General features: G+C 37.3%; 5 protein-coding genes and 4 long non-coding RNA genes across 9 annotated transcripts; 6 read left to right on the top strand and 3 right to left on the bottom strand.

Moving 5' to 3' along the window:
- The first annotated feature begins 7,152 nt into the window (after positions 1–7,152).
- LOC147482188 (uncharacterized) lies at positions 7,153–7,755 on the top strand. Its single transcript, XR_015206134.1, has 2 exons — positions 7,153–7,308; positions 7,422–7,755. It is a non-coding gene; the product is annotated as an uncharacterized LOC147482188 (long non-coding RNA).
- Positions 7,756–7,895: 140 nt separating this feature from the next.
- Positions 7,896–11,511, bottom strand: LOC147482187 (uncharacterized). The gene is made up of 2 exons (XR_015206135.1): positions 10,102–11,511; positions 7,896–9,446 (listed from the first exon to the last, which is right to left on the bottom strand). It is a non-coding gene; the product is annotated as an uncharacterized LOC147482187 (long non-coding RNA).
- Positions 11,512–12,053: 542 nt separating this feature from the next.
- On the bottom strand, positions 12,054–12,702 carry LOC147482186 (uncharacterized). Its single transcript, XM_086579230.1, has 2 exons — positions 12,609–12,702; positions 12,054–12,535 (listed from the first exon to the last, which is right to left on the bottom strand). The coding sequence occupies exons 1-2, from the start codon at positions 12,700–12,702 to the stop codon at positions 12,054–12,056; spliced, it is 576 nt and encodes a 191-aa protein (XP_086435356.1).
- Positions 12,703–18,265: 5,563 nt separating this feature from the next.
- On the top strand, positions 18,266–19,638 carry LOC147482185 (uncharacterized). Its single transcript, XR_015203473.1, has 3 exons — positions 18,266–18,451; positions 19,138–19,249; positions 19,552–19,638. It is a non-coding gene; the product is annotated as an uncharacterized LOC147482185 (long non-coding RNA).
- Positions 19,639–19,895: 257 nt separating this feature from the next.
- Positions 19,896–21,897, top strand: LOC147482184 (uncharacterized). Its single transcript, XR_015205222.1, has 2 exons — positions 19,896–20,231; positions 21,086–21,897. It is a non-coding gene; the product is annotated as an uncharacterized LOC147482184 (long non-coding RNA).
- Positions 21,898–22,864: 967 nt separating this feature from the next.
- On the bottom strand, positions 22,865–23,902 carry LOC147482183 (uncharacterized). Its single transcript, XM_086579229.1, has 2 exons — positions 23,593–23,902; positions 22,865–23,500 (listed from the first exon to the last, which is right to left on the bottom strand). The coding sequence occupies exons 1-2, from the start codon at positions 23,845–23,847 to the stop codon at positions 22,865–22,867; spliced, it is 891 nt and encodes a 296-aa protein (XP_086435355.1). The 5' UTR covers positions 23,848–23,902.
- A 2,377-nt stretch (positions 23,903–26,279) lies between these two features.
- Positions 26,280–39,882, top strand: RRP41L (3'-5'-exoribonuclease family protein). Its single transcript, XM_086575779.1, has 7 exons — positions 26,280–26,533; positions 29,907–29,985; positions 31,504–31,606; positions 31,691–31,811; positions 32,398–32,486; positions 33,927–34,076; positions 39,555–39,882. Exons 1-7 carry the CDS (start codon positions 26,410–26,412, stop codon positions 39,642–39,644), a joined length of 756 nt encoding a protein of 251 aa, XP_086431905.1. The 5' UTR covers positions 26,280–26,409; the 3' UTR covers positions 39,645–39,882.
- Positions 39,883–39,961: 79 nt separating this feature from the next.
- LOC147482181 (RNA-binding (RRM/RBD/RNP motifs) family protein) lies at positions 39,962–42,785 on the top strand. The gene is made up of 5 exons (XM_086575778.1): positions 39,962–40,548; positions 41,054–41,155; positions 41,339–41,656; positions 42,213–42,305; positions 42,444–42,785. Exons 1-4 carry the CDS (start codon positions 40,192–40,194, stop codon positions 42,276–42,278), a joined length of 843 nt encoding a protein of 280 aa, XP_086431904.1. The 5' UTR covers positions 39,962–40,191; the 3' UTR covers positions 42,279–42,305; positions 42,444–42,785.
- A 10,905-nt stretch (positions 42,786–53,690) lies between these two features.
- LOC147482180 (protein CNGC15b-like) lies at positions 53,691–58,275 on the top strand. Its single transcript, XM_086575777.1, has 8 exons — positions 53,691–53,900; positions 54,271–54,335; positions 54,530–55,079; positions 55,373–55,585; positions 55,745–56,037; positions 56,135–56,246; positions 56,445–56,681; positions 57,383–58,275. Exons 1-8 carry the CDS (start codon positions 53,802–53,804, stop codon positions 58,055–58,057), a joined length of 2,244 nt encoding a protein of 747 aa, XP_086431903.1. The 5' UTR covers positions 53,691–53,801; the 3' UTR covers positions 58,058–58,275.
- The last annotated feature ends 12,944 nt before the right edge of the window (positions 58,276–71,219 follow it).

Below are 71,219 nucleotides of genomic sequence, written 5' to 3'. Positions count from 1 at the left end.
CTGGGTGATCAACTCCCAATTCTTGGAGGGTGATAGGTCTACCCTCTCTGCAAAGCCAGGGATCATGAAGAATTGAAGTGGTTAGGCCATTCCCAATAGCCCAAATAAGACCCCCACTTATAAGGTTAAACACCTTATGAACTCCTTTCCAGAAGTAGGATGCTGTCCCAGGGGGTTTGAGCACATCCCCAATCCAGTTTTTACTGTAAATACTGGTAAAGACCTTAGTCCACAAGGACTCTAAGTCAGTAGCAGCCTTCCAAGGTAGCTTAGCAAGCATTGCTATGTTCATATCTCTAGCTTTGCGAAACCCTAAACCACCCACTTGTTTAGGTTTACACAGCTGCCCCCACCCAATCTTGTCACATGTGGAGACTGGAAGAAGGTAAGAAGACATGGCATACAAAGGGGTTGCCTGGGCAACAGCTTGTATAAGGGTTGCTCTCCCTGCCTGGGAAAGCACCTTAGCTTTCCAGCCCTTAATCTTGCCATGCACCTTATCCACAAGATAATCGAAATTTTCAGATTTTTTCCTAGACAGCATGATTGGGACCCCAACATACTTATCCTTAGTCTCAAACATCTTCATTCTCCATAACCTTTTTTGTTTAAACTTAACTCGAAATCTAACATTTCTGCTAAAGAAAATGCTTGATTTGTCATAGTTAATCAACTGCCCAAAGGCATCACAATAATCCTGTAAGATAGTCTTGAGGTGGTTGCTATCTTCAGGAGTAGCTTTAGAGAAAATAATCAAATCATCTGCATACAGAAGGTGAGTGATAGCTGGAGAGTTCCTTTTGATCTTAATCCCTTGGATCTCTCCTCTTTCCTCAGCTTGTGCAAGCATCCTTGATAATGCCTTAGAAACCAGAATAAACAGAAAAGGGGATAAAGGATCTCCCTGTCTAAGACCCCTTTCAGGGACAATTTTTTCAATGGGGGACCCATTCAAAAGAACCTTGAAGGAGACAGTTGTAAGGCATTGGAGTATCAAGTTCCTCCAAGGTTCACTAAACCCTAGTTTAGTAAAGATGTCATCAAGGAAGGACCATTCCACCCTATCATAGGCTTTTGCCATATCCATTTTGAGAGCCATCCAACCCTTTTTTTTTGTTTTCATATTATTCATGTGGTGGAAGGCCTCACAAGCCAGTCCAATGTTATCCCCTATACTCCTCCCCTTTATAAAGGCTCATTGGAAAGGGGAAACAATCTTGTTAATATGGCATTTCAGCCTATTAGCCAGAATTTTAGAGATGATCTTGTAACTAAAATTGCACAGGCTAATAGGCCTGAATTTGGACATGTGGTCAGGGTTAGACACTTTAGGGATCAAAGCTATAAAGGTTTCATTGAAACTAGGATTCAATTTACCATAAATAAAGAAATTTTGAACAAAAGCAATGATACAACCTCCTATAATATCCCAGCAGTCATGATAAAAAACACCTTGAAACCCATCAGGCCCAGGAGCCTTAAGCTTCCCAAACTTTCTCACCACTTGCCAAATGTCATCAGCAGATGGGATAGCAATGAGAATCTCATTCTCTCTATCAGTAATCACAGGATGAAAGAGATCCATAATCTTGGTGTTAGTCTCAGGGCAGTCAGAGGAAAAGATATTAACAAAATAATCATTGACAGCCTTTTCCACATCAAGTCTGCCAACTTGCCAGTTGCCCTCCTTGTCTTTGATGCTTTCAATTCTATTTTTTCTCCTTCTGTATATGGTAGAAAGATGAAAAAATCTAGTATTCTTTCCCCCCTTCCTTGATCCATTGATCAGTGGATTTTTGTTTCCAAAAAGATTCTTCCTTCTCATACCACTCAAATAAAGTGGCTTTTAAGGCCTTAGCTTTATAATGGTTCTCCACAGTGAAAGGCTTAGTTAACACATTTTCCAACTTTCTTTGAGTTTTTTTGATATTGTGGAAAATGTTTCCAAAGACATTCTTATTCCAGTAGGACAGATTGTCTTTGGTAGCATGCAATCTATTAATCACATTTTTATCTGGCAGCTCATGCATAACAGATTGCCATGCCTCTTTAATACAAGGTTTGCAAGAAATATCAGAAAGCCACATATTAAAGAATCTAAAGGGTTTAGCGCATTGGTCCTCATGCTTTGTGAGAGAAATATGCAAGGCCAAGTGGTCAGAAGAAGCATTTGCTACATTCCTCACACTTGCATGAGGGAAGCAAGTCAGCCATTGGGGGGTGGCCATAGCCCGATCCAATCTCTCCAGGACATGAGCACCTGGGGTTCGATTGTTATTCCAAGTGAATTTTGGTCCTTTGAACCCCAAGTCCACTAACCCCAAGTCATTGATAAGGCTATTAAATTCCATCATATACTTGGTAAACCTACTACGTCCCCCCACTTTTTCATTCAAGCACGAAATAGCATTAAAATCCCCAAAAAGGCACCAAGGACCAAGTACTAAAGGAGCAATGTCCCTCAGTTCTGTCCAGACCCTTCCTCTAAGACAAGGAACAGGGTCCCCATATACAAAGGAGAAAAAGAAAGAAATTTTATTATAGTAATTAGAAATTTTACCTGTTATTTGGTTCTTAGTAGCTCCAAGCACCTCCGTGTCCACTCCATCCTTCCACATGATGCCAAACCACCCCCTTAAGCCATCGGCGGGAACACAAAAGCAACTTCCCGCTTTTAACACCTTACTAACCATCTCTATCTTTTTTCTATCAACCTTTGTTTCAGATAAGCACACAATATCCACTCCCAACACCCCCATCTGGTCCTTTATATGTTGAATCGCCGTGGTGGAACCAAGACCCCGGCAATTCCAGGCGTAGATCGTCATTGAGGTGAAGGTGACTGTGTAGGGACAGTCACCGCGAACCCTGTTGAAGCTTTGGCATGGTGTGTATTTGGTATATTTGTGCTGGTAGATCCACTCGAGATGGGCATATCCATGGTTCTATTTTTTGACCTAGCATAGTGCTCCCAAATACTCTCATCACTGTCTTCTGGAGCTGGAGCTGTAGCAGAGCCTTGTCCTTGACAGCTGGTTTTCCTACCCATGTAGTTACGCCAAGCTGAGTCATCAATAGCCAGAGGTGGGGGCTGTGATACACTATCATCCGAATCATACTGCTCCCCCTCTTGTTGATATGGGATCATTCTTGTCTCCTGGTCCCCATTATTCTCATTTGATTCACTAGACAAAGAGATGATGTGCGCATTCCTTGGAATAAGACTTTTCCCTTTCCCTTGCCTTCGCAGTTCTTCAGCCACTATCTTAGCCTTCTTAGATCTGTTGATGGCGTTTCTCACCCCTCGACCCAGCATCTCCTCTTGCTTCTTTGTTTTCTCAGCCATGGTGCAGCCCAGAGGTGAGATTTTCCTTTTGTTGTTTGAATCTGGGCTGGAGAGGTTAAAGCCAGGATCTTGTGGGGAAGAGGTACCACTATGAGTAGGTCTGCCCTTACCTTTTCTAGTAGATCTCGGATTTGCATTACCACCATTTGCTTGTAGGCTTTACCATCTTTTCTTACCACACGGTGTCTTTGGAAAAAAGTATGGCGTGGTCAATGATGCATTCCCCCGGACCTTGGATACCATCTTTCAGATTAGCTAGGTATAGATCGGGTTGGTTTTCCAAAGAGTCCCTATAGAGAAGGTAAGGTGTCGGGGTGGGTGTGTTGTGTCTAGGGATTCCATCTGCTCCAAATTAAAATCTTGTGGATTTGGAGACTATGGGCTGATTCGGTTCTTGGTATCCATACTATGGGATCCAACTTGGATGCCATGGACTTGGGCAAAGAACCCACAAGGTCGGACCCAGAGCAAGAACCAGAACCCGACATAAAACCAGTACCTTCAGAGGATGGGTTAGGCCCGTGTTGCCTATTGGGCTGTGGCCCATTCGGTTCAAAACTACATATTCTGGAATCTACCTCCATGTGTACTTCTTTCTGCCCCTCTACGTTTCTAACCGTTGTGGAGCCAGATGGTCCCATTTTCTGATCCCCTCTGGCAGAGGCTTCAACGGCTATATTGTGATTTTGTCTTGATGATATGCTGGACATGCCTTCCCCTAAGACGCCACGTGTCCCCGATGATCGACCATGGCCAGGAGACCTCCCCAACCCAGGCGCTGGGATCTCGTTGAAACGAGGTTGTTGTGGTTGTCCTGAGATGGTTAATACCTGCTTTTCCTTGTGAGCTATCCCATTAAAAAACTTGTTTGCCTTCATCATGCTTGTGAAGTTTGGTTTTACATCCTTGCTCGATCCACCACATTTCACCAGCTCATACCGGTGTTGTGCTCTGATTCGGCAAGTATAGTGATCATGCCCGATAATCCCACAGAAGTAACAAAAAAGGTCCAGCTTCTCATATTTAAACTTAACATGAACGGAGGCTCCTATTTCAAGCATGACTGTTAAGTCCTTAGTGAGTCTTTCCTTGATATCCAACAAGACACGAACCCTTGCTACTGGTTGGTTGAATTCAATAGGACAGGATATATCCTCCTCCGTTACCTTCCCCAGTACCTCTCCGATGATGTTAACATTTGTCTTGTTGATGCACTCTCTTGGCAAACCCCATATCTGAACCCAGTAATTGATCAGATCAAATTTATATTCTTCTATATGTTGAGACCTAACCCAGTGCATTATGGACAGAATGTGCCCATGAATAAGCCAGGGGCCATTGGTGGTGACATGTCTTAGTTCATCCTCTTGCTCAAAGAGAATCTGGACATGTTCTTTGGTAACGAGCTCCAGCGTTATTTTCCCTCTTGTTTGCCACAGCCGGTGCAGTTCCTTTCCTAGATCATCTAGGTTAATTGGGCAGCCCCCAAATAACTTTCCTACAACCATGAGTTGTTCACTAACCTGTTCTTCTGGATTACGACACTCTAATCGCACTTGTTTTGTTGAAGTAAGAAGATTCCTCATTTTCATTTGAAGTAATTCCACTTTTTCTGCTATGGAGCTAGATGTTTCTCCTAACAGCAATGGTTGTTGCGTGGGAGTCATGTTCCTCAGCATACCAAATGAGAGAGAAAAACAAGAAAGAGAGATATAGGAGAGAGAGAGGGGAGTTGATGTTTAGAGGATTGAGGAGAGGTTTGATGAACGTTTTTTAGTAGGGGAAACAATGGCTGCTATCGCCCGCAGGAGAGGCTGGAGGCTGGAGGCTCCATCCAATCTAGTCACTTTGACGCTTTCCTCTTGCAAAAACCTGAGTGTATACTTGGAAGAGTGCGAGGAGATGGTTCCAAGTAATAACCAAGGAGAAGGAGATATCCAGTTGCCCCGTCTCCGTGAAGTTCTCATTCAATATTGCCCCAAGTTAAAAGAAGTACCGCACTACATTGTGTTTTCTCCCACGTTGAAAAAACTGGAAATGAACGACTGTCCAGAACTTGGAGGGTCCCAGCCTCGTCTTCCTCCACTCCTTGAGTATCTTGAATTATCCGGCGATGTAGGTGTCTTTTCAAAGTCACTTCCATTAGTTGGCCCAAATCTCAAATCTGTTAGGATCTTGTTTTCACCGCATTCGTCACTCCCCAAGGGCTTCAACCAACTCACATCAATTCAAAGCTTGGGACTTTACAGATGTGAAACCCTTGATTTCGAGCGCGAGGAATTGAAGCACCTCACCATGCTTCAGCATTTGCGGATCGACTATTGCCGTATTCTGAGAGTGCGCTTTGGAGAAGGAAAGGACTGGAGATCAACTCTTTCCCATGTCCCAAAGATCATCATTGATAACAATGATATTACAAGAAGCCGCAACTGACCTACTCTTCTCAAGGTATGATGAGCTAGCTACCCTTCTCTGCTTTTCATTTTATTTATTCTACTTGTAATTTTTTTTTTGGGTGATTTTAAGCAAAACCATTTATATGTAGTTTTATGCAATTTTTCATTTTGTTTTCTAATTTCTCACCTTGTTACATTTTGCTTGTAATTGTAATAAATTTATTTTGATATATCTGCTTTGTATCTTTTTTAAAGGTTAGTGAATTAGTGTTTAAGGAGAAGTACTTTGCCTTGTTTTAATTTTGGATTGTTCTAGCGTGAGCTTTTGTTTTAACAGAAACAAGAGACGACCCATTGCAGCAAATGATGATGTGACCACTTGGAGGTTGTCAAAGCTTGGGAAACTTTTTTTTTCAGCAACTATATTTCTATAACATTGGCAATATATATTATTTTGTGGACCTCGATATAGGTTCGTTTGGTGTAGAGCAATAGTTTGCTCTGTGACTGGATTATATTGGAAACAGTCCTTCAGGATTTAAGAATGTAACCGTTTCCTCATTTCAATCTCACCATATAACCCGTGGATGACTAATCCAATGAAAAAAAAAAATGTACTTTACATCCTGCTTTGTTAGTGGGAACATCTACCATGACAAGCTGCTGACCTACTCTTTCGCATTATAGGTTTGAGGAACTCAAAACAGAGCACGCATGCACCACAACACCAAACAGGTAGTCCTTTTTAAAAACTCTAGTTTTTCCTTTTTTCATATGTACTTCCATGCACACCTCTTTGTCAACACGGATTCATTCTTGTTCTGCAAAAAAAAAACATTTGAGTTATGGACTTTAAAATTTTATTTCATTTAATTTAAGGATTTAGCTTGGTGATCCTATACATACAAGTAATTTTATACTTTTTCGAGTCTATGATATCCAACTATGCTATTTATCTCTCTTTGCTAGTTTTACCGAATTTGAAATGTACGTAGATATTTGAAAACAACTACACTTAAATATGGCATTATGTTCGAGTTGAAGTTTAACATCAATTTTTCTTGGGTTTTGTTTTTGTTCATGGGAAGTGTGAAACCATATGATAAAACTAAAAAACTATATCTACATCTTATAAGGTCTCTAAAACTACTTCTGCGATCTCACCCAGAACAGTTATTTCTTCACAGAATACCGTAGCTCAATGTACAGATGGAGTTTTAAACATCATTGACCCTTTTTTTGTCTGTCTAGATTGTAGATAGGCAAGCATATTCGATACAGAGATATGCATCCTCTAAAGTTGTCGCAGTGCAAGTTCTTCTTCCAAAAACTTTTCTGCACCTATGACTTTTCCTCTCATATGACTAAATGCCAAAGTATAGTTTACTGCTCTTAAGAAAAGGTAGATGTTATTCATTTTGATGAGGTCACAGTCATCAAGTTTAACTGAATTTTTTTCTTATATATGCGAGACAGAAAATTTAGATGTAACGTTGAGCATATTGGCATGGAGATCATATCCTTTACAAAATATGGATATCAGCTGGTCTTTGCATATTTTCAAATGTATGGAGGCGATCTGTGTGCATTACAATCTTCTCTAGAGTGGCTATGCACATGAGCAATGTCTAAAGAGCTTTTTCTGGATGTTGATTCTTGATTTGTCCTTTTTTTTTCAGACAAATGGTGATATGTTTTGCAATGGAGAATGAACAGATGAGTACCACTGGGATCTTGACATTATGTGCTATTAGTTGAACTACAAAATGGCCCCATTTGAGGCCAAGGAATCTTCGACAGAAAAAGTTACGCAGAAGTTCAGAAGAATCTTGTGTACGATTCCTGTTACGTGTTCTAGGAAGTATGAGCAAAAGGACACTTGGTCTATGAGCTGGCACTCAGATAGCAATAGCTGATTCCATGTATGTGTACACTAGCCTTAAGGACTCAATTGTATACTTATCATTTCGAATCCATAATATAAAATCATTCTATTATTTTGTTCTCCTAGAAGTGTTGACTCATGGAAATTTTTTGTCATGTTTGATGTGTTTAGATCCCATTTCATATTTGGCACTGTCAGTTGTAGCGTGTTAAAGTGTTATTTCAACTCCATTTTGGTTAAGGTCTTATACAATATTCTTAGACTCTTAGTACTTAAAATCAAAGAAACTAACTGGAAAGATTTATGTTCAAATGCTTTTTTTTTTTTATATAAGAGGGGCATTTCTAAAAGTAGTTGTGTTAGAACAAGGCTTTTACTAGCGAATAGGTATTGATTGAAAGGTAGCTGTGTACTTGGATCCTTGGTGACTTATCAATGACAAGCCGGTTTTGTTGGAAGATTGGATTGACGTTGAAGATTGCGACTGTGGTTGGATGGTGTACTCTCTGTTATTAGAGGGTGCTTGAGTGTGGGATAGAGGCAAACTTCTGAACCTTTCCTAGTTCTTCCTGTGGAGACTATTATGGCTATTAATGTGAGACCAGGCTATATGGAGGACAGGTTATCCTGGCTGGGTAAAAGGCGGGCAATTTTCTGTCAAATCTGCTTATCAGCTAGTGGCAAAGAACAGTTGGGCTTTGCAACTTCTTCCATCAACCCTAACACTCTAAAACAGATACGGAAGCTTGTACTCATAGCTCAATGTCAGACTTTTCTTTGGAAACTATACATGGCCACATGGATGGTTTAGCATTTAGCAACTGGGGATATGCTCAGGACCAAACAGTTTAAAAGCGATGTCTTGTGTTTACTGTTTTCATCATAGTGAAACTCCTGAACATATTTTTTCCCATTTTGCTTGGGCTCGATTGTCATGGTTTGCTAAGCTATGGAAATTCGAATGGATAACGCTGGTCGGGATCTTCTAAAATGGGTAGATGAATATCTAGTGTCAAGCAGTTCAGAGGATCAAATTCCAAGGTACAATAGCCGAAATGCGGTGTTGCTGCTGATGTTAGGAATTTGGACACAACAAAATCAGGCCAAGTTTGTTAAAGGCGCTGATACTAGGGAAGTTTTGCTCAGGCAAATTACACATTTAGCTAATCAACTAACTGCGGCATATCTCGAGAATGATGAAAATCCTTTGATGCAGGACAACAATTCTGCTACTCATCATTCTACAACTCCTCATGCTAAGGTTCTCTTTGATGCTGGATATGGTAGAGTGACACGCAACGCTTCAGCAGCAGAACTGCGTATTTGGACAAATGGTGATGTTATCCGTAGCTGTTTATATAAAATTTTGATCCCCCAGGAGGCAGAACTGATAGGTGCCGAGGTGACAATGGTGCTTCGCTACAAAACTTCAACTCCAATCAGTTCATATTTTAGGAGATAACAAGTCAGTCACTAATGATGCAGAATTTACAGCAAGGGCAGACACTTCAAATGTGTAATCATAATTATAAGCAGAATATTCAACTGAGTCTTAATCAAGTATATTCATGGAGCATGCGATCTCTTTCTTTCTCGGAAAACAAATAATTGTTGCGTCCACATACTTCCTTTATCTGAACCATCAAACTACAATGCATGAAACCATTTGGCACACAAGAACTTGAACACACTGCTTATGCCTGTCAAGCCAGATCCAGAATTCAACCCAGTCTGTCCTCAACAAGGCTCACCAGTAGACTTTGAAAAGAAGAACAGAGTTGATTTGGTACACCACCAACTCCACCATCAATAAATACACCTGCGGATATGAAAATGAAGCTAATTATTGACTTGAAACAGCCATTCCAATGATTCACAAAACAATGATTAACATGAAAACTTGAAATATTGTTAAATAACTAATAGCATTTCACTCCTTGCATTGTATGTGGAACTTTTCTAGGTCTCCACATCAAGAACTCCTAGTCCTCCCTATGTTCTTGATCGGAAAATGGATTCCAAGCTACAGAGCACCTTTTCATCTCCATAGCTAAACCTGCTTCGCCGCTTCGGAATCTGCTGCAGACGTTATTAATTTCTCTGACAACAGCTTAACGCATGATTACTAAACCCTGTTTAATAAATGCCTTAGCTGGTTAGAACTGAATCTATAAGCTGCACTCCCGCAGCATAAAAGACATCAAGATGCCCACGGGGAGAGCTTAGAAGCAAGTTTGTCCCAGAGAGGCTGAAGATGTGTAGCAATGAGTTCAGAAGCAATAAGGTAGCCCCAAATAGGTATTACACTATTATGAGGTCCAATGAAACTGCTTACGCAGCATTTCAACGGAGGCATGCAAGACCAAGTGGAGCAAACCGATATGGCATAGCATCACACCAAGACACCATAACCTGGCAAGCGGCCAAAGCTAACCTAATCAAGCATGATAGAATTGTCAAAAGCGGCTCTTTACCTCAAACAAATTGTGTACTATGCACTCATCACAAACGATTAGGCAGCAATAATAGCATGTAGCCGGTAGCAGCAGCTTCTAATTCAACTGCTAGTCTTGGCCCTTGGGCAGTAGAATGATTTGTTAAACCTTAAAGGACCTTGCTTACTAAGACTTTCAACAACTCAATGTAAGGGGAATTTACCTACTCAACCAACAAGGAGACGCGCAAATAGCAATTCTAGGCCAACTATAATAACTGATATGAGGCTTTTCCACATGGCTAATTCAACTAGGAAAATTAGGAATAAGGTTGACATTATGTGTAGTCTTTTAGCAAAGGACAAAACAGGATTTAGAAGAGAATCTCCCATTCTGGTCAAAGAGACTAGACTCGACACTCTCTGCTCAGTCTCACAGCAGGTATAGGCGTATAGCATCCAACCCCCCCCCAAGAGGATATGACAAATTGAATTGCTAAATCCCAAGCAATATGCACATTATCTAACGGCAAGAAATAAAAAAAAACATGGCAATTCTTAGTAGCGGGAACTGAAATAGTCTAGAAAATAGTACGAACAAAGGTCCCTGCTCCAACCATTTCTCCTCCCAAAACCTTATCCTAGCCTTCGCACTCCGATTGGAATTCCCCAAACCTATACTACCACTCTGCTACCTAACCTGGATGTTGGTTATCATTCAAGTTCAAAAATACTAGAAGAAGGGAGCAATTGCACAACATATGAACCGAGGAGCGGAGTGCACAAAGACATTATTTAGGCTACTTAGGGCATGTTTAATGGTGAGACCTCAAAAACACCAAATTTTTGGACCAAACCAAATACCAAACCAAACAAACACCAAACATCTTCAGCTCGGGCATCAAAGATTCGACACCAAACTACGGTGCTTTGGATAAATCGCGCCAGAAAGCCCAAAGCCCATGCAGTGTTTGTAACACTGCACGGCTTTTGAAACACTTAGTTGTATAGTTTAGCTCAAACCCACATTATTTTGAAGCTGACACTGCTTTCTGAAAACCACGCCAAAGAAGCCCACGCAGTGTTTGAAAAACCACGCGGTTTATTGAACACCGCGTCGTACGTTTGATGCAACATCAAACCAAAGACCAATTGGAAGCCGATTTGGTGTTTGGTTTGGTGTTTTTTTTATGTTTTTTTTATTTGGTCTCACCACTAAAGATGGTTTTTACCAAATTTTCAAGAATTTGGTGTGAAAATCTGGTGTTTGGTCTTCAATTAGTGTCACCATTAAAGATGTTCTTAGAGGAGCCGGCACTTGGTGGCTGCCACCTGAGACAATGTTACCACATTCCAGGCATTTGACATCATCATCAATCACATCACGGGGCGCAAGCATGGCGACAACTTGGGTATCAAAAACTTGCTCTAGGCTCTTGTATTCTGTTTTGTATCCTGTGCCAAGAAACTTGCCTTGACGTTGGTTAAAGAGAGTCTATACCATAAATAAACTTCTTTTCATATATCAAAAAGTAAGAAGTAAGAAGGAAATATTAGCACTTCTCTTTAAACTAAGGGGTCGTTTTTTTTTTGAGTCTCTGAATTATGAATGTTGAATGCTGGATGACCCACCTTCTGAATGCTGAATTCTGAATGCCGAACTCAGAAAAACATGTTTGTTTTCTGTCAGAATGATCTGACTCTGAATGCTAAATATAAATCATTTAGACATTTTTACCCTTACAATCTATTTTGAACACTAACTTGATTACTTGTAAAACAAAAAATTTAAAAATGGATTTGACAGAGTTTCATTTGTTTATTCAACATTTTGAAGCTTAAAAAACTCATATAGTAATATGAGATAAAAAAAAAATATTAAAAATATAAACATAAATAATAGTTCAATAATCACAAGGTCATCTATAAAATCTGAATACCAAGTTAAATGACATTACAAGTAACTCCATAGTGCGGCTCTTGTAAACTTGATCATATATGTTCACTAAATAATTGTTCCGCAATTTGATCACGCAAATTGATCATGTACTCATGTGCCTCGGGTCCAAATGTGTGATTTATACTTGGTGGTGCTTCTGGTCTGTCAGAGTTAATTGAAGACCTCATTGGAATAGTCACATTTTCTTTTTCATATCGCTTGAACAATCGATCATCATCATCAATAGCCAAGTAACGGAGAAAATTATGTATCGCCATGCATGCTACAACAATTTGAACTTGTGTACGAAAACTATATGGAGTCATCTTCTTCAATATCTTGAATCTTGCTTTTAAGACACCAAATGTTCTCTCAATTACATTTTTTAGCGAAGAATGTGCCTGATTAAACTTCTCCTCTTTGTTTTTAGAACGACCACCGCGATTAAAATCTGCCAACCAATACCTAACATTCCTATAAGGACACATAAAGCCCCTAGTATGTGTGTATGCAGCATCACACAAGTAATACATACCTACAATAATTAGACACATAAATATGTAAACCAAAAATATATATTTGATCAGTGAGATTGTTTTGATACGCACCTTCAGGAGGCAATGGAAATCCATTTTTTTCAGGCCACCTTAATGTCTCATTTAATACACGAGCATCATGTGCAATCCCTTCCCATCCAGCCATCACATAAGTAAATTTCATATCAAAATCACACACACCAAGAACATTTTGGAAACAATCCTTACCTCCTCTTCCTCAAAAGGGAATTTGCTTATCAAGTAATATGTGTGCATCTACTAGTGTACCATCCAAAACTCCAATTGCTCCTTTAAATAGTCCTCTCTTAAGACGGCGTTGGTAATGAGATCCACCTTTATGAATAACCCCGTCAAACCGCGGATCAATTATCATCTCCCTTGAGAAATGGAGCATTGCCACTAGCACCTCATGAAAACACTTACTAATGGTTTGTGTTGAATGTTGAAATCGATCCACTATTGATCGATTTCGCTTATTGTGACCAATAGTCATTAAAAACATAGTCATTTTTTCTTCTACATCAATATGTTTACTATCATGAAGCCACTCCCTTTGCCAAAAGTGATCACATAGCATAATGAAGGCAGGCTTCTTCAACCTTAGCATGTTAAACATATGTGTGGAAGTTCCATGTAGAAGCTCTTGTACGTACATTTCCCAGTAAGCGCGGATATGCATATCTTCTGCCTTATACGCTTACGCTTTGTCAAAAGCCATGTGAATATTATGATTAAATACACTAATAATCATTGTCGTGGTGTCATTTTCCCTTAATTAAAATAATCTCAATTAGTAGAGTATACCATAATTAACATGGACATTTAAATTGGACCAGCCTTTTTTCTACCATGAAATACCCTTAATAAAATATTAAAATCAATTATTCAATGCTTTTAAGAAGGACTATTTAGTAATTTCAAATTTTACTACCATCTATACTCTTAAAATTATATAGTAACTTAAGGATGTATGTGTAAATTCATGTAGAAAATCAACTATACGCCCCTATTCAATTGTTCGTCACTTATCTTCATTAATTGCCAAATAATTACCTTTTATACCTAAATTAAATTCAAAGAAACCAACAGTCTCTTTTCTTCTTCTCTCTCCCAACAACCCACAAAAAATCCAATTCTTCAAAACTTTCTCTCTTCAGCTTCTCACGGCTCTCTCTTCACCCTCTCCAAGAGACAAAATGACCTCCTTTTTGTGAAAACCTTTGACCGTTGCCGGTCTCTCTCCCCGACTGTTCAGTTCTCATTCCGGTTATTTTATACGTGTAATGGTTTTGATTCTGTGCAAGTGTTATCAAATTGATTCTCTCCCCTTCTCTGTGCAACTTAAAATGCACGTGTATCTTTACCTTCATCTTTATTTTAACCCAACTTCCATTCAAAACCCACATAACAATAACCGTTGAATAAGTTGTTGGATGCCCAAAATATGAAAGAAAACCATTACAGAAATGGACTGGGGTTTATAAGAGGATTTCATAAATAGAGAATCCTGATGTTGGGTCTTCTTTTGGTTTGAATCAAGTTGATAAAGAAGGGAATAGTCTTTCAAGGTGGGAGCTTTGTCGTGTTGTTAAAGAGCTAAGGATTTTTCGAAGATTCAAGCTTGCTCTTGAGGTAAATATTGTTTATTTTTTGGTTTATTTAGCATGGGCCGGGGTTTGAGTTTTGTTGTTTTCACAGGTACAAAGTCTACATACAACATGAGATTAGGATGATTGATCTTTCACTAAAAGATGTTAAAGCCTTAAAAGTAAAATTGTTTGAAGCAATTTTGTTATTTGATGGTGGTGCTGATGCTTAGCTTCTACTGAAGACACGAATTGATTAGGTAAATTGGTTAATAAGTTGTTTTGTTTTGTCTTTTCCAGTTACAATGATGTAGAGATTTGGCTTTGGGTATTAATAATTAAGGATTTGTGTTTGTTAATATGAATATATAGATGGCAAACGAACTGGAAGCATTGAGTCAAGTGAAAGACACTCAAGTCTGATTTACTGAATGGGAAATGGGAACTTCTTCATACCACCTCGACATGGATTTTGCAGACTCAGGTGTGTTGTTTGTGTTATAAATCTTTAAATATGTTCACATAAATTGCCACACAAAATGCTCAAAGCGCCAAAAAGAAGAATGCCCAGCATGGAATATTAATGCCAATATGCCACGCACAAATAGAATATAAGGAGTTTGAGTGTTAAGCAAGACCAATACAAGTATGAAAATGCCAAAGTGAGCTACGGTGATGTTGTTAGTTAACCTGTTCATATCAAGGACAAACACTTTTGTGTTTTTTCTTTATCTCGCAGTACTTTGTAGCCGGTTTTTCAGTCTCATTTTTTTTTCTTAAGCATAATTAAATGGCTCAATCACACTTGATTGTTTTTGTATTTTAGTCTTTTTACTATGTAGAGGTACTATCTCTACAGTTCTCGAATATTCCTTTCTCCATGTGTGCAAGTTCACCTTTTTCATTGCCCGCTTTCACTCCATCTTCAATCTCCGACCGCTACTGTCACATATCATTGAACTTGGTGAGAGAGGTTCCGCGTCGCAGCAATTTCATTTGTATTTTGGAGGAAATAAAATATTTGCAATCTCCATGGTTCACAATTTCTCGCTGCTTTCTCTCTCTGTTTGTTTCTTCTATGTAATTGTTATCCCAACAAATAGATAGAGCACTACTATTCCACTATGTTACATGGACACACCATATTTCAAAAATAATGTGTTGGATACGTGTCCGTGTCAGACACACATGGACACATATTCTGTGTGATATACCTTATTTTTTTATATTTCGCTGTGTCAGACACTCCGTATCCATGTCGGATACGGACATGTGTCAGTGTCAGTGTAACCTAGCTATTCCATTATACACGAGTTTCCAGCATATCTTAAGAATCTTTTGTTTTCTATAGACCAACTCCCAGCCTTATGTTATATATTTAAGGAAACAATATGATTTACGATTTATTTTTATTATTATTATTATTTTTTTACTTATTTACGAGTTTGGTTATTATAATTTTAATGGTGTTTGCATTTATTTATCGATTTGTGTGTGTTCTTTTGGCCACCATATAATTCAGTTGCAAATACCTATATGACCGGAGCTTGAAACTTGCATGTCCTTGAATTTCTAGAGAGATGTATTATATCATTTTACAATGGTGTAATAATCACATTATATGAAAACTTTGCAATATTTCCCTGGCACCGAATCTAATACGGTATTCTATCACCTCGATTATCTGTTGTAATAATTACACTGTACACAAGGGGGTTGACAATGATATTTATGAGCATGTGATTCAGTCAACGACCTACTACGTTAGTGAATGAAAATGCATTAAATAATATAAAGTAACTATGTGCTATGAGCATATGTAGGTTATTGTACCTCTATAAGAAATCTGATTTCTTGAGATTAGTGAATGAAAATGGCATTTGATTATAAACTACCCTGAATTTTGGACGCATACATGAACCATACCAGTTTTAACAGCATGGGCGGCCTTCACCTGTTTGTAATAACTCTATGAGAGTTACCAAATCCATAATTTAAACTATCTGTCAACGTAATCAAATAACTCTATAAAATAATACTTTAGAAGTGTAAAGACCAATTTCATTCATTTCTCTTTATCACATGTTACTGAGGCTCTTGCGTTTCAATGTATATTGATTTTGTTGTTTTGTTGATGCATTTTTCTTAATCTTGAAGTTTTGTGTTTGACGAATGCAGTTCCAAGTTTTATTAATTACATTGGTTAGTCTCTGTTTCATTCCTGACCTATGGAAAAATATTTGAGCGAATGATATACTCAGGTCAGTCTTAATTTTTAGCGATGCGGTAATTGCATTTAGATATTAGAACAAAGACATATAAACCCTGCCCGGTGCATGACTAGGCGTTTAGGCTCTTTTTGGAGTTCGAACATCAGAATAAGCTAAGTTACATCAGAATAAACTAAGACACAGATAGGTGTGTCCGTATCGGACGTGGATGCGAAGTGTTTGACATGGCGAAATATAAAAAACTAAGGTAAATCACATGCAATATGTGTCCGACACGGACACGTGGATACGTATCCAACACGGTTTTTTCTTCTTCAAAATATGGCATGTCCATGTAACATAGAGATCGAATAAGTGTCCATGTAACATAGAGAATAAGTTATACCCTCTCGAGCTAAAATATGTCAAAATAGTTCTTACTATATAATTACATATCTTTTATTTCTCATAGGTGAGGTGTTAACCGAGATAGTTAGAAGTCCTTACTATATGGCTGCTGAAGTCCTAAAATAGAATTATATAGTTAGAAGTCCTTACTATGTGGCTGTTGAAGTCCTTGAACAGAATTGTGGTCCTGAGGTTGATGTATGGAGTGTTGGACTAATCCTGTACATCCTAATTTCTTTTGCTGCTACCTGATTGGTAAATTAATCATAGATAATTTCATCTACAAGTCTACAACAGATTCAATTGTTTACGAAAACTAAAAAAAAAAAGATTATTCACAGAGGCTATCATCTATTGTGTCAGAGATTTTAAAAGAGATCCTTGGCCTACGATTTCTGAGCCTGCTAGGATAATCAATTGACATGCAATTTAAACTATCTACAGATATAAGACTGCAAGAATTGACTAAACTAAAAGCTTAAGCAAGCAAAGACTTTTGACGCAATTATACTTTGCTATACAACTACTTGGATTGGGCAGTGTGGGTGGAAATCTTATGTTACGTTGGAAGAAGCATGTCCAATATTCATGCCCAACAACTTAGAGGAAGGAGGGAGCTTCTCACATTTGTTTGGTTACTAATAGCTCATTTAGGCTTCATAAACCTTTTTTTTTTAGAGAACGTTGATCCAACACTTTTTTCCAGAGTAAGGACAATTTGAACAAAGAAAAAAATTTGTTGTCCACTATTGCACATGTACCCCAAGTCAATTTCAATTAAGCACGAAAATGTGTCTCCTACTCTTCTTAGATTCGGTAGGAATTGATTGTTTTTTTTTACCTTCGACTTTTGTGGAGATGCCCAAGTTGACATAGCAACTTTCTGTGTGAAAAATAACTAGCTATAAACTGAGTTAAGATCTTATTCTTTTGCATTTCTTTCGTTTCGTTTATTTTTAAGCCACAGGTCTGACAGGTCTTCTTACAGAAAAGTGTTATTCTTTCTCCTCATTTAGTTGCTAAGTGTTCGTTGTAATAATTGTTTATTGGGTTGCAGGGAATCAGTAAAGGTTTAATTGCAAAGAAGATTCTCTTTACATTGATTAGCAGTGGGAAGGCACTTGATTTTGATCTCTCTCAAGATGGTCTATACTATCAATAAGATCAATTATAACAAGTCACACACTCATATTCCGGAAATACATAAACAAAGGAATTCCACAGTCAAACTACCAAGTTCAATTCATTAGAACATGAGTTTCGTTTTGGAACTTGGATTTATCTATTATCAATTACGATAACTTTCTCATTCTAAATTGAGGAGGATATCTAATTGCTTTCACTTTAAGCCATGAGATTCTGACCATTTTGCTGTTGTGTTGAATTAACTCATTTGTGTTTTACATCAATTTATCAACTCTTATTTTGCATGAATAGGAAACAAAGGTTTGTCTATGGAACCATACTAGACAACATTGCAAAGGTTAAAGGGATCATCAAATTTGAGCTACATGCTGAATCGGAGGCTGAAAAAGAAACGCTAGAGGCTGGAGGAAATATTTGAGGAATCTATGACTTAGGACCTGCAAGATTTGGTTCTAAAGCTATTTTCGTCTCTCATGAGCCGGGTGTCAAGTGTGAAGAGGATGATGGCTACTTAATATTTTTCGGTCCATGATGAAAATACAAGGTAACTTCTCTTCCTAAATGTAAGTAATCATGAAAACACTGTCAAAGTAATGTTATCATTATCATTAGAAGCGTTTAATTGGCAACTACAGAGGTATCTTCCTTTAAATCAATAACCTTTCTTGCCTTAGAAAAAGATCCACATGCTCGCATACGGAATGTTGTTCACATTGTTCTAGAGATTCAAGTTTCTCTTTTGTTGTTGTATAAAGTTCATCTCCATGAATCTTATAGTCTGTTACAGATGAAAATAGGATCCCCTGAATTTGTTTAATTAAGAAATTCATAGTCTCGTGGACATATATTATAAGCCTGAATGAGTTGTGATGACCTAGAAAAACTAGATAAGTGTTTGCATCGTCACAGTTGTGATATATATAAACACCTACGTTACAATGATTTTTGGCTTGATTAGGTCAAGTTGATATACTGATATAAAAATACCCCTATGTGCTTGGGATATCCCTATCTTGATTTATGACACGAAAAGGACCACACCTAGATCATTATGAAATTGAAGGGAAGTTTGTTTGTGGATGGATTCGATGAGGTTAGAACAAAACAGTGAAAGAATCAAAATCTTAACTCACAGAAGTTTTTGCATGTTATAGTTGAAGAAAGAGAGTTCACCATTTGCTTATTAATGTATGTAATGTCATTAATGTCATCTGCTTTTTCTCTGCAGAGAAAATCCTCTGTAAATGTCATTGATGCAAAAACAATGTCACCAGATCCTGTTGCTGTTGTTGAGCTCCCAAATAGAGTTCCATATGGGTTTCATGCTTTCTTTGTAACGGAGGTTTGTATTAGTGACTTTATTCAGTTTATGCAGTATCCATATACTTTAAGGCCTTATTAATATATACCATAATTCAATTAGTAGAGTATAACACTTGCTTAGTGTGATGACACACTAAATTCACTACCACTAAAACTTAAGTGTGATGACGGAAGGAGTTATTTAGTGTCTTAGTGTGATGACAAAACTTTAAAACTTATCTATTTGGTATACATATACTTTAAGGCCTTATAAATATAGCATCTCAAGTAGTCTAATTGCAGAACGAATTAAAAACTCTTAATCGGTTCTTGGTTTTCTAGGGTGGATTGCAGAGCCTTCTTGACTATATAAAGGATAAGGATGCAGACAGAGTATCAACAGGTCTTGCATCTTCACTAGATACTATTCTTTGAGTTGGAGCTTTTCTGAGGTAGTCATTTGTTTTATTGTGAGTCCGAGGTAATTATTAAGTTCAAGAAATATCGTATATACCGAAATTGTTTCAAGCCTATCTAAACAGTGTTTGTTCTCCAACATATCTTGATAGTCTTTGAGTTCTGTCAAGATAGTACTGTTGGAGTTGGTGTGTAGAACTGATCACATTTTCTAATTTTGGAATGTCGGGGCTCAGATTTGTCCTTTTGTTACCTAAACAGTTCTGAAATACCCAAGGTACAGAAGCCTCCGATTTTCTTACAGAATGATTTATATCTTATGAAAGTATCTATTTAGTGGCACCACATTCATTTTGGTAGACCAAGGTTTAGAATGTCAGAGGTCTTAGACATGTGGAGCTGTGGAGGAAAGGGAGATTATGGTTTCTTGTATACTTCTGCAATAATTGTATTCTTGACTCTTAACCAATTTTTGCCTGAAATTCTAACATTTCATATAACTAAAGGCTTACAGGAAGAGGTACTATTGAATTCATCATAGAGAAAGGGGATGGTTCAACCTTTCTCCAGTTGCTGGCGAATCCAAAAGTCAGGCCGTCATTCAGGTTCGCCATAGATCAAACAGGTTTACTTGCGAGCATATAGGAATGTAAAGTTAAAAAAAAACCTGTTTCATAATTTACACGTTCTCATAATCACACATCCTGAAGCCGTTCTTGTGGTGCCATTTGGTACTCTACACAAATCGCTCTTAAGAAGTAAATACTAAATGCGGATGCACAATGCCCATTGAATTAGTGCATATCTAGGTAATTACTGTAAAATGTACAGTAAATAAACATATATTAAACTTTTAGCAGTGTAAGTCTAGGTCTTGACCTCATGTATGTGAGTTTTTGGCACAATTTATCTGTCCATTGTCCACCTTGAGGTAGTCTATTAATAAAGCAAAGGCTCACGAGGCTTAGGTTAGTCACTCACGGTATTCAAGATGTATGTTAAATTGTTAACACTTATTTTTTTGATAGTTTTACAAATCGCTCTTAAGAAGTAAATATTTTGCGCAGATGCACGATGCCTTTTAAATTAGTGCATAAGTGCATATCTTGGTAGTTGCTCGAACTTGTACAATCAATGAACATTATTTTAAACCTTTTTAAGTCTAGGTCTTGACCACATGTATTTGAGTTTTTGGCACAATCTTTTTGTCCATCTTCCACCTTGAGGTTGTCTACTAATAGGGTAGTGCTTTGAGAGGCTTAGGTTAGTCACTCTGGCACTCAAGGTGTATGTTAACACCTTTTTTTTTTTGGATACTTACAACTTTATTTCCCTGAACCCTTGAATCTCCTTTCCCCTTCAATGCGGGACTTGATCCCAACACTGTGGGTCCAACCGTCCAACCTCCCAAGTCTTGACTACTTAACTCTATATTGATGATATTTTTTCATCCTTTCAGGTTGTTATTGATGGATATTCAACCCCTTTGACAGCAGGGAACTTTGCAAAACTGGTAAGGTAGTTGTCCCTCGCCTTGGCCTTTTGGAAATTCATAATGTTTCTTTAACAGGCATACCCGCTTACTATAACCTCTGTTGAGATATGTAGTATATCCCACACAAGGAGTTCAAAGTCTTTCATATAATAAATTAGTTCCTGGAGCCTCTTCACTTATTCCCGCTTTGAGTTGGATGCTCCAAATTTAAGATGGAATAAGAGCACATATTTCAGGCACAACAGAGTCTTTACAATTTTATTTTCTTTTGCAAGCTGATGCCAAAACATTGAAAAAAGATTGCTGCCCTGAAGTGATAGAACGATATTTAGCTGAGTGTAGGGCTAATGAGAACCAGGGCATTTCATTTTCTCCAACATCTTTGAATCTGCAGGATGTTTTTGCAATAGTTACTCAACATGGTGAAACTCTTATACATGTTTGCAATACTGACTGGCTTTATGTAAACTATTACACACACGACCTGGCCTTATGCTTGAGGTATTCGAATACCCTCGGCTACTAGTAAAGAGAACCACTTTTCAACTGTCATGTGGAGAATATTGTCAGTTTAAGAAATATCTGAGGCTATATGGAGCAGAAGCCAAATGGTGGGAGCGTCATCTAGCAGAGATGTCATGTACTTGTAATCTTTGGAGCTTTATACATGTTATATGCAAATTGAGCGCATTCTCAAGTGTGACATACTTACTCCATTTCTATTTTGTCTATTTTGAAACAATCCCTTCTGCTGAAATGATCATTCTCTTAGTAGCGATCATTCTCTTAGTAGCCCAAAGTTGGTGCAACAAATTTTAACGTCAACCAAAGTTGGTGCAACAAATTTAAGCGTCAATGGTACAAAAAGATACGAATATGAGGTGCTATACTGCTATCTAAATAATGTTATTTTTTTCACAATTGTTCCTGAAGGCTGAAGCTCTGGCTCAACATTACTCAGACCACATAACCCGCTGTGAGCCAAAAAAAGCATTCAAAATAAGGTCCTCACCCCAGACCAGAGACCAAATCAAGATCAATTGTCTGAATTCTAAAGTCTAAAAGCATATCTATTGTCGTGTTAGGCTGTGCGAACTCCATTTTGTTTTCGTCATTGACATACTAATATATCGGAACGTTTCAATCAATGCTCGGTATCTCATTTTATCAATTACCCATATCATATTTTCATGAATCTTCTGATATATCGTAGCATTTTGTTCAACGCTGAACAAGCTTGGAACATAAGAAATCGTTTCACTTTCTAAAACCGCCGCTATTATTTTATAACTCTTCCAAAACTTTGGACACAAAAACCAATTTCTTTTTTACTTAACGACTATTGCTTACGTATGTCTGAAAATCAAATAGAATTGGAGTTCCCTTCAAGTCAACAGCTTCCACTGCATCACGTAATGTGAATTGTAAGTATGCTCACCCACTTCGGTGGGTTTTATTTGGCATCGCGTGCAGAGCACGTGCATCTTGCTAGTAACAATAATAAATAAATAAATAAAATGTTAACCTCAAAGTAACAAGTTTAAAGCAACCATAAGCAATCAAGTCAACAAAAATACTCATAAATGTTGAGTCATAATAACCATAATATGACAGTAATCCAAGTCAACAAAATGTAAATACGATAGTTATCCAAATAATTAACGCACATTATTTGCAAAGATTATGTCATCCTAGAAGTAATATTCTTCTGGAATTGGATCTTAAGTCTATTTTCTTGAAGATTCAAAAGTTTATTGTTATGAGAAGCGTGGAGGGAAAGAGCTTCCAAGGAGTTAAGATAAAGAGAATCATCCAGCAAACCCAAAACATATAACTCTTGCCTTCATCCACAAGCTTCTTGTCTCCCATGGTTTCAGTCTTCACCATCTCCACAAGCTCCCCAATACTCTTAACAAGAGGATCTGCTGGCTCAATCGAATCTCTCTTACATTTTTGCTGCGAGCTACTTGTATCACTCTTTGCTCGTGACGTAGTCGGAACCTGTCTTTGGTTAGGTGGTCCATCTGCTGGAGTATTCTGTACATATGTAGGAGATTCTTCATTATCAGATGGGATATCATGAGAAAGATTATATTGTGTGTCATCCATGGGTACATCCTGTGATGTGTAAGGATCATAGTCTCCACAAATTGTGATATTAGGGAAGTAATCAGCTCCGTGAATCTGGTTATCCTCATCTCCATCACTTTCAATATTCTGAACCTTTGCAACATCATCATTGGGGGGATTCGTCATTGGAATTGGATGCTTGTGATTAAACATTTCATCGCCAGAAGTTAGGGTGGGCTCAAACAAGGATTTTAACAAGTCCCTATTCATCAACGGAGCATGCCTGAATTGACCCGTCAACGGATATTTCTGTTTATAGCAAAAAAAAATCAAATTAAACAAATAAAATAATATGCATACGCTTATATAACTTGTATGAACAAAAATATGTGAGTTTCTACCTCAATTAAGTCGTCCCAAACTTCATCTGGGAATTCAAAGACACCTCCAACAAAATCGACTCTATGTCCCGTCCGTTTTGATAGTAACCTCCATGCCGCATATTGCTTTCGGAGGTAATCACATTGGTTCTTGAGTTGCCTTTGTGTGTATTGGACATTGTAATTCTTGCTCATTTTTTCATTAATCTTAGTCCATGACTTTGATTTTAATGAAGTTCCACTAAAGCCTTTATTATTAACCTCGTCCAAACACATTTCAATGAAACATTTTTTCTACGTATCATCAGTCTTTAACCTAAGATTTGGAGCAAATTTCTCAACCACTTCCTGAGTTTTTTTTTTTTTTTTTTTATCTCTTTCTTAACTCTTGGAGTTAATTTTTCCTCGGCCTAATGTCACTCATTAGCCATTTAAATGAATTTAAAGTAATGCCCACTAATAAAATAAAAAAAATACATAGAAACATAGACGAATGCAGTTTTGAATAAAAACAAATATTTGCACAATCTACTCACTAAGAAGAAACAATAGTTCCAATTCATGACAATCTACTCACTGCAAGCTTGATCATAAATCTATTGTTCATGACAGCAGAGAAGAACCTGGCCTCATGACCTTTTTCTCTTTTTTGTATCAAGATAATTCATATCCTTATATGATTTGTCAATGAGCTAGTTACCCGCGTGGCAATATTTTGACTCCTAATTGTCAGTAACCTTACAAGTTCAAGAACGTTTTTCCCATCAAGAATTGATTTAATTGCATAAAGCAAAAGCATATTTTCTCATCAAGTATCTCGCGAGTAGTTTTATTCATTATTGTGGTTTTCTAGCTTTCTTGTAAGTTCATAATTCTTTGTTGATCCTTTGGTTTGGGCTGCTAAACTTTCGATTGTACTACTTACTACAGTGCTGTATAGCACAGTATAAAAGCAAGAGCCAAGAAATAATGTGAAAACTCCCTTGGTAGAAACAAGAACTACTTGGTTTTACAGGTTAAAAGCTTGAAGAATATTATATTTCATGAAACAAGTACCTGGTTGAAATGACAAACAATACCTATCGATCTGTTAATGAAATCACAACAAGCATCCTTATATCGTACCCTTCTAGGACCCCACACATCTAGCTCTTAAAGAAACAATTGTTGAAACATGTGTCTCCCTAAATTTGAATTGGATTAAGGGCTGTACAAGCTATTGAAAAAAGCAGTAGAAACAACAATGTAACGAGCTTGAATCCTCACTTCACAAAGGAGGAAAACGCTATTGTTTCTACTTAGTTTATGCTATAATTCCATTGTCCTCATTTTCAAATGGAACAAAGTACATATGTGAAACTTGTCACTGAGACATCCAAAGGCCATAATCATCAACACCTTCAAAAATTGATAAATCAAATTCCAGATCCTGGATCAACACACTTTTTCAACGCACTCCACTTGGAGTAAGGTTTCTAGCTCTTTTTTCTTAGGGTGTCTTCGAGATTGAAAGTTCCAACTTCTAGTTTGTAAATCAAGTTACTTTGAACTTTTATTCTAACTTCTCGTTACAGCTAGTGGAGAGTTTCTCAACTACCTAAGAGTATTCGTTCAAGACTTCAAGGTACGTATTTGGTAGAAGTCTAAACTATCAAACTCCAGTAGATCATATGGCGAAATCCCTTAACAAGTCATCTTGTAGATCATATAAGCTAGTTACCCGCGTGGTAATATTGATAGATACCTAGTTGTTCTAGCTATATATATCTGTGTATATCATGAGAATATTTTCCGCGTGAACTCCTACTGATTATGAACGGTCCTGGATATATAAAAAGAACTTAACAAAAACACAAAAACATCTTTGCCAATAAAAAAAACAACAAAAACACAAAAACAAACAGATATATAAACGGTATACACAACAAATATTAAGAATGAATCAAAGATAAATAGAGTAGAGAAATCAGTATTTGCTAGAAAAAAAAAAAATTGATAAAACACGATTTTTACATACCTAGTTATTATAGAGCAACAACCAAAAGTGGGAGAAGATGATAGAATTACGTTGTGGGGGTTATCAAGTTATGGAAGGGTAGAGAGGGTTATCAAGTTATGGAAGGGTAGAGGTGGAAACCTAACTTGAGTGACTCTTTCTTCAGCGTTTAGTGAGAAAAGAAACGCAGAATGCTGAAGTCGGTTTAGACCTTTGAATGCTGAAGACTCCTATAAAAACAAACAACTTACCTTTCGCTGAAGGCTGAAAACTTAGCGTTCAGCGGTGCTGAATGCTTTGAAAAAAAAAAAAAAAAAAACAACCCCTAAATTATATTGATACACGCGGTGAAATATCAATAATTGAGCTATATCACATATAAATATGTGTCTGCATGGTGTCTGACACACACTCCCATACATATTAGTTTCAAAATATGGCATGTCCATTTCAGGGGAGGCAGTATATCCACCATCCACAACTGACCAAAAACACTTTTGAGTGACTTGCAAACTTTTCTTTCTACAGAGTAAACACTTAAAAGCCATAACAAGCATAAAAATTGTAAAATCATAAAGCATTTTCTATCAATAATCATAAGGAGGAACCAATTTTACCTAGAAAGTGTACAATCGTTGTTGTTCCATTTTATGAAACTTGGTCAACATTCCAGTGGTATAAGGTGGATGAGGAACTTTTTTTTATCAATAAAATATAATTTCATTCCAAAAACTTGTTTCAGCCGAGAATGTGCGAGATGTTGTAATGTGTCGGCATTTAGTCCTGAAAACAAAGACAAAAGAGAAGGGAACAAGTAGATAGGTAAAAAAGAAGAAGCAGAGATGGCCGGGAAGTCTAGTACTTATTCACTGAAAAAACAACACCGTCTCAAAAAGCCCTTGTTCAAAGACCTTGTTGATTGGGTTCGTCCTGATACTCGTGGCTTTCATCAATGCAGACCAGCATGTCAGTCCTCTCTTTTTTATTCATTTTTATTGTTTTTTATTGAAATCTTTTCTTACCCACAATTCGGGGTTTTAGAAGGGTTTATGTTAAGAGTGGTGTAATTGTCCTTTTGGTGCATTTTGGGCTTGAGGTTTAAGCTAAAATGTCATGTAATTGTGGAGTTTCAAAATGTTTAAATTGGATTTGCCCCAAAGGCTACTTTGGTATCCTTCACTTGTTGATCCTCAATTTTTGTTCCCTGGATTAGTAAATGGAAGTAGCATAGAATCATATATTTAACTCTTGTATGTTGCTATTACAAGTTTGGGTCTTCGTGTATTTGTCTACTCGTTTGTTGGTTTCAGTCATTTGGTTCGTACAATAGTTTGATTCTTCAGGTAAACATGTCTACATTAGGAGCATCTGTTGCAAGCCTTAATTCTGCCTACTATGTGGGAAAGTGTTTTACACAAATTAATGATTTTGAGTAGAATGCTCTTTCAATAATAGCTTATCACTTCACTTGGAAAAGACGGTTGAGGTTTGAGTGTTCATGATGTTCTAAGTGGAATCAGCCCCGCTACGAAACCACTTGGGAGTGTCAGACTTGCTAGAATTCAGCAACTCAAAAAGCCAAAGTGATACTCTAACTTTTCACGTTCTACGCATTCGATAAATAATTCTATTGCACACCAAAAAGTTTAAATATATTAAAGAGTAGAGCTCCTATAGGGAGATGGTTTAGGCAGCAAAGGCAGATGTCATTCTGTTCAAAAGATGAATGTGGAATAATTTGACAATGAAGGATTCAAAGGGTGTGAATCATTACTCAAATTCATTCAATAACATGAAGGATTTGTAACATAAACATGTCTAAGTCCATAGAGAGTCCAAAAAGGGGTGAACTCACAAATATTCGGCTTTATTCAGATTCAAGAGTTGCTCTTACAATTGTTTTTGTTTTCGGACACAGAATCTGTCTTGCTAGGTCTGATGGCATAAATCCTGCCACCCCATGTGGAACACGGTGTTGGCAGTGGACAAGAAGTATCAGGGTGAAGAGGGTGCACTAAAAATGATTCAAGCGGTGGAGTTTCCGTGGTCAGAATGGCACCGTGTATTTGATCCGTGGACAAGAAAAGACCGCTGCTAGGGGGCAGAAGGCATTCCATTGGTGTAGGGAGAACATGGGGTTTTGGGAGAGAGAAGTGTGGCTAGGGGCTAGGGCTAAAAGATGGAGGCAACGCCATCTACCGGACAGGTAGAAGGACCGCCGCAAACCACTGTGAGCAGTTGTCATCTACAAACTTATACCATCATTTCTCCTTTAGACTGTAGATCTCATCGGTATCCACAGTGAGATTTGAGTTCGGGCGTAACGTTAAGTTTTGACGTCTCACTACGGTTCCAGGAGTCAATATCCAAAAACCCAGACAAAAGTTCAAAATTTTGGGAACTGAAATGATTTGATACTGAACATACTGTTATTGTCTTAGCTGAGATAATGAAGATGTGGATCAAAAGGAGGGGGGAGAATATTTTTTCTTTTTCAAGCATTGATGATGTAGCGTTCAGTATTGAGGCCGTTTACGTAGTCCTTGCTATTAATTCTGGGTGAGGATTACCATTTTAACAGGCTCCGTCCCTTGCCAAATTGATTAGCTTGGCTACTAAAATAAAACAAGGGGCGACTGAGGGACGCTTAGATCTATAGATTCTTTCCGATAGTTTACAGTGATTCCTCTATTCTGCTTCATCTCTGAGGCTTGAAATATATGTTGTTTCCTATTTAAATGGAAGACTAGAAATTTGAAATAGGGCTTACTGACCTGCAAACTATCATTCAAACCACAGTACCACTGTACATGAATATATGGTCATATTGAAAAGAAGGATTTTAGATTTTTGATGTCGATGTTCCCTTAAAATGGTGGCCAAAATTTAGCAAGACCTCGAACTTGAACTATTGGAGTCTGAGATCATTTACTCATTTAGCATTGATCGCCTTCTTGTAAATCGTCCTTAAGCAACCAATGTTTGGAACTTATTCCTTTTCTCATTCAATAGACCTTGGGATATATTGATTGTGGGTCCCTTATCAAGAAAAGCTAAATGGCTAGTTATCATAACTTATCATATTCCAAGCACTATTATGTGGACGTTATGGATGGAAACTTGGAAAGAAACTTGGGGATCTTTGAGCATAAGGAGAAGGAACTTCAGAAGATAGTTAGGAAGAGGTCAAAGAAGTATTGTTTGATAGGGCTAATGGGTGTCCAAGGTTTCGAGAAGTGGGTTACTTTGCAATTGGGACTCTTTTGTACTTTGAGGTTTGTATGGGTATGATTTAGTAGCTTCTTGCTACCTAAGATCATATGTAAATTGTAGTGTGTAATTGTTTCAAGCTCGAATGAATGAAATGTATTTTACCGAATAATAAAAAAAAAAGGAGTCTATGAGATCATACAGCAGGCCTTTAAAGGTTCAGGTTCCCGACATTCTTGTATTCTTAGGTCTCCAGTACCATTGTCTGAGCTTATTTACAATTTCAAAGCAAATATCCCTAAAATCAGGAGTACTCTTTAGTAAAGTGTGGCATCTTGAGTGCTTGAGGGTAGTGTGGATGGGTATTTATTGGCTAGTACCTAATTCAAAACTTATGCTTGAATGCTCAATCATACACTGTACTTAGGGCGTGGATTTAAAATTCTTAAAGAAAACACCGTAAGTAACAATAGCAGTGCTGAGAGATTTACAAACTTAATTTCTAATCAGAGCTTTTGTTTCATCACTATGTGACTATATTGTTTGTGGAAGAATATAACATGGACAAAATGAAAAGGTTAGAGGAGAGTGCATTTAGATCCAGGATCCATCGATGCCCAGAAGATCAGTTTCACTACACAGGACATATTTAAAAGATCTTTATGTTGATAGAGGGTATGAGTTGTACCTATGATTTAGAAAATGTAAAATGCTTCCTTGATGTTCCCTTAGAGAAAACATTGTAGCTGCTGAGAAGCAGAAGGGCCTTGTAAGAATTAGTGTTCATTGTCACAAGTCCTTTATACCCTTGATGTTATGATTGTTATCTCTTTCTTAATTTCCTCTTGAATCTTTTGACTTCATTGAACCGATAAATTCTGTAATTAATTGCATCTTTTCTGAGCAGTCCACTTGTGTTTATTAATTCTCTATCCTTTAACTATCAAAGCGTTGTGAATATTAGGTAAGTGTTACTGAAAAAAAAATGTATTCTTCTGTAACTTTTGAGTTTCGTGGTTAGTTCAAATGTAACTGAGGTTTTATGTTTTTCTTCATAATTCATATTATAATTTCCTTTAGTTTCTTGTTGTTAACGTAACCAGGCTAACATTGTTTTTATAATTGGCAGTTCTGAGGACTGGTGCAGTAAATGCCGCATCAGGATCTGCTTATGTTGAGTTTGGGAGTACCAAAGTCATAGTATCTGTGTGAGTACTTCACCATTCCTTACAAGGAAACATGTAAATGTAGTTATATCTTGTTGTGCTTTTTTTTTTTTGCTCGGTAAAGGTGTATATATTAAAAATAAAACAGAAAAGGATGAGATATCCTTATGCGTACAACATGAATGGTGAAAAGAAACAAAGAGGAAAGAAACCAGAGAAAAAATTCTCTAGAATTAATAGGCAAGTTATTGTGCTATGCAAGTTATTTTCTCCTATTCTTTTGGTTATCTGTATAAATTCTCTAGAATTAATAGGCAACAAAAGTCATGGCTTGGCTTTTGAATTAGTATTCCCAGATATTCCAGGCACTTGTTGTTCCTTGATATGTTGACCTTTAATAGTGTTCTCGTTACTTAATTGCTAGGGATTTTTTGTAATCAAACATAGTCCAATTGATATATTTGTATTTACGACATTCTTTATTAGTTTAAAAATATTTATCAGAGTATCCGAACAACAACCAGTAGTCCACAAATTTCCTCCCCCACAAGAAGATTTGGGGCAACTCAGTTTATCTTAGAGTTTATTTTGTTTGTCAGGCGGCTTTCCACAAGATTATTCAACCTATCGATAACTTGATTAGGAGAGAAATGTATATTCTCGATGTGCGTCCCTTTAGAAAGATGTTGACTCAAGAGGTGGGTCATCTTCTAGAGCTTTGTCCTCGGGGGAAAATTTGGAGACTTCCACTCTTCCTCTTTCGACTCAGCCTTAGACACCACCTTTGGGCATTTAAGAAGCTTTAAAGACTGAGTAGACTGGTCGTCTTCATTCTTGAAGGACTGGTGGTTTGGTAGATCACATTCCTAAGGCTATTCTATTGGTCTTATGGGACTGAAATAAGAGGACTTTTGAAGGCAAAGAAATGGATCTTCATCTCATTGTCCTTGAGGTCAGGATGACTCTTTTTGATTGAGCAGCTAGTAATTCTTCTCCCCAGAGAGTCAAGGCCAAGGAGTTTATATTCAATGGGCTTTGTTAGTAAAGAAAGCATTTTATTCTGGATTGTGACACTTACATGAGGGAGCAAGAGCTAGGATGACACATGATAAATGGGCCAAGGCTTGCCGACCTAGTTAGGATATCTTGGTTTCCAGACATATACCCATTCACCCTCTCTCTTTGGTTGTAATGGAATTTCTGCTATGAGCTATGAGATGTCATTTTACTGTCTAAAAAAAGGTTTTCACTTACATTATCTTAAAAGTAGAAGGCTGGGTCATAATTGTATTAACATTCTATGTATCCATTTTAGAGTATCATATGCCAGTTCTACAAAATTGCTTAGCCGCGTAGGTGATCTCTAAGAGAGACCCTTTTTATGATGTATTTATGAAAGATGTGCAGAGATCCCCGTGTTTGTAGTTTAAGCCCTCTTAAATAGTTTATTAGATTATCCTTCTGGTGTAGGCATCCTCTTCCTTCTTGAAGTAATTTTACTAAGAGCTCCCCCCCCAAGTTAGTTAATGTTGACATCATGTATTGTTCTTACTTGTTCAGGTTTGGTCCTAGAGAAAGTAAGAAAGCTATGCTGTACAGTGATATAGGTCGCCTAAATTGTAATGTTAGCTATACAACTTTTGCTACTTCTATTCGTGGACAGGTATATGGTTTGTGCTCTTCACGAATGTGGTATTCCTAATATGCGCTACTTGGGGTGTGATAGTGATAAACCTTTTATGTTCAGGGTTCAGACCACAAAGAGTATTCCTCTATGCTTCATAAAGCTTTGGAGGGTGCTGTAATGCTGGAGAGTTTTCCAAAGACGACTGTAGATGTTTTCGCATTGGTGTTGGAATCTGGTGGCAGTAAGTTTGCACTTTCATTCTTGTTTACCAAAAATGAATAAGTCGCCTTTGGACTGCTTGCTATTTCGAGATTCCATATTTTATAAATTTATATTCATTCTAGGTATCCTGAATCCTCGATATTGGGTTTCGTTTTAGGGCATTTGTCTCTTTCAAAAATTCTGTAGGATCCTGCAGCTTGCAGGATCATTGCACTCTAATATGATTTCATTCTAGATGGGTAGTATTTTCTTCACTGCACCTTCTCCTCTCTGGATCATTGCACTCTAATATGACTTCTATCTCAATGGGTAGTGTTGCCTTCACTCATTCATTGGGCCTTCTACTCTCCTCTATATATTTGATGAGTAAGAAGCCCAAGTTTTGTTTGTCACTGCTGGGATCTATCATCTATCCCTGTTTATGCCATCCTCACAATTATTATATCAGATAATCCTTTTCTTTTCATACACCACCTTCGAAGTACTCCTTGTTAATAACATAAGCTCTTGATTCCTGTTGCTAAATGGTTAATAGTTGTGCTAGTCAGAAAATTTCTATTTATAATGATTCTATTTATAATGTGTTTTTTAAAATGTTGTTGTAGGTGATCTGCCAGTGGTGATATCATGTGCTAGCTTGGCCTTAGCTGATGCAGGGATCATGATGTATGATCTAGTTACTTCAGTTTCTGTGGTATGCTTGTCTGCAAATTTCTTCTCTCTTCCCTCCATCTTCATTTGTTGGTAAATCAGGTTCTATTGTTGTTGTTGTTGCTGTTGTTGTTTTTTTTTTTTTTTTTTTTTTGCGTATATTTGCCATCTTTTGGTGAACAAGCCCCTTCCCCTCCCCACTTTTTGTGCACTCTCTCATAGATCATGACATTATATCTTATTTATTGAATTCCTTTGGATGTTCATACACAATTGCTCGTGTCTGTGTTCCCTCCCAAAATTATTGGTAGTGACCTCAGTAACCGTATAAGTTTAGAAGATCTAAGCTAGTACAAAGAGACATGGGATGCTTGGATGCATAAAGTTAAGCTATTGCGTACGGAACAATAAGAGTCGAACTATTATACACTGAGCAAAAAGATAAGCGTATTATCTTGGATGCTTACATCTTGAGGATTGTCCAGGGAAGAAGCTTCTGACACCTTGGGCGTCTAAGAAATAGCTATCTTCTTCCAATTGTTTGTCATAAAAATAGGCAAGCCACAAGGCACGGCCTCTAATGCATTTTGGGTTGCTTTCATACGAGTTAAAAATTAAAGAATGAGGTTTATACATGCATATATACGAGTTAGAACTCCCTCCACAGTCCACATAGTTTAGTCAGCTCGATACCTGAGCTAGTCCTATGTGATACACTGATACATAATATAATACACAATAGTTGTGGAGTGCGTAGATAACCCAGGGCTTATTCTGGAGATAAGGCGAACGATGGGTGATATTTAGCTTAGATGAATGGCATTTGTGCCATTTACTATTTAAGGGAGAATGTACTTTTAATTGAAAAGGTTTGACTATGCATGTGGTGAAGTAAAAGATTGCGTTCTTTTTGCGTGATCTTTTTTCTTTTCTGTTTTTTTATAATTTTTTTTAACCATCCAACTATTTAAGAATAAATTTTTGAAAACTTGGAATTTTTCAAAAGCACTAACATAGATTTGAAATGGAATAGGAAGATGAATTATTTGGTTGTCCCTATCATTTTTTGAGACAAATTTTGGTAGTACCTTGATGTCTTATGTAATCTTTAATCGAGTTCTATTGAGGTGGACGTCACCTGTTGTTGCACATCATTCTGATGATCACACTAGCGCTATACTTGTGTCAAAATTTTGGAAAGTATACTGTATAGGTGTCTTAGTAAAATGTGCTATTGTAACTTTGTTATGTCTTTCTTATCTATATTAACATTACTTGGTAGAATTGTAGATCCTCTGTAGAATCATGTCAGAAAGTATTGTCAAGTATATACCATTTACTACCAATGAGATAAATTTTTGTTTAGAATTTCAACATCTTCAGTTTCCTCTTTTACATATATTCTATCTTCCGATCCTTTCTTCCTTTTTTGCTCATTTTCACTGCTGCTTGTACTCACTATCTTACTTCTTTGGTTTTGTAGTCTTGTCTTGGGAAGAACCTTGTCCTGGATCCTATAACAGAAGAAGAAAGCTACCAAGATGGAAGTCTCATGATTACATCTATGCCTTCTCGTAATGAGGTTACTCAACTAACCCTCACAGGGGAATGGTCAACCCCAAAGATTCACGAGGTATGGAAAATTAGTAAATTACTATTACATATTGCTAGTGTTTATACTTGGAGTATTGGACAGAAACCTTTTAAGGGTGCTCATACTTGGAGTATTTGGGCAACATTGATCAATGACATTAATCACTTAATTCTAGTTCTTGTAAGTTACATTGATACGGATACGCCGACACGGATATAAAGTGTCTGACACGGCAAAAGATGATAAATTGAGGTATATCATATCCAATATGTGTCTGCCACGAACTCGTGGATTCCAACACGGATTACTTTTAAAATATGGCGTATCCATGTAGCATAGAGTTCTACCCATGGCATTGAGCAGATTAATAATTACCCACTAACAAAATTTTGTTATACACTAGGTGATTTACAAGAGATACGTCAGTTTGTTGCAATGATTAGTTAGAGAATCAGCACTATATTCAGCACTATGATTATGGCAGTCCCTTATCGAAATCATCAACCTCCCAAAGAATTTTGATGATTCTCCGAGGTGATGCAGTGAAGGAGATTAGCTATGTCTCGACGAAAATCTTGTCAAGTTTTAGCTAATGCAACGCATGAAGACCATACCTGAGCAGTGAATTCAGCAACGAGAGTTGAGACATGGCGACCTTTCCAAAGATGGACTGGCCATCAAAATAGTGTAAGGACAACCAGCTCCAGAAGGGACAGGATTGCCTCTTGAAGAGCCATCAGTATTAGGTAGTAAGTAGGTGGGAAGTATTAACACAGTGAGATCCTGGTCTCAGTTCCTTGCAATCTCTCAGACTAATCTTTCTAAGTGATTCACTAGGTTCCTCACTGTACGTGTCTTAGTGACACTAAAGTTTTGGTGTACACAATGTAGAAGCAAAAACAATACTAGCACTAAGCCATGTGGAAATGGGGGACACAATGTAGGTAGCCTCATCGATGTAGATGGCAAGAGTGATCACCACGACCAGATGGCTTCGACCATATTGTGATTATATAGAGGATGAAGGTCACTTGCGTTCTACATGCTTTAAGCTCCATCCAGAGCTAAGGCCAAAGAATGGACGTGGCAAACCTCGTATTGCAGCTATTTCTGAGGTTCCTTTTAGTTCTGGTGAAGGGGGAGCATAGGATGATCTCACTAGGGCATTTAATTCACGGATGATTGAATAAACCAAGATTTTACCATGACTGCAATTTTAGAGAGACGCGAAAGCCAAAGCCTATGGGGTCGCTTCTGTAACTGGGTAACCAGCACTGAAAACCGCCTTTACATTGGATGGTTTGGTGTTTTGATGGTCCCTACTTTATTGACCGCAACTTCTGTATTTATTATTGCCTTCATTGCTGCTCCTCCAGTAGATATTGATGGTATTCGTGAACCCATTTCTGGGTCTCTACTTTATGGAAACAATATCATTTCTGGTGCTATTATTCCTACTTCTGCAGCTATAGGGTTGCACTTTACCCAATATGGGAGGCAGCGTCCGTTGATGAATGGTTAGACAATGGCGGTCCTTATGAACTAATTGTTCTACACTTCTTACTTGGTGTAGCTTGTTACATGGGTCGTGAGTGGGAACTTAGTTTCCGTTTAGGTATGTGCCCTTGGATTGCTGTTGCATATTCAGCTCCTGTGGCAGCTGCTACCTCTGTTTTCTTGATCTGCCCAATTGGTCAAGGAAGCTTCTCTGATGGTATGCCTCTAGGAATCTCTGGTACTTTCAATTTCATGATTGTATTCCAGGCTGAGCACAACATCCTTATGCACCCATTTCACATGTTAGGCGTAGCTGGTGTATTTGGCGGCTCCCTATTCAGTGCTATGCATGGTTCCTTGGTAACCTCTAGTTTGATCAGGGAAACCACAGAAAATGAATCTGCTAATGAAGGTTACAGATTTGGTCAAGAGGAATAAACTTTTAATATCGTAGCTGCTCATGGTTATTTTGGCCGATTTATCTTCCAATATGCTAGTTTCAACAATTCTCGTTCTTTACACTTCTTCTTAGCTGCTTGGCCTGTAGTAGGTATTTGGTTTACTGCTTTAGGTATCAGCACCATGGCTTTCAACGTAAATGGTTTTAATTTCAACCAATCTGTAGTTGATAGTCAAGGTCGTGTAATTAACACTTGGGCAGATATCATCAACCGCGCTAACCTTGGTATGGAAGTTATGCATGAATGTAATGCTCACAACTTCCCTCTAGACGTAGCTGCTGTTGAAGTTCCATCCACAAATGGCTAAGACTTAGGTCTTAGTGTACGCCAGTTTTAGTGTATATGAGTCGTTGAAGTTGCAGGACTAATACCAAAATTCTTGTTCTGTCAAGAAAGCGGGTATTAGTCCTGCATTTTTGTTTTAAAAGTGTTTTATCCTCTATTGATAGATAGGCTGAAATCTGAAATAAGAAATGGAAAAATGAAGGAATTATTATCGCTTAGCGCTTGTGCTAAGGAAGAATGCTCCCTCGCAAAAAAAGATTCCTCTACAGGTGAATTCCCTCTTATCCGGTCAGGGCTTCTTCCCAAGAAATGAATAAGCTGCCGCCTTCTGGAGAGTGGTTTCAGCTCTCCCTCTCGCCTGCAATCGAGTGCCCTGCAGGTTTCAACTAAGCGGGTGCGTGCCTAGATGAAATCCAGCTATCGTTGAGTGAGACGCTACTGCTTTTCTTCTACGCTTGACTTGCTTGAAGAACGGAGTGAACGAGCCTATTTCCTTGTTCACTGCTACTGGCCTTTCCGTGGTGTAGTCTTTCGCATATGAATTCACTGGCCTTTCGAACAAAGTCAGTGTAGTCCCGATGGATCTCCACTTTCTGGACCCCCTCCTCTCTTGCAAAGAAGTCTCTCCCTCTGGTCCCCCCTAGAAGTTGACTTGTTGACGAAGCGGGTGCGTCTTGCTTTCTTCCCAAGGCAGGAAGGGTTCCTGAAGAAGCCAGCTAACAAAGCGGCTGGACTTGATTAGTAAGGGAGTAAGCCCTTACCCGTTGCAACCAAGCCTTTCTAATCTAATGAATAAAGGCGCATTGAAGCTCTCATTCTTGGTCGATATTCTTCGATCCTATTGGTGAAACTAAACAGAAGAGCTGCAAGAAGCCGTAGCCCCTGTTTATCAAGCCTTAGTCAAAGAGTGAGTGCCCGGCGTGTGGTAAAGGGGAAGGGGCCTAGAAGTGCCTACTACTAGACTACTCTACGACTTGCAGGCAGCTATGAAATTTCGGTAAGGGGCGAGCTAGAGCTCAAAGTGCCTCACTCACTAATATCATATCTTCTGCTCTGCTTCCCCACTAATTGACTTCGCAGGTGCTACTTTGCTGCCTGAATTCCCGAATAGCTGAGCTGGTGAAGTAGTCTTCAACATTGTCTGCAAGATCGTCTGCTGAGTCAAATGCCCTAGTAAAAATGCTGAATTTCTCACTTGCAAATGAGTCTCCCATACTTCTTTCTTTCCTCAAAAGGGTTACACTTTAAGGTGCGGTGCTGCTTTCCCATCCCCTGCAAAGAGAAAACCTCCCCTACTTTAGCATTCCCTCCTAAAGGTTTTTTCCCGTACAGGTTCTTTCACCGTCCCTCCCTGTATCCCCCGGGGGTGCTTCCATAATTCCAGAGTGAGTGGCGGTAAGTTCAATCAAGTGATATTTGAGACAGAAGCAAGCAATTGGTCCAACCAGTACTAGCTGACCTTCAAAGAGAACCCCACTCCGATCCGAGAGGCAGACTTCCACTGCAGAAACTTACTTTACGAAGCGGTCGTTCAGAGCAAGCATTTCCTTCTCCCTCAACATGAATTTGAGGCATAGAGATGGAATGGAGTCCGGGTCAGCCAACAACTCTGGCCCAGAAGCACGCTTGTCTTAAGTTGCATCCTTAGGCACATTCTACCTCTGCCTATTGGTCGGTAGAGCCAACTTCCGGCCTTGAACCCCTTCTTCGAACTACATTCAGCAAGCATAGGATTCGGGATTGGACAAGAGCACCCGCTAAGACAGAGTTCACCGCTCCACATGAAAGACCGAATTGAGCAGCCAACCAACCACTTGAGTGACCCGCTAAGGTAGTTACCCTCCCGGTATTCCCTCTCTGATCTTATAAAAAGAAATGCCCCAGAAAGAAAGCCAACAGATGAGCGAGCCTGCTTTTTCTATTGGATGGAAAGATACACTGCCCGCATTCCACCAACCAGTTTAATACCTTGACTCTCGGAGGGGTGATCTATGCTCTTGAGGTGAACAATAAAGGCAATCTGGTTGTACCACGTGCAGAAGTAGCAAGAAACTAGCACCTCTCTTCCGGCATACCATAGCCTAATAGGAAGGCAGCATAGGCAGGAAGAGGCCTCGTTGCGAGCCTGAAGACTCTTTCTTCTTTTATGGGTCGATCTGATTCCAAGATATGGGGGTTAGGGTTGCTCACCTATCAATGCAATTCCTCCTATGTCTCACAACATCCCCCGCCAAAAGTGCTCCTTGCCCACTTGTTGACGAAGTGGGGGCGGGCTGCTTTTATTTTACACCTTCTCTAGAGTTTGAGGAAAAGACGCATTCCCCACTCTAGCAGGAACCCGGTAGCACCTACTTACAAATAGAAATAATTGGTCTATTGCTTAAAGTATGAATATAAGCAAGCTTTCTTATTCTAAAAAGACAGATAGAAATATTCAACAACAGTTCGGAAGGCAAGAGCGATCACCACGTTCAGCCACTCACTCTGGAATTACTTACCATAGAACTCCGCTTGTTTTGGTGTACACTGTCTATACATTGTCTATGGTCGATCACAAGGGGTGATCCAAGGTAAATGGCAAGAGCGTATTCCTCACAGTACGTGTCCGTAACCACCCATACATTGCCTATGGTCGATCAGAATGTATGGCTTTTGGCGTGCACAATGGTGGAAGGTAGAAGCGAAGGCTTGCACCATTAAATCTTCCTGAGTTTCTAGCTAACTGTATGGGCCAAGACATTGACGTGAATGTAGTCAGCCACAGCATTTATCTCCATAAACACGAGGACCATCTACTTAGAAAACGTACTGGTATTGTCCCCGAGAAGCGTAGAGGATACACGCATATCATAGGCCCTGGCTATAGATACTCAACAAACATATGGAGCTCGGCATTCTGCCCAGTATCATTGAAAGAGCTAAAATGATTAGAATGAAATCCTCTTTGTTCAAGGAAGTCAGCAGTTGGAGTTATGTGATTGTTTCTATTACTTTTCCTCATCTGATTATAATTTTGTAACTTCAAGTATGAAAACCGTATCTGCAAGTGAAAACTTGGAATAGAAACTTTACTTTTAATAGGTATAGCAAGCATATGAAAATACTTGCTCAGCTACAGTAAATTTGATGCTGCAAATAGACATTCTTTGGAACTATAATAAACATTGCATGCTTCGCCATCCTAAAATTGCAGTAGTATTTATGTGTTGATGAGTATCTAATGTAGAAAATGCATGCTGTTGATCGCATATATTTCTTTTTTCCTTATGAATAGGCAATGCAGCTTTGCCTGGACGCTTGTGTGAAGCTTGGGGAGATAATGAGGTCATGCCTGAGAGAATCTGCTTCTGCACCAGAGCAATAGTTCAAACTTTTATCTGACCATCTTCAAGTGTTTGGCTACAGTAAATTTTGGATATCTGCTTAATATATAAAGCAGTTTATGGGAATTTCCTCAGTTGTATCTTTTGACATGATATATATACTAGTAGTGAACATAGCAAAAATCCTTGTCCCACCAGTTTGAAGCAGTCCCAGAATATTATTGCTGTTTATGTTCAGACTTGAGACGTTAATGGTAAAGTATTATTTATAGGAGCTCATCCTATGGCCTATATTAAAACACGGACACTATTGATCCCAGAATATTATTATTGGCCGCTCCGTCCCATTTTCTAAGTCGATGGCAATGAGACCAAAACTAACCCAAGCCCATAATAAAAAATATCTAAAAATCCTATCTGTCAAATGTAATTTTTCGTAAATAACACCAAATCCCAAGGCCAATTAAGTACCAGAACCCTATCCATTCATATCTCTTTATATAAACAGGCCCAAAACCCTCCCAAAAACCTTATCAGAAACGAGACTGCTCCATATTTTCCTTCTTATCCCTTCATTTTTCAAAGGCAATGGCAGCTTCCTCACTAACACTTCCTTCACTATCTTCATCTAAAACCCTAGTCGTCTCTACAACAGCCAAAACCCTAAACCCATTTCTCTCATTCTTCTCACCATCACTTTCTTTTAGAACTATTATTAACAACAAACCCATTTCCTTTTCTTCTTCTTCTAAAAGAAGTAGTACTTTTGTTTTACCAAAAGTAGCCCTTTATGACCAACAAGAGGAAGAAGTGTCTGGTGGCGGTGGCGGGGAGAGGAATTACTCTTCTGATTTGAAGATTTTTGTTGGTAATCTTCCTTTTACTGTTGATAGTGCTGAAGTTGCCGAGTTGTTTGAGAAAGTTGGTACTGTTGAACAAGTTGAGGTATAAATATTGTATCTTTATGGTTGGTTTTATGTTATTTGGTTTTGTTGATAAGATTGTATTACTTGTTTAGAATAAATGTCAAATGTTTTTATTGTATGCGTAGTTGTTCTTTTCTTTTATATGTTGAGTAATGAGCATATGGTTAGTTGTAGATAAGGTTCTAATTATAGTTCTTTTTGCTCCTTTCGAAATATATAAGAGCTGGTGAATTGGAAACAATTAAGCAAAAAAAAAGTTTTATTTTATTATGATTATGGAACATACATATCAATATGCATGGATCATACCCTTCGTCCCCATTCATGTTCTGACCATACCACATGGGTTATAATGTAATATGTGTATGTTTATGTGCTTTAAATTTTTATATGTAGGACACTTTTGTGACTCTGGAGTAATTCTTATGGGTCTTGTTGTTTGATTTGGAGTGCGACTCCCCCTTCTGCACATGTGTAAGGTTCTACCCATTGTTAGTAAGACTAACTTGGTTCCCTTTTACCAGGTTATCTATGACAAACAAACTGGAAGGAGCAGAGGTTTTGGATTTGTGGTCATGTCAACGGCGGAGGACGTTGAGGCAGCTGTGCAGAAATTTAATGGTTATGTAAGATTTCTCATAGAAATTTTAGTAAAAGTTATCCAAGTTTATATGGTAGTTTATGAGTCTGTTTACTTGATGATGAAAGTATTCAGCTTGCTTTTGTCCATACCTGTGCATGTATATTTAATATCTTGATCAACTTCTTCATAATTGATTTAAATTGAGTCCACCTTATCATTGTGGCAGGAACTTGATGGAAGGGCATTGAGAGTGAATTCAGGACCACCTCCACCCAGGGATGAAACCTCATCTTTCAACCGCGGGGCACGAGTTGGTGGTGGTGGTGGTGGTGGGAGCTATGATAACTCCAACCGGGTCTATGTTGGTAACCTTTCATGGGGAGTGGATGACCATGCACTTGAGAATTTGTTCCGTGAGCAAGGAAGGGTTCTTGAGGCCAAAGTGGTCTACGACAGAGAGAGTGGCCGGTCAAGGGGTTTTGGTTTTGTTACCTACAGTTCTTCTGAAGAGGTCAATAATGCAATTTCATCGTTGAACGGTGTTGTAAGTATACACAAACCTCTTTCTCTTTGTTATTTCTTGAAATGCCTTGTCATGTATATGATAATTGAGTATTGTTGTAACCATGGTTTATTTTTTGTTAAATATATGCTGGTCCTCATACCAAAATTCAATAAATTAAGTTTTTTCAAATTGACAAACCCAAATGCACCGAGGCACAAGGGCGACTTAAGCCTTTTAAGATTTGGGGCCTTGAGGCTTCTTTACATGCTTATATAAAATGTGTATATATATATGCATTTCACATTTTCTTGGACTCCTGATAACTTCTTTAAAGACTAAAAACTTCCTATTAGGTTATGTTCTGAGCATCAAAACAGCTCATTCTATTGAAATCCCATTTTCCCTCATTCTCTGTACTTCCATTTTTTTAAGCCTCAACCCTCATAGAGGCACAGCCCCTTGAGGCTTTGATGTGTTTCCTTAAACATTTTATAAGCAAAAAAGTTATTCAAAATCTTATGTTTGCTTGTTATTCTTTTTATGTTCTAGTCTGTTATACATCCTTTTTGCTAAACATGATGGTGTTGTTGAGCAGGACTTGGATGGGAGAGACATTCGAGTGACCATGGCTGAAGCAAGGCCACCAAGGCGCCAATTTTGAATGCTGAGTCGTTCTCAGATATCACAGGTGTGGTTTTGACTTTTGTTCCTAGTAGTTAAAACTTTACTGAATCATAACTTTATTCCATAAAAGGTTATTTGTGTGTGAACTCTCAATTGGTACTGTCCATTTTAAATTTTCCTCAAAACTGCTGTTGTCAAACAGGTTCCATTGGAGCTTAACGCTTTTGCTGCTTGAGGATGTCTCGAAGGTTTGCACTTAAACTGATGGTCATCGGTCTGTAGTCTTGGAATGAAGAGTTACTATTTAGCCATGACATTATAGACTACCAATGTATGTTTGGATACTCGGATTCATGAAATTACAGGTGACGGTTTGTAACTTGGCTTTTATATTTGGCATGTTTGATCGGAGATTTTTAAGGGTTTTGACGTTTAATGGTTTTGATTTGAATTTCGTTTGTTTGTTCTTTGCGAGAGCTGTTTGTACCGTATGTGTTCTGACGCTTTGAAAATTGGTGGAAATACAAATATGAATGTTATCATATACTGGAACACATTTTCCACCAATTGGTGGAAATACAAATATGAATGTTATCATTTTAAGGTCATACTGTATTAAAATGATCACAAGGTCGATTAGACAGCTGTATTAAAACTTCATACGTTTTCCCAGTCCAAAATTTCCCGTGTTGTGAGGGTAAAAATAAAAAATTAAAACTAAAAGGAAAGTAAGTTCAGTTATATCCCGTGTCATTTTAAGGCTATTGTTTTCTTCTTGTGGAATTAGTACTGTATCCTAGCCTCGGATCTTACAGTATGACCACTAGTTGATACTGGATTTTATACTTGGGAAGAGATACTCGTCTGAAAACCTCCACTGTCAGGCTTATGTTATTTGATAACTAGTGGTTGCTTTGACCCTCCTTTCCTCAGTGAGTCTGCCCATACGATTACTTTGTCAAGGAATGCGAAGGCAGCCCTTGAGGAACGGCTGAAGATACCATAAGTTCAAAATTGTCTCTCATTTCCTTTGTTCTGCTTATGTAAGTTTTTCAATAAATTATTTATCCCTGAGCATAAAATTGAATAAGATGGAGGGAGGCAGAGTACTTGGTCTGTGGATTCCAAAATAATGGCTTGAAAATGTAGTACGTTCCTTTTGAGTGTATGAACGTAGAAGATGATAACATTTACTGTTAGGTGGTGACACCTTTTAGAAGCAAAAACGTTGCTTTCAGGAGATGTATTTAGCTAGAGCTAAAAATTCCAAATTCAATGTCGTGGTGGTGCACTTCTTCCCCTTGTGTCGTTTACAACAAATCAATTTTCATCAATATTAAATTTAAAACAATTTTCAGTCATTCGTTTGATGGCTGTTTGTTTGTTTGTTTGTAAAGATTTTTCTGTAAACTCGATGTGATTATAGAAGTTTTAAATGAAACAAAGTGTGCTGGTAAGTCGTAGCTGTTCTCACTTCTCACTGCTGAGAAAGGATCTGAATTGTGTGAAACATCCCACCTCTACAATTCGGAGATAGCAACACCTTTGATCACAATGAAATATCCCACTTCAAAACAATTTTTTTGCTAGCTCAAATTGACATGGAAATTTTACGTTCAAAGAAACAGACGATACTGCAGATTCATCCTATTTTCCTTGTGTTGCTTTCAAACATTTTTAGAGTGTATCATTTCTGGATTAAGCTCAGGACACACAAGGTACACAAAATGTATTCACCCAATTTAAACCCGCACATTTCCCTCGCAGGGCTCTAAAGGCTAAACATGGCTTTTCTGACGGAGTAGTTTGCTACTTTGTTTTGCAGTTTTGTTCTTGTCATAGATTGATTAGATTCTACTGATGTCCTTACGTGCCATAATAGTTTGAAGGAAACACACCACAGCTCATAACCCTAACTACAAAACGCACCAAGAAACAAGACTAACAGCACTCCCGATGAAGGCAAAAGAAAGTACAAGTGCAAACCAAGTTAAAGTTTTACAATGCCTCAAACCTTGTCATATCGGCTTGAAATTATTTAGGCTAGGCAAAAGACCCGTCCTACAGTGAGACTGAGAGTTGAAGTCAGTTGAGTGTGGGTTACGATGTCATATGACTTGTTTTCGTTCTGTAGCTGAAAATTGATCCAGTCAACACTCCAATTCGGAGAAAATAGATAAATAACAAGAAAATACGCTAGGCAACAGACTCCGTCAAAGGAAAATGGACAAACTTGATGAAGGACTACTAAGATGGATTTAAGATATTTACAATTAGTCAATCGTAATTCATAAGTTCATGACAAACTTTTTATTTTGCAATTCTAATTTGCGACTCCGAAGTCCAAACCAAATATTTCTCTTTCTTAATGCAACCATGAATTATATACTTGTATCTGTCAATGCTGGTCCCAAAATCCTTCAATGGACACATGGAATAGGATTATTGCACATGACCATCTAGGCACTCTAGCAGAGTCAACTCTTTCCAAATATATCATCAAGTTTAGCATATTCAATTACAGGACTTCTTCCTATTTGACATTTAGTCATTCCCTTGCTGTTGGTGAATGGACTCATCTTCCTGCCTATTTTGAATGTAAGTATTTTTGCCACCCTTTCAGTAATGGCTACTCCTCTATATTTTAACACTACTAACATTTGATAAGAACAAGAACAAAAGACTTGGAGAGAAAGATTAAAAGAGAGAACAATTTTGTGAGTGGCACTTTGTCGTGTGCGCAGGGGGCAACAACTTTTTTTTGTAGGTAACGAAATATTTTGTTTAGTAGTGCGTACTTGTTTGTATTATGTATATGTTTCCAGTCACTAATATAAATTTTTGATATAGTATTCTAAAGTCACGTACTCTAGCCTAAGACATTTTCAGCTAGACAATTTGTTTGTGTTATTTACTTGATCTTTGATGCAGTCAACTTGTTTTCTATTCAGTGCATGCAAAAGAAATCAATGTCCAATTCAAATAATCTTTCTTATTTCTTTCGAGTGAATCCATTTATCGGTTTAATCACTGCATGTTACAAGTCTTTCAGAGTAAGTTCAGCTTCAAATGTATCAAATGATCACAAGGTCGATTAGACAGCTGTATTAAAACTTCATACGTTTTCCCAGTCCAAAATTTCCCGTTGTTGTGAGGGTAAAAATAAAAAATTAAAACTAAAAGGAAAGTAAGTTCAGTTATATCCCGTGTTTAATGTTGATTTCGGATGTCATTTTAAGGCTATTGTTTTCTTCTTGTGGAATTAGTACTGTATCCTAGCCTCGGATCTTACAGTATGACCACTAGTTGATACTGGATTTTATACTTGGGAAGAGATACTCGTCTGAAAACCTCCACTGTCAGGCTTATGTTATTTGATAACTAGTGGTTGCTTTGACCCTCCTTTCCTCAGTGAGTCTGCCCATACGATTACTTTGTCAAGGAATGCGAAGGCAGCCCTTGAGCAACGGCTGAAGATACCATAAGTTCAAAATTGTCTCTCATTTCCTTTGTTCTGCTTATGTAAGTTTTTCAATAAATTATTTATCCCTGAGCATAAAATTGAATAAGATGGAGGGAGGCAGAGTACTTGGTCTGTGGATTCCAAAATAATGGCTTGAAAATGTAGTACGTTCCTTTTGAGTGTATGAACGTAGAAGATGATAACATTTACTGTTAGGTGGTGACACCTTTTAGAAGCAAAAACGTTGCTTTCAGGTAGGAGTGTAAAAAAAAACCGTTGACCCATCATTCGGTAGGGTACCCGGTATTCACCCGCCACCCAAACCCGCACCGACCCGAAAATAGACCCGCCCCGCCCCGCCACCGTTTTTATGCGGTCGGGTTATGGGCGTAGGTTCTATGTTCAAATCCGACCCGTCAAGCCGCCTAACCCGCGACCGGTGGTCAAAACCGTTGACCCAATCCGTTGACCCTCACAATTTCAAGACTCTAACTCTAATATTTTTGTATTTTGTTTATAATTTCTTTTAACTTTTGTAGAAATTTGAGAGATATAAATACAAACTTATGAGTTCAATATCAATTTCACATATTCAAGTCTGAACATTGGGAAAATATCAGAAATTCAAATTCAACTTTTGAATTTTGGAGAAGATAAATCATTCATCCTTGTATTCATTTTGAATTATTTTAGTTTATATTTTATTGTTTTGTACCATAGATCCTCACTCCCATCTTCATTTTATCATGCTATGGAAAATAATCAATTTACAAATGGTAAATCACGATAAATAAGTTTCAAATTTACAAATATGGTTTTGGATTCAAATTCAAGTTTTTTTATTTTTGTTTATTTTTTATTGATTGATTCCATTTTTTCTCTATGCTGTGAATTGGAAATATATTACTTGCAGAATTAGAAAGTTTTTTTTTAGTGAAATTGGGTTAAAATGATAATTTTCACCCGACCCAGATGACCTGCCCAAAACCCGCCCCGTAAGTTGACCCAACGGGCCGGGTGATGGTACTAAGACATGACACTTCAACCCGCCCCGCCCGCCCCGTCGGGGACCACTGGATTTGTATCCCCTAACCCGCCCCGCCCCGCCCCATCACTATTTGACCCGCGGTTGACCCACCCCGCCCCGTATTACACCCCTACTTTCAGGAGATGTATTTAGCTAGAGCTAAAAATTCCAAATTCAATGTCGTGGTGGTGCACTTCTTCCCCTTGTGTCGTTTACAACAAATCAATTTTCAATATTAAATTTAAAACAATTTTCAGTCATTCGTTTTGATGGCTGTTTGTTTGTTTGTTTGTAAAGATTTTTCTGTAAACTCGATGTGATTATAGTAGTTTTAAATGAAACAAAGTGTGCTGGTAAGTCGTAGTTGTTCTCACTTCTCTCTGCTGAGAAAGGATCTGAATTGTGTGAAACATCCCACCTTTACAATTCGGAGATAGCAACACCTTTGATCACAATGAAATATCCCACTTCAAAACAATTTTTTTGCTAGCTCAAATTTGTAAACATTCTTGAAAGAAATGAGATGATGGAAAATAAAATGATTTCATTAACTTGAATCCCAAATGAACTTACATTAATCTATTTATACTCTACGGACATTAAAGAGAGAATTTGAGATGCTAACGAGAATAATGAGAATCGGTTACAACTTATACACTAGCATAATGAAATTAGTTATAGTCTTTGTTGACTTATTTTGTCGACTAGATACTTGATCATTCTCTTAATAATACCCCTCGTGATTTGAAGGGAGATGGTTGGACTGAAAGCTTGATCTTGAGTATATTGAATCGATTGAGAAAGACCTTTTGTAAAAAGATATCCGCCACTTGATCTTGAGTGCAGAGATAGTTGACATTGATCGGTTTAGCTTGAACCGGTTTCGATATGTAGTGGTATTCGACTTCCACATGTTTTGTCCTAGCATGAAAAACGGGATTGCTTGTGAGAGAAATGGCGCTAATGTTATCACAATGTATCAGTGGAGGTTTCTGCAGTGTGTATTGAATGTCCTTTAAGAGTTTGCAAATCCATGAAATGTCAGCAGCAGTGTGAGCAAGTGCTCTATATTCTGCCTCCGTAGAAGATCTAGCAATGGTCTGTTGTTTCTTTGCACACCAGCTGATTAAATTTGAGCCAAAGTATACACAGTATCCTGTAGTAGATCTTCTGTCTATAGGACATCCTGCCCAATCTGAGTCAGAGAAAGCTGTAATGTTCTGTGAACCTTTCTTGTAAATAATACCTTCTGATATAGTTCCCTTCAAATATCTAAGGATCCTTTTTACAGCAGTTAAATGTTGTACCCTTGGAGCATGCATGTGTTGACATACATTATTAACAGCAAATGATATGTCAGGCCTTGTCCATGTCAAGTATTGTAAAAAGAGCCAACCAATGTCAGATTACGATGGATCACTAAGGAGAGGAGTGGTTAAGTCAAGTTTTGTACTTCTTTGAAGGAGAAGAGATTGGTTTGGTATCCGTCATTTTGGCTTTCTTGAGTATGTCATATATGTATTTGGTCTGACATAAGAAGATGAAGTCTTTGTTTCTGTGAATTTCAAGACCTAGAAAATAATGCAATGATCCCAAGTTTTTCATAGCAAAAGGAAGTTTTAGTTGCTCAATGATAAAGTCACAGATAGAGTTTGAACTTCCAGTAATCAAGATATCATCAACATATACAAGAATAAGAGTGATATTGTTGTTGTGATGTTTAATGAAAAGAGAGTTATCAGCATGAGAAGGAACAAAACCAAGAGAGTATAAAGCTTGAGCAAACTTTTCATACCAAGCTCGAGGGGCTTGTTTAAGGCCATACAAAGATTTATGAAGTTTACATACAAAATTTGGTTTGGTTGGGTCAATGAAGCCAGGTGGCTGAGACATATAGACAGTTTCCTTGAGAGTTCCATGGAGAAAAGCATTACTTACATCAAGTTGCTTTATTTCCCAATCATGTTGTAAAGCAATAGCAAGAAAAAGCCTTATAGTAGTAGGCTTTGCTACTGGACTGAAGGTTTCAGAGTAGTCAAGACCTGCCATTTGGTGATAGCGCTTTGCAACTAATCTGGCTTTGAGCTTATCAAGAGTACTATCAGCTTTGTATTTTATCCGAAATACCCACTTGTTTCCAACAAGGTTTTGACCAGTATATGGTACCAAAGTCCATGTTCCATTTTGAATCAAAGCATTAAATTCAGAAGCCATGGCTTCTCTCCATCCTTTATCCTTTATGGCTTGAGTATAGGAAGTAGGAGTAAATTGAATGTTTTGGACTTGAGATAACAGTGAAGCAGAGAGAGAATACTTGGGATTAGGTTTGAGAATACCACTTTTGAATCTTGTTGTCATGGTGTGATTTTGTGTAGTGAGATTTTGGCATGGCAAAGAAGGTGACTTACTTGATAAGGAAAACGGTATGGGTGACACATTTCTGTGTGAATGATTTGTTGAGGAAGAAGATATGTTTGTGACTGGTAAAGGATTTGATTGATCTATAGAGGTATTATGAGTAAGAGGTGTGTTTGTATAAGAATTTGGAGAAGTTGGATTTGGTGAAGTAGGTGAAAGTGGAGACATCAAAGTCTTGTTTGGTGAAGCAATTGATTCTATAGTCTTTAGAGTAGTGGAAGACTGATTTTGTTGAAGTGGAATAGATGAAGATTTTGTTTTATTATGCAGGAGGAGTGATGAATTGGGTTTGAGTAGTTTCTCTGGGAATAGTAGTGATTGTACTAGAACTTTGTTGAAAAGGAAACTCATTTTCATTAAAAACTACATGTCGAGACAAATACACTTTTTCGGTGGATAAATCTAAACATCTATAACCTTTGGTTGTTATCATAAACACACAAGGTATCCTATAAACACACAAGGTTTAGATTTAAAATCAAGTTTGGACTTATTGTATGGTTTTAACCAAGGATAACAAGTACAGCCATAGACCTTGAGGAAGTTGTAAATTTGTAATCTGGTTTTTGATTGAATAAAAGCTGAAAGGGAGAGATGTTGTTGAGTTTAGCCGAAGGCAATCTATTTATCAAGTAAACTGCAGTTTGAAAGACTTCTACCCAGTATATCATAGGAATGAAAGATTGAGCCATCAGAGTTCTTGAGGTTTCTACAATATGACGATGTTTCCTCTCTACCACTCCGTTTTGTTGAGGAGTGTAGGGGCAAGAGAAATAGTGTGTAATACCATTGAGTTTCAAATAATAATCAAACTTTGAACTTATGAACTCACCCCCAAAATCTGTTCTTATGGATCTAATTTTGCAATTAAGAAGAGTTTCAACATTTATTTTGAATTGAACAAATACAAGAGTGAACTGAGATTTATTACTCATGGGAAAGAACCAGCAAAATCTAGTACAATCATCCACTAAACTAACATAGTATCTGAAACCAGACATTGATGTAGTTGGAGAAGGTCCCCAAAGATCTATGTGAATCAACTGTAGTGGAGTGGCTGGCTTTATTTTTGAACTGACAAAGGGAAGCTTGTGCATTTTGCCCAGTTGGCATGATGAGCAGAAATGTGATGTAGCTTGTTCTTCAAGAGAGAGTTTGTTTATTTTGAGAACATTGGTGAGAGTAGCTTGAGCTGGGTGCCCCAACCTTTTGTGCCATATAGAGAAAGGAGCTTTAACAGAGAGAAAAGATGTTGGCGGTATGCGGGAACTTGAATATGCTTGAAAAGAAATAGGATACAGGCTATCCTTAGTAGGTCCTTGCAAAAGAATCTTCCCGGAGGTAAGATCCTTGACATAGAAAGATGTTGGAGTAAAAGTGAGAGAGCAGAAATTATCCGAGACAAATTTATGTACTGAAAGTAGGTTATGTGCAATTTTGGGAACATGCAAGATGTTGTTTAACTTAAAGGTATTAGTAGAGGTGTTGAATAATGAATTTCCATAATGAGTTATAGACAAACCTTCCCCATTTCCGACCATAACTTTGTCAGCACCAGTATAGTCAGAATGATGAGATATATTAGAAAGATCCGAAGTCATATGATTGCTAGCTCCAGAATCTGCAAGCCATATGTTATCACTGGAGGTGTTGTTGTATGGTGTAGAACTATATGTTGCTGGTGCTGTAGAATAAAATGTTGATGGTACTGAAGAAGTGCTGGCCATAGCTGCAAGTTTGGCAGGTGGATGTTTTCCAGAGAAAGCATAATTCATTCTATTATAACAGTCAAGAGCAAGGTGCCCATATTTGCCACATATCTGACATTGAGGTCGAGTAGACATTGGTAGTGACTGAGAAGTAGTTGATGCAGAACTGGAAGCATTGTTGTAGTTTGGGTTATAGTTATTGCCCTTGTAGTTGCTTGTTCTACCTCTACCCCTTCCTCTGAAACTATTGTAGACACCTCTTCCTCTTTGCCCATTCATTTGTGCTCTTTGTCCTTGAACACTAAAGTTGTTAGAACCAGAATTTGATTCATACCCTTGTTTGAATGCAGCAAAAGCATGATTTGTTGGTTCAGATAGAATGCCTTTTGACCTGTCTTCAACTGATATTTCTTCACTCAAAAGAAGACCATGAAGCTCATCAGTTGTTACTGGTTCTTATCTCACTTTGACTGAAGTAATGAATGGTGCATAATCAGAAGGTAAACCTTTGAAGATATGATATTCCAAATCACCGTCAGATATAATATTTCCAGCTTCAGCTAAGCCATCTGCAATTTGTTTCACATGTTGTAGATATTCTGACATTGTAAGACTGCCCTTCTTGACAACTTGAAGATTATCTTTGAGCTGATGAATTCGAGCCTTTGATACAGAAGCAAACCTCGATTCCAAAGCACACCATAGATCTTTTGAAGTTGAAAAACCAACAATGTATGGCAACAAGTTTTCTGATATTGTCGCATTGATCCAAATTAGTAACATTTGATCATTTTTCAACCATTCGCTGTGAAGAGGATTGATAGTAGTTGTAGATACACCTTCGTTATCAAGAATGTATTGTGATGGACATGATAATGAACCATCAATATAAGGTAGTAGATTGAATCTTTTGAGAAATGGAATGAAAAGGGATTTCCAGGGTAGATAATTCTCACGATTCAGTTTCATTGGAATGTAGTTCTGGATGTTTTGAATGTGAACAAGATTGGAAACAATCGGTTGTTGGTTTTGACTCATTTGAGCAGTTTGTGATGAAAGTTGAGCTTGAAGACTCGCAATTTGAGCAACTAACTTTTCAATTGCAATAGAATTTTGATTTTCCATGATTGAGATTTGAAAACTTGAATGATTGATCAAGATTTGAAAATTTATAAACTAAGAAATTGAGTTTTGAGATGAATACTCGAATTTCGATTGAAACTAGATTGATGAATGATAACTATTTGAGTAATTACATCAATGAAGAAGAAGATGATGATTAAAGAACAAGAACCACTAAGCTTTCACAACCGCCATTAATGGTGTCGCAAGACCTTGGTTCTGATACCATGTAAACATTCTTGAAAGAAATGAGATGATGGAAAATAAAATGATTTCATTAACTTGAATCCCAAATGAACTTACATTAATGTATTTATACTCTACAGACATTAAAGAGAGAATTTGAGATGCTAACAGAATAACAGAATCAGTTACAACTTATACACTAGCATAACAGAAATTAGTTATAGTCTTTGTTGACTTATTTGCTGACTAGATACTTGATCATTCTCCTTAATAAAATTGACATGGAAATTTTACGTTCAAAGAAACAGACGATACTGCAGATTCATCCTATTTTCCTTGTGTTGCTTTCAAACATTTTTAGAGTGTATCATTTCTGGATTAAGCTCAGGACACACAAGGTACACAAAATGTATTCACCCAATTTAAACCCGCACATTTCCCTCGCAGGGCTCTAAAGGCTAAACATGGCTTTTCTGACGGAGTAGTTTGCTACTTTGTTTTGCAGTTTTGTTCTTGTCATAGATTGATTAGATTCTACTGATGTCCTTACGTGCCATAATAGTTTGAAGGAAACACACCACAGCTCATAACCCTAACTACAAAACGCACCAAGAAACAAGACTAACAGCACTCCCGATGAAGGCAAAAGAAAGTACAAGTGCAAACCAAGTTAAAGTTTTACAATGCCTCAAACCTTGTCATATCGGCTTGAAATTATTTAGGCTAGGCAAAAGACCCGTCCTACAGTGAGACTGAGAGTTGAAGTCAGTTGAGTGTGGGTTACGATGTCATATGACTTGTTTTCGTTCTGTAGCTGAAAATTGATCCAGTCAACACTCCAATTCGGAGAAAATAGATAAATAACAAGAAAATACGCTAGGCAACAGACTCCGTCAAAGGAAAATGGACAAACTTGATGAAGGACTACTAAGATGGATTTAAGATATTTACAATTAGTCAATCGTAATTCATAAGTTCATGACAAACTTTTTATTTTGCAATTCTAATTTGCGACTCCGAAGTCCAAACCAAATATTTCTCTTTCTTAATGCAACCATGAATTATATACTTGTATCTGTCAATGCTGGTCCCAAAATCCTTCAATGGACACATGGAATAGGATTATTGCACATGACCATCTAGGCACTCTAGCAGAGTCAACTCTTTCCAAATATATCATCAAGTTTAGCATATTCAATTACAGGACTTCTTCCTATTTGACATTTAGTCATTCCCTTGCTGTTGGTGAATGGACTCATCTTCCTGCCTATTTTGAATGTAAGTATTTTTGCCACCCTTTCAGTAATGGCTACTCCTCTATATTTTAACACTACTAACATTTGATAAGAACAAGAACAAAAGACTTGGAGAGAAAGATTAAAAGAGAGAACAATTTTGTGAGTGGCACTTTGTCGTGTGCGCAGGGGGCAACAACTTTTTTTTTGTAGGTAACGAAATATTTTGTTTAGTAGTGCGTACTTGTTTGTATTATGTATATGTTTCCAGTCACTAATATAAATTTTTGATATAGTATTCTAAAGTCACGTACTCTAGCCTAAGACATTTTCAGCTAGACAATTTGTTTGTGTTATTTACTTGATCTTTGATGCAGTCAACTTGTTTTCTATTCAGTGCATGCAAAAGAAATCAATGTCCAATTCAAATAATCTTTCTTATTTCTTTCGAGTGAATCCATTTATCGGTTTAATCACTGCATGTTACAAGTCTTTCAGAGTAAGTTCAGCTTCAAATGTATAAGTTTCAAGCTTGTAGTGCTCTTTGAATATAATTTTGCAAGCTGGAAGTTTTCTGTTCTATTTTCTTTCTTTATGTTATCAACGGTGAAGTCGAGATTGGCCATAGTTGTGTGTCTTTTATTTCTACTTAAAGTTGAAGTTGATAATAATTAATAACAAACCTCCTGGAGTAGATGAAAAGATTTATTGTTCACATGTTATGCCTAACCTTTATTCTCACATGATTCATGAAAAAAGAAAAGTCGTTCAAGGATCTTTTAGTTTGTATGGCTGGGCTTTCAAATTTGATCACGTTCTGGTTATGCATCTTCTGATACTTATGAATCTTTTACTTTCATTCATGAAAGATCGATCGAACTTGCAATTGTGACTTTTTGGGTGCAATGGACTATGGTAACTCAAGATCAGTAAGGTCAGTTATCTTAATCTCTTTGTTCTAGTTTTAGTAATTCTACCTAGTCATTATTTTATAACGTATAGACTATATTAGCTTTCGTTAGACTGTCTTTGTAAATGAGAGAAATAGTAGAAAACTAGTTTACTGCGCAGAGTTACAACCGAAATTAATTCTGATTAATCTGTTGTTGGATTTGGTTTATACATCAGATTTCCAGATTCCAGTTTAGAGTTGAACTTGCAAAGTTCACGTAGAAGCAAAGGAGATAAGCCGAGTAATCTCAAGAACAAAATTGAAGCAACATCTAAGAAGACTGAAACAACAGAAGTAATGAGGAAGATGAAAACTTCTTTGAGTACTAAAGTTCTATCAAGAGTCTTCTCTGAGGATTATGGGAGAGTAAATAGGAAGATATTCGATCCTCAAGGACCTGTCATAAATCGATGGAACAAAATTTTCTTAGTTTCATGTTTAATTTCTCTGTTCATTGACCCTTTATTCTTTTACTTGCCTGAAGCTCGGCAAGAAATGTGCATAAAGTTAGGGATGCCCGTTGAAGTAGTCCTCATGTCTATACGATCCATTGGCGATGTGTTTTATTCATTTCAGATATTCATGCGATTTCGAACAGCTTATGTAGCTCCTTCCTCTCGCGTATTCGGTAGAGGGGAGCTTGTGATAGACACTTCAAAGATTGCCTCAAGGTACCTAGGCAGGGATTTTTGGGTTGATCTTGTAGCTGCATTACCCCTTCCACAGGTACATAACTAACTACTGATTCATTCTGTTTTTACGGATCCCTGTTAAGCTTAGAAGGGCTAGCAGTGTAGGATTATGCTTAAGTTAGTGTGAACTGTGTCCAATATGTTTTATCAGATTTGTGTTGCTTTTTAGTGGCTTTCTTGAAGTTAGCTAATTTAGTTTTATGGCTCCATGATTTTCTTTTTTGAGTAGTCCAAAATCCATATCCTTGCCCAATCTATACTGTTAGTTGTATAACTTAGGTTTTTGTAATACTAAACATTTCAAGAACACCTTGTCCTATGTTGCAGGTGTTTATTTGGGTTATAATACCGAACCTGAGGGGTTTGACAATGACAAATACAAAAAACATCCTTCGTTTCAGCATCATTTTTCAGTACCTCCCAAGGTTGTATCTTATATATCCACTGTCATCGAAAATTGTCAATGCCACCGGAATTGTTACGGAAACAGCATGGGCAGGGGCTGCTTATAACTTGATGCTATATATGTTGGCCAGCCATGTAAGTACAGATAAAACTAAAACATGATTATAATGAAACTTTTGTTGTATCTGATATAATACTGACTGAGAATCAATCAATTAACTTCTTTTTCAGCTTCATCCTAGTTGGGACTTGAATATATGATTGCTAACCAATACATTTTCCTTGCTTTAAAAGGTTTTAGGAGCATGTTGGTACCTCTTATCAATCGAACGACAGGAATCATGTTGGAGACAGGTCTGCAGGCTTGAGAGCAACTCTTGTCAGGATAGATTCTTTGACTGCCATAAAATCAATAACTCTAGTAGAATTGCCTGGTTTAAATCAAGCAACATCACAACAGTATGCAATCCAAGTAGTAAATACTTTCAGTATGGTATATATGTTGATGCAGTGACTTTCGATGTTACATCCTCAACATTCTTCAGCAAGTACTTTTACTGTCTATGGTGGGGGCTCAGAAATCTGAGGTAGACGTACGTTCTATAAGCTGTTATTTACATCTCATGTATAAATGAAACTCTTCCTAACGTTTTTTTACAATTTACTTCTCTATTAAATATGCAGTTCTCTAGGACAGAATCTCTCAACAAGCACTTTCGTTGGAGAAATAAGTTTTGCAATCATCATTGCTATTGTAGGGCTGGTGATTTTTGCGTTGCTCATTGGTAATATGCAAGTAAGTCAATGACTTTACTCAATTGTATTCCAACTTCCACTTCCTCAAGTCAAGCTAGCTACATGAAAAATTTATAGGTTTTAGCAGATTTGTTTCGGACTTAAAATAAATGGTAGGATTGTAGGACACGGTAGTCATAGCCATATTTGGTTAAAGTATTCAGAATTATTAATTTCCCATGTTTCATTGTGCCAACAGACATACCTACAATCCACGACGGCAAGACTAGAAGAATGGAGGATTAGGAGAACAGACACAGAGCAATGGATGCGTCATAGGCAGCTACCTATGGAACTGAGACAATGCGTACGTAGATACGATCAGTACAAATGGGTAGCAACCCGAGGAGTTGATGAAGAAGCTTTACTTAAAGATCTTCCTTTGGATCTTCGTAGAGATATCAAACGGCACCTGTGTCTTGATCTAGTCCGACGAGTAAGCCTTGCTTCCTCCTATACTGCTGTCCTAAAGCTTATATTAATATATTCTCTGGCATTGTGACCTTAGACGCCCTGCTTCTTGGCGACAACATTTCATCTACAATGAGTCCCTGATGAGGTGGTGCCACATTTTCGTAGTAAGGTGTTTGAGTTCTGGGTAGTCAGAACTCAGAACTGCTGCAACTTTTGGGTGGATACCGAATTGGGTTTTACAGGCCGGGTGTCTAACTGAACCCACCTAAGTGGCCGAGTGCCGAAGTAAGCAAACCAACCCGTGGACCGTGGCTGCCTAATACCAAAATGCAGAACCTTTTTCTTCATCCATAAGTTTGTTTTTTTCTAGAAATTCAAAATTATATGTCCCTACTCAAACTTAGGACAAGAAACCTTATTTTAGCTTAGAGAGAATGAGAAGTTCTGTGAAAATATGCGGTTATTTAAGCACAACTAGCTCGGCTTAGGGCGTGGAAGCGCCCCGGCTGTAGGCATTTTTCATGTTGAAAACTTGAAAAGAAGATTGTAAGAGCCCAAAGCTAGGTCCAGTCCCAATCTATCTATTCAAGTAATCTTTCACTGGTTAGGTCCAAGCCAACCAGTAAACTATATATAGATTTCTGTGTAATGAACTTGTTATACTATAGGGACATTGTCATGAAAATCTTATAATGAACATTCACAATGTCGCAAAACAAACAGGTACCACTCTTCGATCAGATGGATGAAAGGATGTTGGACGCCATATGTGAGAGGCTAAAGCCTGCTCTATGCACTCAAGGAACGTGTCTGGTGCGTGAAGGCGACCCTGTCAACGAGATGCTCTTTATTATCCGAGGTCACCTCAATTCCCACACTACAAATGGTGGCCGTACTGGATTCTTCAATTTGTCTCTAATAGGTCCAGGTGACTTTTGTGGTGAAGAATTGTTGACATGGGCCTTAGATCCACGTCCAAACGCCGTTCTCCCATCATCAACACGTACTGTTGAGGCTATTGGCGAAGTTGAAGCTTTTGCACTAATTGCAGAGGACATGAAGTTTGTAGCATCGCAATTCCGTAGGCTCCATAGCAAACAACTAAGACACAAGTTCCGTTTCTATTCTCACCAATGGAGATCTTGGGCTGCATGCTTTTTACAAGCAGCATGGCGCAGATATAAGAGAATGAAAGATGCAGCCCTACTCAAAATCAAGGAGAACCCTATTAGCAATTCAGTTGAGCCAACATCAATTGGCCCCCCACAAGGAACAGGCATAGCTGTTTATGCAACAAGGCTAGCAGCAAGCACCAGGATGGGCTTATGTAAATCGTATGGATCAAAAGTCAGTGTTGTAAGCCCCTTACAAAAGCCCGATGAGCCCGACTTTTCATAGATCTTTTCGGGTGCATGGATCTTGTTATTAGTGATTCACATTTCTCTCTTCTCTGCACGTAACTTCTTCATGTCTGTGAGTCTGTCGTATGTAATATGTATAGGTTTTACATTTGACACTTCAACTACAATTTTTTATCAGGTTATTTGTTGTGACTTGTAGGACAAGAAATAATTTTTATTACATTATATAGCAGAAATATATTAGGGACTTGTTCATGTCGAGAGGATTTGGAAATTTTTGTATGGCAAAATATAACAACAACTGTTAGGAGTTTAAACAGAGCCTGGGCTTGGGCAGTATTAAGTTGGACCACCTCATATGGATTAACCGGCCACATTTTAAGAGCAAGTAATTGGGGATGCTAGCGCAATCAGACATTCAGACATGCGTGGGTGCCAAGCCTCTGGACTATGGTCTTCTGGTTCCAGCTCTCACGGTTTTGTAATGTACCCAACTAGACCTGGTGTTGCCGTGTTGCGACCTTAAAAAGGGGAATAAATCAGAAATATTAACAACGACGACCAAACTTTTTCAGTAAAAACTAAAACCAGCAAATTAACTTGTTTCACATCCCATCTAGGAATCATATTGGACTCATAAATATTGGTGTGCAGGAGCTCCTAAGAATTAGGGATTTCAAGGACCATGAAAGTGCAACATAAAATAATGGAATAGCTAAAACAGATGAAGCATAGCTTGAACGCGAATTCTTTAATTGGTTGCTTCAAACATGGGGCATCACTGCATCAGTGCATGTCATCATTTTAACATGTGTTTTGAAAAACTATTTGTTTAAAAGCACTTTGATCACATGTTTCATATCCGTGGACTAACTGATTGATTAACGATTATTTGTCTCTTTCTTAAGAAATGTAATTTTTATTAAAAAAGAAGGACCCATGCAAATTTGATCAATGATTAGCGTTCCCTTAAGTTTTTAATTATTATATAAAAGTACGTGGTTTGAATGAAGCAAATAATAACAAAAATATGCAATAATAAAACTCAATAATTCTTAAACGAGCTTTGAAGTCCTTAAACTTTGAATTGACAAAAAGCCAAACATCAAGTTGTATTTTATTCAAAATCACAAGCTTGAGTCAGTGGCGGAGCTAGGAATATTAGTGAGGGTTAGCCACTTCAACACAACTAACAAAAAATACACACTAACACACTCAATTTGTCATTCTTTTTAAATCTTCGAAATTACAATTAACATTTCATTTAGCTTTAGAAAATTAAAAACTTAAAAATAGAAAATATTCCGTATATATGCTTTAACTAGGAAATCACTTCAAAACTGTACAATTTACAAAAGCAATGAATTTTTAGGTCTGTCATAAGAAAAATAGCCAAGGCAATGGAAAAAATGAAATTGTCACCACTCAATATGGCAAAAATATTGTAAAATGGTAGACTTTAGTGTATTTCTTTTTGTCTTCACTTACGCGTTTGCTTTAATTGTGTTCGTCCTATTCCAAAATTTCAATCAATGTCTTAAAGTAGATTCAAAACTAATTTCATTACAATAAACAATCAAAATTAGTGTAGACACATTCAACACAATAAATTATCATGGATTCGATTAACCGATATAATTCATAGAACCAATATAAATATGTAAAAATATCAAGGAATAAAATGTTTAGATAATGTACCAATGAAAATATATTATGAAATATTGGGACGTGAGTGTTGTTTTTTTTCCTCCTTTTTTTTTCCTTTTTATTTTTCCTACCAAAGAATTACAATAAATGTTTATAAAACTCGTACAAAAAGTATTGTTCTATTAATGAAAAATAGATATAAAGAACAATTATATTCGTGAGAAGATATGAGACTGACGAGGCTTTCTTTTTCGTTTTTGGTATGTTAGGTACGATGTATGTGTAGGTGTAGGTTAGGTAACAAATCAATATTCATATAAATTGTTTTATAATTATTCTTATATATATATATATAGTAGTTTTTCTTTTTTTTTTCCAAAATTTGAGGGTGAGCCAGGGTGTACCCTGGGATCCCCTAGCTCCGCCACTGGCTTGAGTGATTGTGATTACGGCATCTCCAAGGAGGGTGTAAAATTACACTTCTACATAGGCTCCACCTAGGTGCCAATAGGATTTTACAATTCCAATTGTAAGTTATTGTATAATCCATAAATATTCACTCTCTATTGTTTCTAATGGAGAAATGTAAAAAGATTCAATTTTAAACTCGGATGACATTTGAAGTTAGGGTATCTCCAATGGAGGGTGTAAACTGTATAGAGTGTAAAGTTTACACTCAAAATATCAAAAAAAAAAATTCCAATGGGGGTGGTATACCGTAAATAATAGAGTATTAATTGATAGAGGAGGTGGGGAATTCCCCATCTTGCTATCAGTTGATAAATAGCTCGGGCGACACTTTAACTAACGTCCGAATAAAAACAATTTCGGACGTCACTTTAATTATGTAACGTCCCTTTCTAATTTTAAAGTAATTTTTTAACTCAGACGTCACTTTAAGTGACGTCCTAGTTTAAATTAAAAAGGGACGTCACTTTGACGTCCGAGTTTAAAATATAATTTTTTTACACTTCTCTATTGGGGAGTATAGATTGTGGATATTTATAAGCTATACAATAGTATACAATTAGAGGTGTAAAATCCTAATGGCACCTATGTGGAGTCTAGATGGAGGTGTAATTTTACACCCCCCATTGGAGATGCCTTTAAAGAGGGACGTGTCATCTGAGTTAAAAAAATTCAAATTATGACTTTAGAAATAGATAGGGACGACACTCCAAGTGACGTCCGAACATTTTTTTTTTTCCAGACGTGTGTTCAAGTGTCGCCCGGGCTATTTATCAACTGATAGCGAGATGAGAAATTCCCCACCCTCTATATCAACTAAAATAGTCTATTACCTACGGTTTAGCACTCCCATTGGATAGAGTTTTTTGACATCTAGGGTGTAAAATTTCCACTCTATACAGTTTACACTCCCCATTGGAGATGCTCTAGATTACGTTTGAATCTATTATTTGTCTTTAGTCAGGATAATTCCAAAATGTCCCTATACATAAAATCCAAAATTAAGGGAACGCATAAAGATTAAAGAAATCACAAAATTTTAAAAAGAAAAAGAAAAAGAAAAAGAAAAAACTACTTAAAGGAACAAATTTATAAAAATATACTAGAAAGTAGACTCGTGCATACGGCACCGACTTTTTTAAAAAGTTGTTAAAAACAATATATATATATATATATATATATATATATATATTTTTCTAACAAATCGTGATTCTTATTTTCGATTTGCTAACCCGTTTTAATTTCATAACAAATTGTTTTAATCAAGTCTTAATTAAAAACCCATTTTAATTTTCAACAAATTGTTTTAATTAAGTTTTAAAAACCTGTTTTTAATTGGAGGAGGGATTCCGTTTTAATTTAGAAGTGTGATTCCCGTTTTTAACAGGAGAAAGATTTCCGTTTTAATTAGAAGTGCTAGATTTTTCTTTTTCAATAGAGGAAGAATTTCCCAAGTCCGAATTTGTTTACCAGCGCTAATGCTGGTAGATTTTACGAGCACCTTAATTGCTCCACGTGTCAACCCAACAGCTGGTTATTAAAACACTTTTATTATTTTATAATTACAACTATTCAATTAATAAAATTTAACCAAAACAGAAACATTTATTCGTTTGGGCTATCTCCCTCCATCTTTTTCCCCAAATTTACAAGTGTGGCCTTCTCCTTACCTACAGTACCACCCGATTCAATGAGTCTTATTAAAAGAGGAAGCACACCTTCAAATAGGGATGTCCATTCTGCCCGAAACCCAAAACCCGTCCGAAAACCCGAAAAAAACCCCACACCGAACCCAAACCCAGACCGAAATATATAGGGTTGGGTTTGGTCACACTATCTAAACCCGGACCGACCCGATAATTTGGCCCTAAACCCGTTAAAAAGGTTAAAAAGCCCGAAACCATATCCGGGCCGAACTCGAACCCAAAACCCGGTTAGAGAGGGTAAAATGCCCGACCAAAATCCGAACCCGAAACCCGATTAGAGAGGGTAAAAATACCCGACCAAAACCCGAAATTGAAACCCGATTAGAGAGGGTAAAAATGCCCGACCAAAACCCGAACCTGAACCAGACCCATAATTCCCAACAACTCTATTTTCATTTATTATCTATTTGACTATTTTGAACTTTTGAATTTTGGGCTGATTACTATTTACAACTTTACAAGTGTTGATACCCACGTGGAGACTTGTAATAGGGGAATATTTACTTTTGTTTGAGATTTTACGTATTTGTCCATATTTTATGATTGATGGGCTCCTAACAACTCTATTTTGAGGGTGAAAATGACTTTTGTGAATAACAAAATCTATTAATACAAGGTTACATATTTGTCCCTAATTTATGATTGTTGGGCACCTAACAACTCTATTTTGAGGGTGAAAATGACTTTTGTGAATAACAAAATTTATTAATACAATGTTACATATTTGTCCCTAATTTATGATTGTTGGGCTCCTAACAACTCTATTTTGAGGGTGAAAATGACTTTTGTGAATAACAAAATCTATAAATACAATTCTCTACACCTCAAACTCTTTAATTCTAATCATAAACTTAGTTATCATATTCTCTCTACAACTACAAGCAAGTGCTAATTCAAGGATAAAGAATGAAGATTGAGATTAACAAGTGATTTAAATATACTTCAAGAACTTCTCCAAAGCTAATTCGGTTAGTACTTCTTTCACAATTTAATTTTTCATTATATAATTAGGTACTTATTACTCTCTCCACAAACCCCACTCTCTTGTTATTAAGTATTATATATTATTTGGTTGTAGTGTTTTTTATTTATTTATATTTTTAGAAAAAAAAAAAATGGATGATGATAATGATCCCTGAGTTGGGATATGAAAGTGATTCAAATAATATGGGTGCTCCCCCATCAACTGATAATAGTCATAATACTAAGGCTAAAAGGGCAAGGTCAGGTGTTTGGGAACATTTTACTAAGATGGAAGTTAAGAATAAACTTGGAGTTATGGAATTAAAAGCAGTTTGTTGCCATTGTCAAAAACCATTAATTAGCTCATTCTGCATCAAATGGAACTACTGCTCTTAGAAGGCACGTGGAAAGATGTTTACAAAATATTGCACCCAATGCTAACCAAATTAATTTGTCTAGAAGTAGTACGGGTGAAGTTTCAACCTGGTCATATAATTCAACACAAGAACGCTATCACACAATCAAGTTTTTTGTAATGAGAGAACTTCCTTTCTTAATGGTTGAAGATAAATATTATTCGGAATTTATTAAGGGTGCTTACTTTCCAAATTTCGAAAATATTTCTAGACAAACGCTTGGTAGAGATATTCAAAAAATGTACAAGTCCAAAAAATTGGATATTATTTCATTGTTGAAAAATGCTCCTGGAAAGATTTCTCTTACTTCTGATCTTTGGACTTCAATAGCTCAATCTCAATTTATGTGTATCACAGCACATTGGATTGACAATGATTGAAAAATTAACAAAATAATTATTGCTTATTTTGAGCATCCAGAACCACATAATGGAATATATATTGCTAAAGCTTTGATGGAAAAACTTATTGAGTATGAGATTGTTGGCAAAATTAGCACTATAACTTTGGATAATGCTAGCAATAATGGTGCTGCAGTTGATGAATTTATCCCTAAGTTATTTAGTGAAGAGATATACGGTAATTTGTTCCATGTGCGTTGTAGTGCCCACATTTTAAATCTCATTGTTAAAGATGGGCTTAAGCATTTTTCTGTTTTACTTGCTGGATTTAGAAGCTTTGTCAAAATGTTGAGATATTCACCTGGAAAATATCAAAGATATTGTCAATTTTGTGAGATGGATGGGTTTGAAAAAAATAAAATACCAATAGATGTGCCCCATCGTTGGGATGCAACATATGAAATGATGAAGCATATTATGAAGCATAAGAAACCAATAAATCACATGTTGCAAGAGGTGAATATTGGGTTTTTGCCTAATGAAGAAGTATGGGAAGCAACTGAAAACTTGAAAGATTTTTTTGGTGTATTTGCTGATGCTACAAAGCTTTTTTCCGGCTCATCATATGTCATTCCTAGTGATTTCTGTTTGACAATTGGGCATCTTAAAAATCTTCTCAATGATAACCCTGAAAGTCCAGTTTGTGAAAAAATGCTTTTAAAGTATGACAAATATTGGAACAATATGGATTTTCTACCTTTAGCACTTGCATCTGTTATGGACCCACGATATAAGATGGAAGTGCTAAAGCATCTCTTGTATGCTAATGATTCTTATACTTATGAAACAAAATTGAAAGAATATCGGAACAAGTTGGATACACTTTTTGCATCATACCAGAGGAAATTGGGCAGAGAACCTGCCAACATAGCCTCATCATCATCTACATTTACATCAAAATTAGCAAAGTTTATGTCAAGAGGACAATTGCAATTGCCCACTACCAATCAAAGGGAAATGAATGAGTTGGAGAAATATTTAGACTCTGATCCTATTCCTGTTTACAATGACGAGAAATTTAATGTATTGGATTATTGGAGGACTTTCTGGTAGGGACTTTTCCAGTTCTTTCGATAATTGCAAGATGATCTATTATGTGTTCTGTGTCACAGTTCCTTCCAAGTCTGCTTTTAGTGCAGGTGGAAGAATTATGTCCGAGTACAGGTCACAATTACTTCCAAGTACCTTAGAAGCTTTGGTTTGTTTGAAGAATTGGTGGATAGCCGAAGAAAGAGTACCAAACGACAATGAGCAACCAGGAGGGGTGATATCAAATTTTATAAATGATTTCCATAATTTGGTACTTTGAGAGTTCGAGATGTATATTTTCTGTAATAAGGGCGTGGATGCCTAGCCTCCAGTCTTAGAGAGCTGGTTACAAGCATCCAACAAAAAAAATGAAAAATGGAGTTTCTTATTATCATTTGTCAAGTTACAGCAAAAACTATTGATTACAAAAGCCATAAGACATATATAGCAAAAGCCATAACATGTTCTTTACAAATTAACCATTGGATTACACTAATGTCAAACACAATCCCATAACGAAAACTTAAGGAACACATTATCCACAACCAGGATATAACTCAATAATGAAAGTTTTTAGTCAAAGTCAAAATTAACCAAAACAAAATCCACTTTACCTTTCCGGCAACCATTCCCGTTAACAAACCCATCACCAACGCCCACAAGATCTATACAGTGTAACAGAAAAATATCAAAGGTAACAAACGCCCACAAGAAGGAATACAAAATCAAACACCCATCTAAGTTAATCTAGTTTTTTTTTTCATAAACAATATACAACTATAAACAAGTTTTACAACCACCCCAGTGTTTGGAAGATCGTGTAAAATGAGGATCATAACTCTCCAGAGACCAACTCGACAATTTTGATTCAGCTCTTCTGGTTGGCCGGGAAGCTCGTTCAGATGTTGATGTTTGCTTTTTCACAGGTAGCTTGGATTGACTAGTCTTCTTGAACTGCACCAAAATCATTGTCATGTTGTCACACCGTTGCCCGCCAGCTGTTGATGGAGCCAAACACCTATCAAACACTCTTTCACATACTGCCGAGAGTGTGCTTTCCCTCAAGTTTGATTAGCTTAATGTCATACTCACAACCGATAATTTTTTGCACCTGTGATCTATATCCACTGATCTAGACTGTTAGATACATAAATCGCTACTTTTAGTCTTTTAAACTAGGACTTGTAATCTTTATTGTTGAGTCATTAATAACTCTTTCTTGATATGGCTTTTGATTAATTAGATGAAAAAGAGGGTTTTTTTTTAGATCTTGAAATGGGAAAACTGGAAAAGAAAGAGGTTGGATTGTTCTATATTCCGGGTTTTTATGATACTTGAAACTCGAACCCGAGCCCGATGGGTACCCAAAAAATAGGGTTAGGATAGGGTTTGGTCACATGTATCCAACAAATACCCGAACCCGACCCGCAAAGAACAGGGCCAGTCCCGGATAACCCGATACAGGTTTAAAACCCAAAAAATTGGGTTCGGGCCGGGTCGGGTACCCATTTGGACATCCCTACCTTCAAAACACAAGCCATAGTGCCCATTTTTGGAAAAGAAATGATGACTCGACAAATCCGATAAACGAGACGGGATCTGCTCTAACTTAGAATTATCATTCTCCATCTACCTGAAACACTCAATAACCGCTATTCCGTTACCTAAGGAAACTTATGCACAGGGAAGAAGATTGTTTATGTATAGAAATTAATTTCTTAAATCCAATTGTCCATTGAAGGCTGTATCAAGTGGTTTTCTTTTTTCTCTTTTTGAGAAGAAGACAAAGAAAGAGCCCGGAGGCAGGTCGTTCAAATTAAGGTTTCTTGGGATAAAAACCAAAGCTACTGATATTTCATTTTTGGTAAATTTTAATTGTAAAATATCTTTAAAAAAAATAGTTAAATTGATTCAACAACCAACACACGGAGCAATTAAGGTGCTGGTAGAATTTACCAGCAGTAGTTCAGTGATGTAGAACAGTAACAATAGTTTCTATTTAGGATTATAATTATAATTAAGATAATAATTATTTCTTTTAGCACTTTTTAAATAGATTAGGAATTCCAGTTTAGACATTATCATACTTTTAATAGTATTTCTATTTCCATTAGCATTGTAAACTCTATAAATAGAGAACAAATTATGTATTTAAGGAAATCAATTATTCAATATATCAAACAATTTATTAAATTTTCTAGTATCTTTAACTTTTTAATCGTTTATGTTTGGTCAATTGGTATCGAGCTTTGGTTCGATGGCCGATGATGTTGAAACACGTTCCCACAATGCAAATAGTGGTGGTTTCATCACACAAAGTGTCTTGCTTCATCACATTGATCAAGCTATAGACAAGTTTCGTTTGGAATTTTCGAAACATCGCTCAAGAGATCGTTGTCACGACGCTTCAAAACAAACGAGAGAGAGCAAAACAATCACAATCGGGTGAAGATGTCGACAACACCGATCGTCTTCCACGCACCACCCATAGTGCACCGACAGCCACTGCTCAATCCCAACTTCCACCAATAACCGGCGCTCAAACTGCAGGTGAATTCCGACAGCCAAATTTTTCCCAACGTCCATCTCTTTTTCCGCCTCAACCCACAACCACCTACCACCATCAACAACAACCATTAACCCGATCACAGAATCCTTCCTCCACAATTCAATTTGCAAATCAACAATTCCAGAACCCCACCACCACCACCAATTTAACCCCATCTACAATATCGATTCTCAACCCCACCAACTAAACCCCACAACTCATCCTTCAATCATCTAAACCCAACAACCCACTGACTTCCAGCACCAAATCATTCACAGCGATCATTCACAACAATTTAATACTCCACCCAATCAAAATATATTCAACGACCCACAACCGGTTTTCCGTAACCCCGCCTTTGATTTTGCAGACGGGGTCTTTGAACCAGGCGGAGAAGAAGGAGGAGGCGCTGGTTTTCAAGGTTCTGGTCGATCTCTTTCCTGACACCAAATTTTGCCTCATGTCTAGCATACCCAATTCCCACCCCAAGCCCAATTCTCATCCCAAGCCCAATATGCCTATCAAAACCCAAATCTGATTAACCCAGTCCAAATATTTCATGGCCAACATGCCCACACCCAAACCCATCAAGCCCAACAAACTCCATCTAACCAAGCCCAACTGGCCCCATATAACCCCCCCTTCACACAACACTCCAAAATTCCAACACAACCCCACCCATTACTTGCTCAGCCCAAACTGTTTTTACACCCTACCATAATTTCCAGCCCAATCTTCGGGATTACCGCCTACCGTACAATAGTTTAGACCAAGGCCCGAAAGTTTCGGGATTTGAAGATATTTTTGACCCTCCCAAAACTGATACATATCGAAAAAATTGAAAAATCAGATCGATATATTGTTTTTCCCCATTTTGGTGATAATATTAAAAAAAATCGAAAAATCAGAATATATCAGAAATATCACTGATATATAACGATATATCGGTCAACAGTCAACAAAATCATCAAATTGTCCAACCAAGTCAAACGATATATATCGAATATATCATAATATGTCGGAACATATCGCTGATATATATCTTTATATCGGTGTTATCGATATATATCAGTTTAAAATTAATTTAATTTTCGGAGCTGATATTTCAAATGTTTCGAAATCAATAGGCTGAAAAAGCGATAAATATCGGCAAAAAATCGATTTTTCGACCGATATTTTCGCCCATGGTTTAGACGACTATGACATTGAGGAAGTTGTTATCCCACATACTCTTCAAAATTTGCAAAATCAAAATAGTTTTTGTCGACAGTGGAATAATTATAGTGGTAACAGAAATAATTTTGGTGGAAATAGTAATGAGTATTGCATCAAGGCAAATATGGAAAATTTTAATGGTCTTTTGCATATTGAGGATTTTATTGATTGGCTTAAGTTCGTGGACCGTTTTTCGATATTATGGAAATTCCTCTAGAGAAGCAAGTTAAGATTATGGCTTTTAAATTTACTGGTGGCGTATCTTCTTAGCAGGAGCAGAAACAACAAGAGCGTATTTGTCAAGGTTTGAAACCAATTCATTCTTGGAAACGTATGAAGCAGATGTTAATGGCGCAATATCTTCCTCCAAATTTTGCTCAACTTCTTTTCACTACACTCCAGAATTGCAAGTAAGGTAATCGTACTGTCGGCTACTTTCTCGCAATGATTTACAAGAGAATGAGGATCTGCAAATTGCTAGATTTATTAATGGTTTATCATGAAATTATTCAGAAAGATCTAGCCTCACACCAACACTTCACTTTACATACCGCTATTAAGAGTGCGTTTGTTCTGAAGGAAAGACTATGGAAAGGAAAGGAAAATAGGTGTGGTCCACCTTTTCCATAGTTTTTTTGTTGTTTGTTTGCCCCATGAAAAGGAATAGGTCATTCCGTATGGAAACAAAACTAGGGAAACGAAAATGGTTTTGTGTCCGTGCCCTACCCCTAAAAAAATCGTGGAAAGGAAACGAAACAAAAAAAAAAAGAAAAAAAGAGGCGAACCACTTCAACAAAAAAAATAGGCGAACCACTCCAGCAGCTCAAACCACCATACCATTCTTCTTCTCTTCTCATCTCTGACACCACTCAAATGTCAAACTCTACCTCAGGTACTTTCTTCCTCTCCTGTCTTTCTCTTTGTGGGATAAACATATTTTTTAGACATATTTTTTTTTTTCTTATTATTAGTAATTGATTAACTTTATAGATATGTTGTTCTTAATATTTATCTGTTAATTAATTGTATTAATATTAACTCCTTGGTAGTATTATATGTTTATCTGTTAATTAATTGTAACTCTGTTGATCAATAACAGCTATCTTAGAAATATGGATGACTACGAAATAGCTGCAGTCTTTTGTGTAATTGCTGCATATTTTGTAATGTCACATATGCTTGAGAACATGCCTATTGATAGGGCACCACGTAGAAATCGGGACTGCGAGAGACATCTAGCTCTAGAGAGGTTGTATTCAAAAGATGATAATAATTGTCATAAAATGCTCCAATTGAATAGAGTATGTTTTAAGGGAGGGGTTCTAGGGACATATTTTATCTTGACACGTAAACAAACTCAAAATTGTTAGGGCATTTATAAGTTTCGGATTAGGCTAATATTTTGTAGATATGATCTCCTAACTATTCTAAACATTGTCACAAATAATAAAAAAAAAATCAAAAAATTCTAAACTTGCCAAATGTAGTTAACAATTTATAAAATTTGGCTAATTGTAGACCGTTCATTTTCACCATTTTTGATACTATACTTGGCAAGTTTAGAAATTTTTGATTTTTTTGATTATTTGTGACAATTTTTAGAATAGTTAGGAGATCATATCTACAAAATATTAGCCTAATCCCAAACTTAAAAATGCCCTAACGATTTTGAGTTTGTTTACGTGTCAAGATAAAATATGTCCCTAGAACCCCTCCCATGTTTTAATACCTTATATGAATGACTTCAAGAAAGAGGTTTGATTGCTAGTAGGTGGGTTTCTGTGAAAGAACAAATGGCACTGTTTCTTTACATTTTAGGCCATGATACACGTATGGGGTCTACTACTTGGACTATGATAAGGTCACAAGAAACTATCCACCGACATTTTCATAGAGCTTTGCAATCTGTATTGAGGCTTGGTAGGGATACATAAGGCAGGCACATCAAACGAACTCCCCAACAACAGGAAGTAATATGAAGCCTTGGGCCATGAGATATTTTAAGGTAAACCAAGTTATAAAATACTTACTCTTAAACCTAGCTAGCATTTGTCTTAAAGGTATAAAGTTAGTCGTAATTATATATTTTTTTTATTTCCTCGTTTTATAGGATTGTGTTGTTGCAATTGATGGTACTTTCATACCAGCAATGGTACCTATAGCAAACCAATCACGGTATCGCAACCGGAAGGGGAATTTAGCGCATAACCTTCTAATGGCTTGTACATTTGATATGAAAATATCATATGTATTGGCCGGATGGGAGGGTTTTGCTCATGATAGTCAGATATTGAGAGCTGCTCTAAACCATCCAAGGGAGAGCTTGTTTGTTCCACCTGGTAAATATTACTTAGTTGATGTCGGTTACCCACTTGTCCCAAGCTTCTTAGTTCCTTACTGGGCAACAAGGTATCATTTATCTGAAATTGGAGAAATGGCGGCACAGAATGAGAAAGAGTTATTTAACTTTAGGCATTCTTCACTGCGTAATGTAGTCGAGCGTACTTTTGGACTTCTGAAAAAATGGTTCGCTTATTTGAGGGTAACTCCTTTTTACAATGTGGATATACAAGTTGATTTAATCATAGCTTGTTGTATACTACATACTTTCATACGAGAGGTTGATCCTGGCGATGTTGGTGGATGGCCGGATGAACCGGATGTGGAGGAACCTAGAGATATGGGTAGCCAAGCTCAGGATTATAGTGCACTGAGGCCAACTAATGGGTGGAATTTGTTCAGGACCAACCTTACTGAGAGTATGTGGAATGAGCATCATATGTTTCAAACACAAAGAGAGTGATCG

The sequence above is a fragment of the Coptis chinensis genome, chromosome 8 (assembly GCF_015680905.1).
Source record: "Coptis chinensis isolate HL-2020 chromosome 8, ASM1568090v1, whole genome shotgun sequence".
NCBI lineage: Eukaryota > Viridiplantae > Streptophyta > Magnoliopsida > Ranunculales > Ranunculaceae > Coptis > Coptis chinensis.
Note: the sequence above shows the minus strand (reverse complement) of the source record. Positions and strands in the feature narration are given on the sequence as shown.

Excerpts from the sequence above, each read along its gene's own strand:
- LOC147482180 (XM_086575777.1), top strand. The coding sequence starts at position 53,802 with ATGCAAAAGAAATCAATGTCCAATTCAAATAATCTTTCTTATTTCTTT. Across the intron at positions 54,336-54,529 it reads GGTAACTCAAGATCAGTAAG|ATTTCCAGATTCCAGTTTAG; the intron begins GTCAGTTATCTT and ends TTTATACATCAG. Across the intron at positions 56,038-56,134 it reads TGGGGGCTCAGAAATCTGAG|TTCTCTAGGACAGAATCTCT; the intron begins GTAGACGTACGT and ends TTAAATATGCAG.
- LOC147482186 (XM_086579230.1), bottom strand. The coding sequence starts at position 12,702 with ATGGCTGGATGGGAAGGGATTGCACATGATGCTCGTGTATTAAATGAG. Across the intron at positions 12,536-12,608 it reads ATTTCCATTGCCTCCTGAAG|GTATGTATTACTTGTGTGAT; the intron begins GTGCGTATCAAA and ends TAATTATTGTAG.
- LOC147482181 (XM_086575778.1), top strand. The coding sequence starts at position 40,192 with ATGGCAGCTTCCTCACTAACACTTCCTTCACTATCTTCATCTAAAACC. Across the intron at positions 40,549-41,053 it reads GTACTGTTGAACAAGTTGAG|GTTATCTATGACAAACAAAC; the intron begins GTATAAATATTG and ends CCCTTTTACCAG. Across the intron at positions 41,657-42,212 it reads TTTCATCGTTGAACGGTGTT|GACTTGGATGGGAGAGACAT; the intron begins GTAAGTATACAC and ends GTTGTTGAGCAG.
- RRP41L (XM_086575779.1), top strand. The coding sequence starts at position 26,410 with ATGGCCGGGAAGTCTAGTACTTATTCACTGAAAAAACAACACCGTCTC. Across the intron at positions 32,487-33,926 it reads TAGTTACTTCAGTTTCTGTG|TCTTGTCTTGGGAAGAACCT; the intron begins GTATGCTTGTCT and ends TTGGTTTTGTAG. Across the intron at positions 34,077-39,554 it reads CAACCCCAAAGATTCACGAG|GCAATGCAGCTTTGCCTGGA; the intron begins GTATGGAAAATT and ends CCTTATGAATAG.
- LOC147482183 (XM_086579229.1), bottom strand. The coding sequence starts at position 23,847 with ATGTGTTTGGACGAGGTTAATAATAAAGGCTTTAGTGGAACTTCATTA. Across the intron at positions 23,501-23,592 it reads TTTGGGACGACTTAATTGAG|AAATATCCGTTGACGGGTCA; the intron begins GTAGAAACTCAC and ends TGCTATAAACAG.